This window comes from Nicotiana tomentosiformis, chromosome 2 (genome assembly GCF_000390325.3).
Source record: "Nicotiana tomentosiformis chromosome 2, ASM39032v3, whole genome shotgun sequence".
Taxonomy (NCBI): domain Eukaryota; kingdom Viridiplantae; phylum Streptophyta; class Magnoliopsida; order Solanales; family Solanaceae; genus Nicotiana; species Nicotiana tomentosiformis.
Window position 1 is genome coordinate 15,057,523 of NC_090813.1, and position 72,089 is coordinate 15,129,611.

Consider the following 72,089-nt stretch of genomic DNA (forward strand, 5'->3'; position numbering starts at 1 on the left):
ATTTCTTTATTACAATCATCATCTACGATAACTCTTTACGGTAAAAATTAAGTTTTTCTTAAAACTAATTTTTTTATATTATGTTTCACTTCATTATAACAATCAAAAAATCACTATATAAAAGTTTGTATGTATTTAAAAACAACTAGCATGCATAAATTTGTGAGGTAGCAAAAAGTGTAAATGAATTGATAAACTTACAGAATTAGAAATTTGGGAGAGATTATTCATGTTTTTACGGGTCAAATCATTCATGAGGAGCCTAGACGTACTACGTGCAACTTCTTTAACCTTTCTAAGAAGCTAAATCAAGAAACATTGGAAAAGAACAAAAAATACACGTAAAAGTGGGGTTCTGCGCAGCCCTTAATTACATTAGTTTTCTTAACCACTTGAAATTAGAAAAGAGGAATGAATTTTAGTTATTTTTTTCCAAGTTCCATATCCTATCACACGACATGCCAGTATAGATATTTATTTCCAGTTACTCTTCTCAGATCCCTTCCAAATTGATATCTTCTTAACTAAATAGTATCATGTTCTATAACTTATACTATACAACACAATATGAAGAAGGCTGAAAAAATAAGAATTGTTGACTAAAATTTTAAGTCAATGACTCTATCTTGATTGGAAATTTCCAAGAAATATCTTATTCAGTACATACATATATGATTAATTTTTGTAAGGTATTGCCAAAACGCAACCGTGTCTTTTCTAACAACATAAAAACACGGCATTTTCTAATAATCAATCCGCTTTTGCTTACCAATTCCACAATTCAAATCCTACACAAATATTATACACATTAAACCAAAGACTGAAACGACACATATGACCTATATATATTCAACTCCACGCACCAAAGGATAATATCAATCTCATCTCTATTATTGCATCCTATACATATACCAAAGAAACAAAGTAATATAATCTGTACTTTATTTTTCTTGAGCCATGCCGGAATCCAACTTGAACGGAGCATATTATGGCCCTTCCATTCCGCCACCAGCAAAATCCTATCACCGCCACGGCCGCGGCAGCAGCTGCAACCCATGTAGCTGTCTCTTTGGCTGCCTCTGCAATTGTTTTTTCAAAATTATCTTCACCCTTCTGATCATCCTCGGAGTCATTGCATTAGTACTCTGGCTCGTTCTTCGTCCTAACAAAGTCAAATTCTACGTGACCGATGCCACGTTGACACAGTTCGATTTGTCCAACACAAACAACACTATTTTCTATGATCTTGCTCTTAATATGACTATTAGAAACCCCAACAAGCGTATTGGAATTTACTATGATTCAATTGAAGCTAGAGCTATGTATCAAGGCGAGAGGTTTCATAGTACAAATTTGGAACCATTTTATCAGGGTCACAAGAATACTAGCAGCTTGCATCCAGTGTTCAAAGGTCAAAGCTTGGTTCTATTGGGAGACAGAGAGAAATCCAATTACAATAATGAGAAGAATTTAGGAGTTTATGAGATGGAAGTGAAGCTTTACATGCGTATTAGGCTAAAGGCTGGTTGGATCAAAACACACAAAATTAAGCCAAAGATTGAGTGTGATTTCAAGGTTCCTCTGGAGTCTAATGGCAGATCATCATCTGCTAATTTCGAGGAAACTAGATGCCATCTTGATTGGTAGTTTTCTTCTATCATCGCACCATTATTGATCGTCTTCACATTTCGATGGAGTTTGCTTCTGTTTTTTCATTATTTTTATATATTTAGATTTGTTCTATTTCCTATATTCTTTGGATATTAGCAGATATTCTTGATTATGGGATTTCTATCCCTTTTGTTTTTCCGGCGTTTAGTGTTCATTGATATACATGGTACCATCTTGTTATATTTGGATATGGTTGTATGTAAATAAATAATGAGTTCGTCTATATTTTTGCTGATTTTCTTTATTCTGGAAATTCTTTATTATCACGAGGATACTTGAGTTTGCTTATTAATTAGTTTGAAAGTTGATTAGAGCGTACGAGGACTGGTATGCTAAGAAGGTACTAAACCTAATTTTGTTATTGTTAAATAACACGTTGACATTGTCCTTTCACAAAGAGAATATATAGTAAAGTTCAGGTTGCACCGTGTAAAGTTATAAATGTCAAATTTGTTATAAGAAAAATCAAATTACCGGGATGTCTACTCTTCCTCCATGATTTTCTCAAATACTTAATGATATATTCAATGACATATTTTTCTTTCACTTTTCATGCCTATATAAAGGCCTTGTAATAGATAGGAAAATACACACAATTGAAGAAGAAATAAAAATCTCTCATCTCTTTCTCATATCTCTAAGCTTGTTTTTTTTCTTGTTCTATATTGTTACTTTGAGATATATTGTTACCACTCTGTATTCAAAACCGGTAAATCAATAAACGTTAGTTTAAGAAAAAATAAAGCAGAGGAAATTCCGAGCCCACAAGTTTCTTGTATTTCCTTAAGGAATTTAATCCCCTCACAATGCCCAAGGTTGCGGATTAATTCCTTCTAAGATAGAACGGAATAACTATTCTGTGATAGCGGCACTTCAAATCACATAATTTCGGCGAACTCAAATAGCGGAGCAAATCACACAAAATGCTTACGTTTTGCTTTTGAATAACCAATGCAGTATGCAGAAAATTGAGGGGAGAGATTTCAGATTTTTAAGTGGTGAAAAATGAGGCTAAGCCTCTCTATTTATAGACAATGAAAGGGTGAGATGAAGAGGTGCAATCCAAGAGGCGCCTCTTCCATTTCCCATTCACACCCCAATGAAAGGGTGAGATGAAGAGGTGCAATCCAGGAGGTGCCTCTTCCATTTCCCATTCACACCCAAGAAGTATCTCTTCCATTTCCCATTCACACCCCTTAATAAAAACGCAACAATCCCCCACATGAATGGGGAATGGACATATGTGGAAAAACATGCATGAAAATACTGTGTGATTCGCAATTAAGGATTAGTTACATCTGGATAAGTAGGTTTTCCTTTGAACTTTCCGTAGTGAGCTTATGTCGGATATACTCGGTAAATCGGTAGATTTGATATCTTTGAACCGTCGAACTTTGGTGTATACCTAGACAATCATAAGTCACACAATCAACCCTTAACCGTCTTTGGCTCTCATTGTTGTATTCGTTTCAGCCATGAATACCACCTAGTTCATAAGTGCGAAGAGAACTGGCCTTACTGAATTCTCCTTGAAGCGGCTTACACTTCACACTTACATAGGTGATTCCTAAGCGTGTTATCCCATAGATACACTATTTGATATACCCCGTATCAAATTTAGAAACCATTAAAAAGTCTTAACGCTTTATCCTTAGTACTGAACATTGTCTCATCACGAGAATGGACCAAAAAGAAATTTTATTTGACAATGTTGAACTGTCATTATTGACTTTGTTTGATCTCCTTGAACCTAGATCTTGGAATTTCCAGTCTTCTAGGTAGAGTTACCGCCACAGTGACTTGTCCTCGGCCATAGTCCCATTCCCTTTGATGACTTCTCAACCGCCTCTCTAGGTAGGCCTTTTGTAAGTGGATCCGATACATTATCTTTTGACTTTACATAGTCAATTGTGATAATTCCACTAGAGAGTAGTTGTCTAACGGTATTATGACTTCGTCGAATGTGACAAGATTTCCCGTTATACATAATGCTCCCAGCCCTTCCTATTTCTGCTTGATTGTCGCAATGTATGCATAAAGGTGCCACAGGTTTGGGCCATAATGAAATGTCTTCTAAGAAATTCCGGAGCCATTCAGCTTCTTCACCGACCTTGTCTAAAGCTATGAACTCAGACTCCATTATAGAGAAAGTGATGCATGTCTATTTGGACGACTTCCAAGACACTGCTCCTCCACCAATGGTAAACACGTATTCACTTGTGGATTTTGATTCCGTTGATCCGGTGATCCAATTTGCATCATTATATCCCTCAACAACTGCGAGATAATTATTGTAATGCAATGCATAGTCTTAGGTATATTTCAAATATCCCAAAACTAGTTTCATTGCTATCCAATGAGCTTGGTTGTGATTACTTGTGTATCGACTAAGCTTACTTATCGCACAATCTATATCAGGTCATGTGCAATTCATAATGTACATCAAATTTCCCAACACTCGAGCATATTCCAATTGAGACTTACTTTGACCTTTATTCTTTATAAGAGTATGGTTTAAATCAATTGGCATTTTTGCTTCTTTAAAGTCCAAATATTTGAACTTTTCAAGTACCATTTTAATATAATGAGATTGAGACAAAGCTAGACCTTGAAGAGTTTGAAAGATCTTAATTCCCAAAATAAAATCGGCAACTCCTAAGTCTTTCATATCAAACTTACTAGTAAGCATGCGCTTAGTAGTATTTATGTTAGCAATGTCGTTACTCATTATCAACATATCATCCACATATAAACAAATAATGACTATTTGATTTGGAGTATTCTTAATGTAAACACATTTGTCATACTCATTGATCTTGAAACCATTTGACAACATTGTTTGGTCAAATTTCGCATGCCATTGTTTTGGTGCTTGTTTTAGTCCGTAAAGTGACTTAACAAGTCGACACACCTTCTTTTCTTTTCCAAAAACTACAAACCCTTCAGGTTATTCCATATAGATTTCTTCCTCTAAATATCCATTTAAGAAGGTTGTCTTTACATCCATCTGATGGATTTGAAGGCCATACACGGCGGCTAATGCTATTAAGACCCGGATAGATGTAATCCTTGTTACCGGCGAGTATGTGTCAAAGTAATCAAGACCATCTCGTTGTCTAAACCTTTTAACAACTAATATTGCCTTATATTTGTCAATAGTACTTGATGCTTTCATTTTCTTTTTGAAAATCCATTTAGAACCCAAAGGTTTATTTCCCGGAGGAAGATCAACCAATTCCCAAGTATGATTACTTAATATGGATTCTATCTCACTATTGACTGCCTCTTTCCAATATTGTGCTTCCGAGGAAGACATTGCTTCTTTGAACTTTTGAGGCTCATTTTCTAACAAAAATGTCAGAAAGTTTAATCCAAAGGAAGTAGTTGTCCTTTGACGTTTACTACGCCTTGGATTTTTCTCATTAAACATACTTTCCTTTTCTTCTTCTCGAGGTCGCTTAGATGTTTCACTAGACGACTCACATTCATTTTTATATGGATAAATATTCTCAAAGAATTCAACATTATCGGATTCGATTACCGTATTAATATGAATGTCGGGATTTTTTAATTTATGAACCAGAAAACGATATGCTTTACTATTTCTTACATTTCCTATGAAAAGGCAATCAACCATTTTTGGTCCAATCTTCACCCTTTTGGGTTTAGGAATTTACACTTTAGCCAAACACCCCCACATTTTAAAATATTTTAAGTTGGGTTTCCTACCTTTCCATTTTTCATATGGAATAGATTGCGTTTTGTTATGGGGAACTCGGTTGAGTATTTGATTCGCTGTAAGAATAGCTTTCCCCCACAAGCTCTGGGGTAAACCCAAACTTATCAATAAGGCATTCATCATCTCCTTTAACATTCTATTCTTTCTTTCCACAATTTCACTAGATTGCGGTGAGTAAGGGGCAGTTGTTTAGTGAATAATGCCATATTCCAAACATATTTCTTCAAAAAGAGATTCATATTCACCACCCCTATCACTTCTTTTCATTTTGATCTTTTTATTTAGTTGCGTTTCAACTTCATTTTTGTATTGCTTGAATGCCTCAATTGCTTCATCTTTACTATTAAGTAATTAAATATAGCAATATCTAGTACTGTCGTCAATAAAAGTTATGAAATACTTTTTTTCACCGCGAGATGGTATTGACTTCATGTCGCAAATATCTGTGTGAATTAAGTCTAAAAGATTTGAATTCCTTTCAACTGAATTATAGGGATATTTAACATACTTTGATTCCACACATATTTGACATTTCGAGTTATTGCATTCAAACTTAGGCAATACTTCCAAATTAATCATTTTTTGCAAAGTTTTAAAGTTGACGTGGCCTAAACGTTCATGCCATAAATTATTTGACTCAAGCAAGTAAGAAGAAGCTGGAATTTTATTCATATCAATAGCAATTATATTGAGTTTGAAAAGGCCTTCCGTAAGGTAGCCTTTTCCTACATACATTTCATTCTTACTAACTACAACCTTGTCGGAAACAAAAACACACTTAAATCCATTCTTGACTAGAAGTGATGTCGAGACTAAATTCTTCTGCATTTCATGAACATGAAGGACATCATTTAGAGTCACAATCTTGCCAGAAGTCATCTTCAAAGCTATCTTGCCCGTTCTATCAATTTTTGCAGTAGCGGAATTTGCCATAAAATCTGTCTCGTTGGGTCCAGCGGGAGCGTAAGAAGTAAACAACTCCTTGTTAGCACAAACATGACGAGTTTCCCCCGAATCAATCCACCATTCTCTAGAATTTTCGACTAGGTTGCACTCCAAAAGCATGGCACATAAATCGTCTATTTCATCATTTTTCTCAATCATGTTTGCTTGACTTTTCTTCTTGTCCTTCTTTGGTGGATGACATTCAGTAACCTTGTGTCCAACCTTTCCACAGTTGTGACAATTACCTTTGAATTTCTTTTTTCTTGGGTAATTCTTTGGACCAGACGACTTCTTTCTCTTTTTGCTCGTTGAAGCTTCCTCAACAATATTTGCACCTATAATTGTTGAATTTCCACGAGACTTCTTCTCAGCATCCTTATTGTCCTCTTCAATCCATAGGCGAACAATAAGGTTTTCAAGCGTCATCTCCTTGCGCTTATGTTTCAAGTAATTCTTAAAGTTCTTCCACAGCGGAGGCAACTTTTCAATAAATGCCGCAACTTGAAACGCTTCATTTATGACCATACCTTCAATCATAAATTTATAATTAGTAAAATAATCAATATCTTGAATAAAAATATTGGCTCGGTTTATACCTTCAACAAGGAGGTCATGAACAATAACTTGCAATTATTGGACTTGCGTTATGACAGATTTACCGTCAACCATTTTGAAATCCAGAAATTTGGCGGCCACAAACTTCTTTAGTCCAGCATCTTCAGTCTTGTACTTCTTTTCAAGAGCATTCCACAATTCTCTTGATATTTTCATGATGCTATAAACATTGTAGAAGCCATCTTCCAAGAAACTTAAAATATAGTTTTTGCATAAGAAGTCAGAATGCTTCCATGCCTCAGTGACCACAAATCGCTCATTTTTAGGAGTTTTTTCTCCAAGAACTGGAACGTCTTCACTGATAAAGCACTGTAAACTGAGTGTGGTCAGGTAGAGGAATATTTTCTGCTGCTAACGCTTAAAGTCCACACCGGAAAACTCTTGGGGTTTTTCTGCCGGTGCAGGTTGTGCGACTTAAAGACGCAGTTGCCATTGCAGCAGTAGTCCCAACAGAACCATTCTGTTATTCCGCACTTGTTGTCATTTTTCTGTTAAAGAAATTGACAAACAGAATTAGTATCTCGGTGAAGTTTTTATATCTTCTAACCGAATACAAGCAACCAAGTTTTTATATCTCGGATTGAGTAGAAAGTCACAAAGACTTTAATCTCAAACTGGAGTAGAAAATCTGAAGATTTTAATCTATAAAACGGGAGTAGAAAATCAATAAGATTTTAGTCTCCCAAAATAGAATGTAAGATGAATACAGAAATAAATAATAAATTCCTCAAGCTTGTTACCACTATGTATTCAAAACCAGTAAATCAATAAACATTAGTTTAAGGAAAAACAAAGCAGAGAAAATTCCGAGCCCACAAGTTTCTTGTGTTTCCTTAAGGAATTTAATCCCCTCACAATGCCCAAGGTTGCGGATTAATTTCTCTCAAGATAGAACGGAATAACTATTCTGTGATAGCGGCACTTCAAATCACAGAATTTCGGCGAACTCAAATAGCGGAGCAAATCACACAAAATGCTTACGTTTTACTTTTGAATAACCAATGCAGTATGCAGAAAATGGAGGGGAGAGATTTCAGTTTTTTCAGTGGTAGAAAATGAGGCTAAGCCTCTCTATTTATAGACAATGAAAGGGTGAGATGAAGAGGTGCAATCCAAGAGGTGCCTCTTCCATTTCCCATTCACACCCCAATGAAAGGGTGAGATGAAGAGGTGCAATCCAAGATGTGCCTCTTCCATTTTCCATTCAGTGCCTCTTCCATTTCCCATTCACACCCAAGAAGTGCCTCTTCCATTTTTCATTCACACCCCTTAATTAAAATGCAACATATATTTCATAATACGTTATCAGCACGAAGTCTCTAACCTCAAGGTTGAAATCCACTTATGTATTACATGCACGTCTTTCTGGTACAACAACAAGTTCGAGCTTTAAACCATATAAGTTTATACCAATATTTGGAATAAGCAATGGTGCGGTTATTAGAAAATTAGTATTTATGTGGCTGCTAAGGATGTCACCTTGTTAAATTTTCATGAACTAAATAATATGTGGCATGCTGTATACTAAATAATCTACAAAATTAAAATTATACTTTATTATGTATGTTTATGGTTTTACCTTATAATACAATTTTAGTATGCCTACTATAATGATTATACATTAGTTTACTGTCAAATATAATATAATAATAATAATACTCGTAACTATTTTATTTAAATAAAATAAAATATTCGTACAAGAAGTATGTACTACACCAAATTTTTCATTGATGATAGTTCTTATCAAATTAACATGTTGAATCATTTCTATATGGAAAGCATATAGTAGTAGATAGTAGACAGAGATTTGTCCCCTAATTATTTTTTGATTCCCTGATTAACCTAAAGGTTCTGCTATATCTCTTTATTTTTCTAGAGAGCATAATACTTAGTTTCCACAAAAGTGCAGGTAACTAGTTGTAATAACCCAACCGGTCATTTTGACCTTTAGAACCCCGTTCTTTAAAATAAAACTTCCCGTATGTACTTTTAATGATTTATGACTAGTGGGGATTATTGGTTCGGGATTTAGAAATGTTTGGGTTGAAATCGGAACACTTGGTTCCTTAAGTTGGCTTTAAAAGGCCAAGTTTGACTTTGGTCAATATTTTGAGAAAACAACTCCGGAATAAAATTTTGACGATTCCAACAGCTCCGTATGGTGATTTTGGACTTAAGAGCATGTTCAGAATTTTATTTGGAAGTCCGTAGTTAAATTAGGCTTGAAATGACTAAAATAAGAATTTAAGTTTTAAAGTTTGACCGGGGAGTTGACTTTTCGATATCGGGATCAGAATTCAGTTCCGAAAATTTTCATAGCTCCATTATGTCATTTATGACTTATATGCAAATTTGAGGTCAATCGGACTTGATTTGATAAGTTTCAACATCCAATGTAGAAGTTGGAAATTTTAAGTTTCATTAAACTTGAATTGGAGCATAATTTGTGGTTTTAGCGTCGTTTTATGTGATTTGAGGTTTCAAATAAGTTCGTATGATGTTTTAGTACTTGTTGGTATGTTTGGTTGATGTCCCGAGGGCCTCGGGTGAGTTTCGGATAGTTAACGGATTAAAGGTTAGACTTAAAATAGTTGCTGCAATTTTTCCTTTCTGCTGGAAATTTTGGGCCACAATCGAGCCCAAGATCGAGGCCCAGTATCGAGACCCATGATCGAGGCCATGATTGAAGCCATGATCGAGGTCAAGGATCGAGGTCATGATCGAGGTCATGATCGAACCACGATCAAGGCCGAGGATCGAGGCCATGATCGAAGCCACGATCGAGGTCGAGGATCGAGGCCGAGGATCGAGGCAATGATCGAGGCCACGATCGAACCACAATCGAGGCCGAGGATCGAGGCCACGATCGAACCACGATCTATCAAATTTGGCCTTTTGATAGAGGCTTTAAAAGGCCAAGTTTGACTTCGGTCAACATTTTGAGAAAACGAACCTAGAATAGAATTTTGACGATTCCAACAGCTCCGTATGGTGATTTTGGACTTAGGAGCGTGTTCGGAATTTTATTTGGAAGTCCGTAGTTAAATTAGGCGTGAAATGGCTTAAATAAGAATTTATATTTGGAAGTTTGAGCGGGGAGTTGACTTTTTGATATCGGTGTCGGAATCCAGTTCTGAAAAATTTCATAGCTCCGTTATGTCATTTATGATGTGTGTGCAAAATTTGAGGTCAATAGGACTTGATTTGATAGGTTTCGACATCGAATGTAGAAGTTAGAAATTTTAAGTTTCATTAAGCTTGAATTGGAGCATAATTCGTGATTTTAGCATCATTTTATGTGATTTAAGTTTTCAAATAAGTTCGTATGATATTTTAGGACTTGTTGGTATATTTGGTTTAGGTCCCGAGGGCCTCGGGTGACTTTCGGATGGTTAACGGATCAAAAGTTGGACTTAAAACAGCTCCTGCAATTTTTCCTTTCTGCTGAAAATTCTGGGCCAAGATCGAGCCCAAGATCGAGGCCCAGGATCAAGACTCACGATCGAAGCCATGATCGAAGCCACGATCGAGGTCGAGGATCGAGGCCATGATCGAGGTCATGATCGAACCATGATCGAGGCCGAGGATCGAGGCCATGATCAAAGCCACGATCGAGATCGAGGATCGAGGCCATGATCAAGGATGAGGATGATCGAAGCCACGATCGAGGTCGAGGATCGAGGCCATGATCAAGGCTGAGGATCGAGGCCATGATCGAGGCGGCGATCGAACCACGATCGAGGCCGAGGATCGAGGTCATGATCGATGGTTGCCTAGGCAGAATTATAAAAGAGGGCATTCGTCCCATTCGCCATTTTTAACAAATTGGAGCTTGAGCAGAGGCGATTTTTGATAGTTTTTCAAGGAAAAGACATTAGGGTAAGTGATTCTAACTCGGATTTGGTCAATATACACGAATATATCATTGTTTTCACCATTTAATTAGTGTTTTGAGATTGAAATTTGGGAACTTTTTAGAAATCTCATAGAAACGAATGTTTGAGATTTCGGTATCGATTCAGAGTCGGATTTGAGTGAAACTAGTATGGTTGGACTCATAATTGAATGGGTTGTCGGATTTCGTAACTTTCGCCAGATTCCGAGACGTGGGCCCCACAGACGAATTTTTAATTAATTTCGGATTTTTATTGAAAAATGTAGTATTTTGTTATGGAATTTATTCCTATAATTTTTAGTAATTGTATCGAATTATTTTGGCTAGATTCAAGCCATTCAGAGTTGGATAATCAAGGAAAAGACCTTCTAGTTGATTGAATTGGAGCAAATTGAGGTAAGTCTCTTGTCTAATCTTGTGAGGAAAAAATTACCCCATAGGTAATTAAAGCAATAATTGTTGCTAATTGTGGGGGCTACGTACGCACGAGATGACGAGAGTCCGTGCATAGCTACTATAAATGCTAAAGTCCGGGTAGTTTAGGACTCAAAGCATAAATTAATTGTGTAAATTATATTCTTTGTTTAATTAATATTATTTGATCTATATATACATATTGTGAATTGTTAGATAAAAATATTAAAGGATGAAAATCCCATATGCTTAATTTTCTGTGTAAATTAATTAATTGTTAAAAAGAATTTGTTTATCCTCCCGAATTTATCTTATAATGAATATACTCTCTTTCCGAAGGTACATAAGAAAATATTCTTTTTTCTTGTAGAGCGGGCCGAACGCCTCGACAGGATAGATGTATCTATGGATCGTGACGCACGTCTCTCGGAAGTGTACATGACACTCTGGATCGGGCCGTACGACCTCGACAGAAAATCGTGCTTAATAATAATAATAATTACACGATACTTGGATAGTTTATTGCAACTTGTAAAGCTATTTGATAAATTTGAAATTTATGGGAATTGAAGGATTTAATTAATAGATTGAAAATTATTGCATTTGGAAGGATTTTTATTATTTCTGCTAATGGAATACAAATTATTATTAAATCTGTGAATTATGCTGATTTAAATAATTATATTTTATTCTATTTATTATTGTTGACCCTTAGTGAGTGTCAAAGTCGGCCATCTCGTCTCTACCACTTCGAGATTAGGCTTGATACTTACTGGGTACACGTTGTTTACGTACTCATGCTACACTTGCTGCACTTTTTGTGCAGGATCTGAGACAGATACTAGTGGAGGACCTATCATCGCACATCCTCGTTATCCAAGGGCGTAGTGGTGAGCTACCTTTTTGAGCCGTTCTGCAGCTACCGGTGCCTCTTCTTGTATTTTTTTTTCACTCTGTCTATTTTCATTTCAGATAGTATTTGGAGTTTTGTATATTCTACTAGATGCTCGTACACTTGTGACACTAGATCTTGGCACACACATTGGTAGAATTTGGAGTCTTATTATTTTTTTTGGATTTAAATTTATCGGTATATTTTTATTTTCTTTAATATTGCTAATAAAATAATAAAATTACTTGGAAAAGTATTCTGAAGATAATCGATATATGTTTAATTTATTAGTTGGCTTGCCTAGCTGTAGTGTTGGGCGCCATCATGACCTTTAGGTGAAATTGGGTCGTGACACTAGTAGTACTATATTATTCTATTTGATACATCATTTTTCTTTAATGTTTTGGTCATATCACTTTCATCTTGAAGTAAGCTTATTACAGCAAAGACCACATGTGAACTTTTAATATTATTTTGTATTTTCATATATCTGTTTGACACTAATTACTTAGCTGATTTGAGTAATCAAAAGTCTATTGTTGAGAATTATATCCAAATGACATTATGAAGAGTTTAACTCAAGAGATAAGCATTTCCTTCGTATTTGAAATTATTTTTGTCCTTAGCTATTAATGATATCAACTTCAAAGAGTTCAAGTCGCAATGCACCATGAGGGTAAGACATCAAGATCAAGTTCTGATGCTCCATGATGATAAGAGTTGGGTTTGAGTCCAATTCATTATGGCCTAACATACCTTTATATTGGCAAGATATTGGATATGAGTCCCACTATACCATATTGATGATATAATGATGACTAAAGGAAAATAATATATTTTTCATGAAAAGGCATGAATATTGCCCCACTTGATTTGCTCCATTCTTGAAGTGAATGTGGTAGCGGCGCATAATAAGTCTAAATGAAGACAAGTGGTTGAATAATGAACATGGGTGGTCCAAAGATCAAAATAATAATTATCATCAATATGATTATAAAAGGAGAACAATAAGGGTTCTAAAAATAGTCCTTCAAAATGTGAAGGCAATGTTTATCATCAAATTGATATGAAAAATAATAAATCACGACGTTGATTATGATCCATTCCTTCAAGAGAATGTGATTTGTGATAAGCATTGAGAATGCAGACTCATTCCTAAAGGTGAATGTGGAAATATGTGATAAAAGTAATGAATAAAGACATGCAATGCATGATTAGATGAATACCACACAACTCACTTCTAAGGAAGGTTTGAGTGAAATAAAGAGAATAAATATTATTGTGTGGTTATATGAATATGTCATTGGTCGCGTACATGTGATACGCCAAAAAATATTTTGGTGTGCCTTATAAAAGGCTATTGAATATCTTCATATTTCTATAATCATAACGGGTAAATATGAAAGATTTCCCGGTTTTCTTTCTATTTGTACTGCACAAATATAAGCATGATGATGAAATCATATGTCACAAGTAAACTAGAGGTTTACTGAAACAAATATTAGTTCACATGACCGGTTGACCATCTCGGTTCAATTATGATGCGAAAAATTAATTGAGAATTACATTGGCATATATTGAAGAAATATAAGATTCTTCAAGAATTCTCTTGTGATGCTTATTCTCATGATATACCAGTCAAGGTTGGGATTGAATCCCTTGATATCTGGAACGAATAAAAGGTGATAAATATATGGGCTCAGTCACCTTCCATGTGGACCGTTTACTATTATATAATTTTAATAGATGCATTTATTCTATGGTCACATGTGCATTTGTTATCAACTTGCAGTTTGACTTTTGCAAAATTGATTGCTCAAATTATTAGAGCACATTTCCAGAATATAAATTATGATGATTTATCTTGATAATACTGATTTAAATCCAAGTTGGTTTAGCAGAAATTATATGCCTCCAATTATATCTAAACCATTGGTTATGAGAACAAAACTACCAAAATAAAATTTGGTATGTGATGTATTAGTTAATATACAACAACACTTGTACGCATCTAGCCAAGTTATGATAAGTTCTCCCTATCACAATTGGTTCAGGGTTAGGAACCAAATAATTTCCATCTAGAAATATGAATGTGCTATATGATTTAATTATTCCACCACAATGCACAAAGATGGATCCCTAAATAAGGCTAGGGATATGTGTTGGTGATTCCAACAATAGGGGGAGAAAATGGACAGATGAAAAAGTAATGCATGTAATGAATTATTATGAGTACATCTAGATCCTCGTACGAGAAAATGTGAACTTGAAGTTCAAGTGATAATTCATTTGCAAAATATTACCAGGCGTATTTGCTGACCCAAAGCTAAATGTCATATTCAGCTTCTAATGCTCCAAATAAAATAAAGTTCATAATGAATAGAGTCTATGGTATGCATGAAGTATAATAGACTACTCGGTTCCAAAGATAAAACTCCTTGAAGAAAGAGAGGAGAAAATGTTCAAGATGGTCATTATAAGGAGGCAAGTGCTCTAGAAGAGCACCACGACATAACACTTCATAAGACCTCATAGAAGAGGCTCATGTACCTGAAAATAATAAGATAAAGAGATATCAATAAGTTATGTCTTTATTGGGCAATAGTAGAACTGATATAAAATGATCGTCGACGATATTGTTAATATAATATAGCGCTCAATATTATTAATATTGACGAGGATCTTGAGCTCAAATCTGTCATGAAATTTGGACAGATAAATGATTGGCCAAATGAAAAATACGCAATAAAAATTGATTTCACCTAAAAATATGAAGTTGGACGGATAATCCCAACACTTGAAAGTATAAAGCCAGTGGAGGTATAAATGTGTTCTTGTGCGAAAAAGGTCAAGTCGATAGACATAAAGACGACTTGTGTCACAAGAAGATTTGTAAATATCCTGGCATTGATTATATAGAGACATATTCTCCTGTGGTGGATGTCGCCATTTCAGGTTTTCATCTGGCAATACAAGAAAAACGTGATATGCGTATAATGGAAATCATTGAAGGATTTAAATTATTCTGAAGCATATTAAAGTTTCCAAGAAATTTATTAAATAAAGCTTCAAAAATCCTTATATGGATTGAAACAATCAGGTCGCATGTGGTATAATAGCCTGAGTGAGTACCTATTGAAAGAAGGGTACAAGAATGATTCAATTTGTCTTTGTGTCCTTATAAAATGATCTGGATCTAAATTTGTTATAATCTCCGTGTATGTTAATAATTTAAATATCATTGGAACTCCTAGGGAGTTTCCTAAAGCAGTAGACTATTTAAAGAAAGAATTTGAAATGAAAGATCCTCAAAAGACAAAATTTTGTCTTGGTCTACAAATTGAGTATATGAAAGATGGAATTTTTGTCCATCAATCAACATACACTAAAAAGATTTTAAAGCGATTCTATATGGATAAAGCACATCCATTGAGTACCCCGATGGTTGTGAGATCCCTCGATATAAATAAATATTCATTCCGGCCTCATGAAAATAATGAATAGCTTCTTGGTCCTGAAGTACCATATCTTAGTGCAATTGGTGCACTAATGATATTTCTAACATTACAAGGTCTGACATAACTTTTTTAGTTAATGTCTTAACAAGATATTGCTCTGCTCCTACAAAGAGATATTGGAATGGAATCAAACACATATTGCGATATCTAAAAGGGACTACCGATATGGGATTATTTTATGGTAATGATTGCAGTCCCGATCTTGTTGGTTATGCTGATGCAGGGTATTTATCTAACCCACACAAGGATCGATCTCAAATAGGCTATGTGTTTACATATGGAGGCACTGCCATATCTTGGCGATCGACTAAGCAATCAATTGTGGCTACTTCATATAATCATGCTGAGATGATTGCTATTCATGAAGCAAGTCGAAAAAGTATATGGTTGAGGTCTATAATACACCTTATTCGAGACAAATATGATTTGAAGTGTAACAAACTACCCACAATTTTGTATGAAGACAATGCAACATGGATAGCCCAATTGAAGAGAGGAATCATAAAAGGGGATAAGATAAAGCACATTTCACCAAAGTTATTTTTCACACATGATCTTCAGAAGAATGGTGATATCAATGTGCAACAGATCTGTTCAATTGATAATATGGCTGATTTGTTCACCAAATCTCTACCGACGTCAACCTTCAAGAAACTAGTGTACAAGATTGGAATGTGAAGGCCTAATGATGTGAATTGATGCTCTCATCAGGGGGAGTTAATACACGTTGTACTCTTTTTCCCTTACAAGGTTTTGTCCCACTGGGTTTTCCTTGTAAGGTTTTTAACGAGGTAATCAAAAGGTGTATTTCTAAACATGTGTACTATTTTTCCTTCACTAGAATTTTTTCCCATAGGGTTTTTTTCTAATAAAGTTTTAACGAGGTACATTATCTATAGACATCCAAGAGGGAGTGCTATAAGAAAAATCAAATTATGGTAGTTGTCTACTCTTCCTCCATGATTTTCTCAAATGCTTAATGACATATTCAATGACATATTTCTATGCTTAATGACATATTCAATGACATATGTTTCTTCACTTTCCAAGCCTATATAAAGGCCTTGTAATAGATAGGAAAATACACACAATTGAAGAAGAAATAAAAATCTCTCATCTTTTTCTCTCTATATCTCTTAGCTTGTTTTTTTTTCTTGTTCTATATTGTTACTTTGAGATATATTTCATAACAAAATTAAATTTTTTGATTTGAAAATTCAACTCTCTCTTGGTCCTATGGTTCAATTTGTTTCTAGCAGCTTGATCTTAATAGTTATCCTATATAAGTTCCACTTTGGAATTACGTAATACATTACCCGGAAAAGGGTCTAAACTACTCCTATTATTTGATAAATGGTTTACTTATAGCCTCCGTCCATCTATCAGTCCAAAAATACACATTGCGTCCATCTATTAGTCCAAAAGTACACACTACGTTAATTTTAGAACTCAAATCTGCACTCTTAAGCCATAAAAATTTCATTTTTACCCTCTTCGATTTTGCGTGTGCAGTCCAGGCATGTTTCCGGAAAGCTTTTATGTTGAAAATGGATGAAAATAAGAATTTATGCCTTAAAAGTTAATTTTAGTTGACTTTGATCAATATTTTTGGTAAACGGGCCCGGATCCATATTTTGACGGTCTCGATGGGTCCGTATCAAATTATGGGACCTGGGCGTATGCCCGAAATCCAATTCAGAGGTCCCTAGCTGAAAATTATTTATTTTTAAGAATTGATTGATGTTTGGCATTGTTAGTACCGGGTATGTATTTTGGTTTCCAAACCCAATATAGGTTCATTATGATATTTAAGACTTGTCTATAAAATTTGGTGAGAAACGGAGTTGATTTGACGTGATTCAGACGTTCAGTTGAGAAAATAGAAATTTTAAAGTGTTCTTGAGAATTTCATTTGATTTGGTGCTAACTTTGGAGTTCTAGGTGTTATTTTGGCGATATGATCGTGCGAGCAGGTCCGTATGATGTTTGTAGACTTGTGTGCATGTTTGATTTGGAGCCCCGAGGGCTCGGGGTGAGTTTCGGATAGGCCACATGATGTTTTGGACTTGGGAAAAATCTGGTTTTCTGCACATTCTAGTGTCTGACATATCCTTCTTCGCGTTCACGAAGGTCCTCTCGCGAACGCGAAGAGTAAACTGGTGAGGCCGAGACTTCTTCTTCGCAAATGCGAAGGCCTGGTCGCGAACGCGAAGTGATGGGGGATTTACCCTTCGCGAACGCGACCGGCTCATCGCGAACGCGAAGCACTTGGGGACCTGGGGGAGGGTGTGGGGGAGGGGATTGGTCCTTCCTTTATCGCGAACACGAGCAATGTCTCGCGAGCGCGAAGGCCATGAGGGAGTAACCATCGCGAACGTGAAGGCTTGGCAGCCAGTACTCTTCGCGTACGCGACAGTGTCCTCGTGAACGCGATGCACACTGTCGCCCAGTGCATAAAACAGAATCAAACACGGGTTTAAGCCATTTCTTCAACATTTTTCAAGAACCAAACAGGTAGAGGCGATTTTCAAGATTCATTTTCATCCGCAAAGTGTTGGTAAGTGATTCTAAACTATTTTATTCCAATTACCCATTACATTTCTTGAATTATCAAACCTAAAATCTAGAGTTTTCATGGTAGAATTAGGGGTTAGGGTAGAAACTAGAAATTTCGGAAATTTGTGTATTTAGTCCTCAATTTGAGGTCGGATTCCAAAACTAATTACATATTTGGGCTCGGGGGTGAATGGGTAAATGGATTTCGGTCCGAACCTTGGGTTTTGACCAAGCGGGCCTGGGGTCAATTTTTTAACTTTTTGGAGGAAAATTTGGGAAATTTAATTTATGCAATATAATTGATTTCTTTAGCAATATTTGATATTATTGAGTCATTTTGAATAGATAAGAGTGGTTTGGAGGTGAATTCCAAAGGAAAAGCTATGATTGAGAATTAAGTGGCCTTCGGAGCGAGGTAAGTGTTGTGTCTAACCCTGACTTGAGGGAATTAGGAACCTTAGATTACTTGCTAAGTGAAATTCATGCGAGCAACGTATATGTGAGGTGACGAGTACTTATGCGCTGCCAATTTACCTATTTTTCATATTTCTCTGTTTTTCTTATATTGTCTCTTTACTATGCCTAATTGCTACGTGTTATACTAGTATTGTTCAACTTATCGTTCTTATCATGTTTGCGGATTTTCTGGTGATAATTGAGTTTTTATTTCAAAGTTGAGATAAATATTATGGAACCAAATGTTGAAGCAAGATTTGTACTTGTTATTCTATCTCTCTGTTGTTATTTATTTGTACTTGTTATTCTATCTCTCTGTTGTTATTTATGCATTGCATTATGGTAAAGGAGAGTGTTAATGCACGAAGGGTGATGCCGTGCCATATTGTGAGTGTTAATGCATGAAGGGTGATGCTGTGCCATATTGTGTGCGTTAATGCACGAAGGGTGATGTCGTGCCATATTGTGACTGTTAATGCACGAAGGGTGATGCCGTGCCATATTGTGAGTGTAAAAACACGAAGGGTGATGCCGTGCCATGATATGAGAGTTAATGCACGAAGGGTGATGCCGTGTTGTTTCTATTAATTCTATGTTGAGATTGAGAGTAAAAGCACGAAGGGTGATGCTGTGCATATTTCCTTATTGTATTCACTATTCCTGTTTATTCATAGTATATTGACTGCTCCGGTGATCATTTTGTTGTAGTTCTTTATCTTGTATTCCTCGCAGTATGTTCCCCTACCGACATTGCCTGTTTAGTTCTCATTTTTATATTTGTATATACACTGTTAAATTGTACAGGTTGATTTTTAGGTGCCTTGCCTTAGCCTCGTCACTACTTCGTCGAGGTTAGGCTTGACACTTACCAGTACATGGGGTCGGTTGTACTGATACTGCACTCTGCACTTTCTATGTAGATTTTTATACCAACTCGGGTTGATCGAGATTTTGCTATTGGTCCGCTGTCCGGAGACTCAAGGTAGATCTGTCGGCGTTCACAGACCTTGAAGTCCCCGTCTATCTTTTCTGTTCTACTATTTCTTTCATTCAGACAGTTGTATTTCTTTCAGACTATTACTTGTAGTAAATTCTAGAATGCTCGTGAATTGTGACTCCAGATCCGGGTGGTAGTAATTAATACAGTTTTATGATATTCCCCAATTATTATATTTCATCTTAGTTAATTATTGTTAATTACTGAATGGAAATAAGGAATTGGTTTAATAATTTTCTAACGTTGGCGTGCCTAGCAAGTGAAATGTTAGGCGCCATCACGGTCCTGTCGGTGGGAAATTCCGGGTCGTGACAAGTTGGTATCAGAACACTAGGTTGCCTAGGTCTCACGATTCACGAGCAAGCTTAGTAGAGCCTGGAGGATCGGTACGGAGACGTCTGTGCTTATCTTCCAGAGGCTATGAAGTTTAGCAACAAGTTTCACTTCTATTCTTCTCTGTCATGCGATTTTGCTTTCTCAATGCTGATTAAACTCTTCTACTCTTATTCCCTCGCAGATGGTGAGAACACGTACCGCTTCCTCAGTTGAGCAGCAGTCAGAGCCTCCAGTGGCAGCTTCTACGCGGGGCAGAGGTCGAGGCCCTGCCAGAGGCAGGGGAAGGGGACAGCCTAGAGCCCGAGCAGTAGCCCCAGCAGTGGAGCCTCAGATAGAGCTTGACGAGGAGGTTCCAACCCAGACTGTTCCTACCGGACTAGTTCAGGTTCCGGAGGGCTTCATTTCTACCCACTACTTCAGGACGCTTTGGTCCGTTTGGTGGGCCTTAAGGAGAGTGTGGCCCAGACTGGCTCATTTTCCATGGCACCATCAGTCTCTCAGGCTGGAGGAGGGGCCCAGACTCCCACCACTCCCGCTCTGGACCAGATAGCTCCCCAGTGTCAGGCTACAGCATCTCAGCCAGTCAGATTAGTTCAGCCGGTTATTGCGGCACAAGTCGGAGATGGGCCAGCTATGTCTTCTGAGGCTTTATGGAGATTGGGCAGGTTTACCAAGCTCTTTCCTGTTCACTTCAGTGGTGCTCCTTCAGAGGACCCCCAGGAGTATCCTGACAGCTGTCATGAGGTCCTACGAAACATGGGTATAGTGGAGACCAATGGGGTCGATTTTGCTGCATTTTAGATGACTGGTTCCGCCAAGAAATGATGGAGAGATTACTTGTTGACCAGACCAGCTGGGTCGCTTGCTCTTACTTGAGACCAGTTCTCTCAGCTCTTCATAGAGATGTTTTTGCCTATCACATTGAGAGAGGAGTGTCGCCATCAGTTTGAGCGTCTCCAGTAGGGCGGTATGACTGTTACTCAGTATGAGACCCGTTTTGTGTATTTGGCCCGTCATGCTATTCTTCTGCTTCCCACCGAGAGAGATAGGGTGAGGGGGTTTATTGATGGACTTGCTCAGCCTATCAGATTGCAGATGGCTAAGGAGACTGGGAGTGAGATTTCTTTTCAGGCGGCTACTAATGTCGCCAGACGAGTCAAAATGGTTCTTACTCAGGGAGGTCAGGGGTCTGATAAGAGACCTCGTCATTTCGGTTAGTTCAGCGGTGCCTCATCTAGAGGCAGGAGTACTTTTGGTAGAGGCCATCCTCCCAGACCGTTTCATTCAGCGCTCCAGGCATCCCACGGTGCCTTAGGTGGTCGTGGCCCTCAGATGCATTATTCCGACCAGCTAGCCTACGGTGCACCACCAACTCCTATTAGTGAACCTCCACTCCAGAGTTATTAGGGTGGTTATTCAGGTCGGCATGGTCAGTTTCAGGGTCAGCAATTACAGCAGCCGAGATTATGTTATACTTGTGGTGATCCGAGGCACATTGCTAGATTTTTCCCCTCGGGCAACGGGCAGCTCATAATATCAGAGTTCTCGTGCCATGGTTCCGGCACCAGTTGCTGCACCACCTGCTCAGCTAGCCAGAGGCAGGGGTCAGGCAGCTAGAGGTAGAGGCCAGACTGTTAGAGGTGGAGGTCAAGCCATTAGAGGTGGAGACCATCCAGTTAGAGGCCATCCCAGGGACGTAGTTCAGGGTGGTGGGCCCCAACCCCGATGTTATGCTTTCCCAGCCAGGCCTGAGGCTGAGTCATCTGACGCTGTTATCACAGGTACTGTTTCAGTTTGCAGTATAGATGCTTCAGTACTATTTGATCCGGGGTCTACTTACTCCTATGTGTCATCCTATTTTGCTTCATATTTGGTTGTGCCCCGTGATTCCTTGAGTGCTCCTATGTATGCGTCCACACCAGTGGGGGATGCTATTGTTATAGATTGTGTTTATCGTTCGTGTGTGGTCACCATTGGGAGTCTTGAGACTCATGTAGATTTTTTACTTCTCGATATGGTTGATTTTGATGTCATACTGGGTATGGATTGGCTATCACCTTATCATGCTATATTAGATTGTCACCCCAAGATAGTGACCTTAGCCTTGCAGGGGTTGCCTCGATTAGAGTGGAACGGGACTCTTGGCCATTCGACCAGCAGTGTTATCTCTTATGTGAAGGCTCGACATATGGTCTAGAAGGGGTGTCTAGCTTATTTGGCTTATGTCCGCGATTCTAGTACAGAGGTTCCTTCCGTGGATTCAGTGCCAGTTGTTCGTGAGTTTCCAGAGGTATTTCCTGCAGACCTGTTGGGGATGCCACTTGATAGGGACATTGATTTATGCATTGATTTGGCTCCGGGCACTCAACCCATTTCCATTCCGCCATACCGCATGGCCCTGCCAGAGTTGAAAGAATTAAATGAGCAGTTGCAAGATTTTCTTGATAAGGGCTTCATTAGACCTAGTGTCTAGCTCTGGGGTGCACCTGTGTTGTTTGTGAAGAAGAAAGATGGATCGATGAGGATGTGTATAGATTATCGGTAGTTGAACAAAGTTACCATCAAGAACAAGTATCCATTGCCGAGAATTGATGATTTATTTGATCAGCTTCAGGGTGCCAAGGTGTTTTCAAAGATTGATTTGAGATCTGGCTACCATTAGTTGAGGATTAGGGCATCCGATGTTCCTAAGACAGCTTTCCGGACTTGGTATGGGCATTATGCGTTTCTAGTGATGTCATTTGGGCTGACAAATGCCCCAACAACATTCATGGATTTGATGAACCGGGTGTTCAAACCCTACTTGGATTCCTTTATGGTTGTGTTTATTGATGATATCTTGATCTACTCCCACAGTCGAGAGGAGCATGAGCAGCACCTTCTGATTGTTCTTCAGACTCTGAAAGAAAGCCAGTTATATGCTAAGTTCTCAAAATGTGAGTTTTGGTTGAGTTCAGTTGCTTTCTTGGGTCACGTTGTATCATCAGAGGGTATTTAGGTAGATCCTAAGAAGATTGAGGCAGTTCAGAACTGGCCTAGACCCACATCAGTTACAGAGATCCGTAGTTTCCTAGGTTTGGCGGGCTATTACCGTCGATTTTGGAGGAGTTTTCATCCATAGCAGACTCGTTGACCAGATTGACCCAAAAGGGTGCCCCGTTCAGGTGGTCAGACGAGTGTGAAGCGAGCTTTCAGAAGCTCAAGACAGCTTTGACTACGGCACCGGTATTGGTGTTACCCACAGGTTCAGGACCTTATACAGTATATTATGACACATCCCGTATTGGTTTGGGTGCGGTATTGATGCATGGAGGCAAAGTTATTGCATATGCTTCGCGGCAGCTGAAGGTTCATGAGAAGAATTACCTTGTTCATGATCTAAAGCTGGCAGCCATTCTTCACGCACTGAAGATTTGGAGGCACTATCTTTATAGCGTGCCATGTGAGGTATTCACTAATCATCGGAGCTTGCAGTATTTGTTCAAGCAGAAGGAACTCAATTTGAGGAAGAGGAGGTGGCTGGAGCTATTAAAAGACTATGATATCACCATATTGTATCATCCCAGGAAGGCCAATGTGGTGGCCGATGCCTTGAGTAGAAAGTCAGCCAGTATGGGTAGCCTTGCATATATTCCAGTTGGTGAGAGACCGCTTGCATTAGATGTTCAGGACTTGGCCAAACAGTTTGTGAGGTTGGATGTTTCTGAGCCCAGCCGTGTTCTAGCTTGTACAGTTGCTCGGTCTTCTTTGTTTGAGCGCATCAGAGATCGGCAGGATGACGATCCTCATTTACTTGTCCTTAGAGACACAGTGCGGCACGATGGTGACAAGCAGGTTACTGTTGGAGATGACAGAGTTTTGAGGATGTAGGGTCGTATTTGTGTGCCTAATGTGGATGGACTTCGTGAGTTGATTCTTGAGGAGGCCCACAGTTCCCGATATTCTATTCATCCGGGCGCCTCCAAGATGTATCAAGACTTGAGGCAGCATTATTGGTGGAGGCGAATGAAGAAAGACATAGTTGCCTATGTAGCTCGGTGCCTAAATTGCCAGTAGGTAAAGTGTGAGCATCAGAGACCTGGTGGTTTACTTCAGAGGTTAGAGATTCCTGAGTGGAAGTGGGAGCGTATCACTATGGATTTTGTTGTTGGACTCCCACGGACTTAGAGGAAGTTCGATGCAGTTTGGGTCATTGTGGACATGCTGATTAAGTCAGCGCATTTCATTCCAGTGATAGTTACCTATTCCTCGGAGCGATTGGCAGAGATTTACATCCGGGAGATCGTCCGTCTTCACGGTGTGCCCGTGTCTACTATATCTGACCGAGGTACACAATTCACCTCGCACTTCTGGAGGGCAGTACAACGTGAGTTGGGTACGCGGGTTGAGTTGAGCACAACATTCCATCCTCAGACGGACGGGCAGTCCGAGCGCACTATCCAGATCATGGAGGATATGCTCCGCGCATGTGTTATAGACTTTGGAGTATCGTGGGATTAGTTCTTGCCCCTTGCAGAGTTCGCCTACAACAACAGCTACCAGCTGAGCATTCAGATGGCTCCCTATTAGGCATTATATGGTAGGCGGTATCGGTCGCCAGTTGGGTGGTTCGAGCCGGGAGAGGCTCAGTTGTTGGGGTCGCCAGTTGGGTGGTTCGAGCCGGGAGAGGCTCAGTTGTTGGGCACAGACTTAGTACAGGATGCCTTGGATAAGGTCAAGATTATTCAGGATCGACTTCGCACAGCTCAGTCCAGGCAGAAGAGTTATGTCGACCTCAGAGTTCGTGATGTTGCATTCATGGTCGGAGAGAGAGTGTTACTTCTGGTATCACCCATGAAGGGTGTAATGAGGTTCGGAAAGAAGGGCAAGTTGAGCCCTAGGTATATCGGACCTTTTGAGATTCTGGAGAGAGTGGGAGAGGTGGCTTACAGGCTTGCGTTTCCACCTAGTTTAGCAGTTATTTATCCGGTATTCCACTTGTCCATTCTTCGAAAGTATCACGGCGATCCGTCCCATGTATTAGATTTCAGCTATGTCCAGTTGGACAAGGATTTGACTTAAGAGGAGGAGCCGGTGGCTATTTTAGCCCGGCAAGTTCGTCAGTTGAGATCAAAGAGTTACCCTTCAGTTCGAGTATAGTGGAGAGGTCATCCTTTTGAGGCAGCTACTTGGGAGTCCGAGTCCGATATGCAGAATAGTTCAAGTCCGAGTCCGAGTTAGAGGACGAACGGTTATTTTAGAGGTGGAGAATGTAATGACCCAAAAGGTCATCTTATGTTTTACAACTCAAATCTGCGCTCTTAAGCCTTAAAAATCTCATTTTTATGCTCCTCGATTTGCATGAGCAATCCGGGCATGTTTCCGGAAAGCTTTTATGCTGAAAAATGATGAAAATAAAAATTTATGCCTTAAAAGTTTATTTTAGTTGACTTCGGTCAACACTTTTGGTAAACGGGCCCGGATCCGTATTTTGCTAGTCCCGGTGGGTCTGTATCGAATTGTGGAACCTGGGCGTATGTCCGGAATCAAATTCGGAGGTCCCTAACTTGATTTATGAATTTTTGAAAAACATTAAAAGTCTAAAAATTATTTGTTTTTAAGAATTGATTGATGTTTGGCATTGTTAGTACTAGGTCTGTATTTTGGTTCCGGAACCCGGTATATGTTCATTATGATATTTAATACTTTTCTTTGTAATTTGGTGAGAAACGGAGTTGATTTGATGTGATTCGGACGTCTAGTTGAGAAAATAGAAATTTTAAAGTGTTCTTGAGAATTTCATTTGATTTGGTGCTAAATTCGGAGTTCTAGGTGTTATTTTGGCAATTTGATCGCACAAGCAGGTCCGTATGATGTTTTTAGACTTGTGTTCATGTTTGGTTTGGAGCCCCGAGGGCTCGGGTGAGTTTCGGATAGGCCACAGGATATTTTGGACTAGGGAAAAATCTAGTTTTCTGCAGATTCTGGTGGCTGGCATATCCTTCTTCGCGTTAGCGAATGTCCTCTCGCGAACGCGAAGAGTAAACTGGTGAGGCTGAGACTACTTCTTCGCAAACGCGAAGGCCTGGTCGTGAATGCAAAGTGATGGGAGATTTACCCTTCGCGAACGCGACCGGCTCATCGTGAACGCAAAGCACTTGGGGACCTGGGTGGGGGGGGGATTGGTCGTTCCTTCATCGCGAACACGAGCAATGTCTCGCGAGCACAAAGGCTATGGGGGAGTAACCATCGCGAACGCGAGAAGCATCTCGCGAATGCGAAGGCTTGGCAGCTAGTACCCTTCGCGAACGCGACAGTGTCCTCGCGAACGTAATGCACACTGTCGCTCAGTGCATAAAACAGAATCAAACGCAGGTTTAAGCCATTTCTTCAACATTTTTCAAAAACCAAACGGGTATAGGAGATTTTCAAGAGTCATTTTCTTCCCCAAAATGTTGGTAAGTTATTCTAAACCATTTTCTTCCAATTACCCATTACATTTCTTGAATTATCAACCTAAAATCTAGAATTTTCATGGTAGAATTAGGAGTTAGGGTAGAAACTATGAATTTTGGAAATTGGGGGATTTAGACTGCAATTTGAGGTCGGATTCCAAAACTAATTACATATTCGGGCTCGGGGGTGAATGGGTAAATGGATTTTGGTACGAACCTCGAATTTTGACCAAGTGTGCCCGGGGTCGATTTTTCGACTTTTTGGAGAAAAATTTGGGAAATTTAATTTATGCAATATAATTGATTTCTTTAGAAATATTTGATATTATTGAGTCATTTTTGAATAGATACAAGTGGTTTGGAGATGAATTCCAAAGGAAAGGCTGTGATTGAGAATTAAGTGACTTTTGGAGCGAGGTAAGTGTTGTGTCTAACCCTGACTTGAGGGAATTAGGAACCTTAGATTACTTGCTAAGTGAAATTCATGCGAGCGGTGTATATGTGAGGTGACGAGTACTTATGCGCCGCCAATTTACCTGTTTTCCATGTTTCTCTATTTTTCTTATATTGTCTCTTTCCTATGCCTAATTGCTACGTGTTATACTAGTATTGTTCAACTTATCGTTCTTATCATGTTTACTGATTTTCTGGTGATAATTGAGTTTTTATTTCAAAGTTGAGATTAATATTATGGAACCAAATGTTGAAGTAAGGTTTGTGCTTTTTATTCTCTCTCCCTGTTGTTATTTATGCATTGCATTATGGTAAAGGAGAGTGTTAATGCATGAAGGGTGATGCTGTGCCATATTGTGAGTGTTAATGCACGAAGGGTGATGTTGTCCCATATTGTGAGTGTTAATACGAAGGGTGATGTCGTGCCATATTGTGAGTGTTAATGCATGAAGGGTGATGCCATGCCATATTGTAAGTGTAAAAGCATGAAGGGTGATGTCGTACCATGATATGAGAGTTAATGCACGAATGGTGATGCCGTGCCATTTCTATTAATTTTATGGTGAGATTGAGAGTAAAAGCATGAAGGGTGATGCCGGGCATTTTTCCTTACTATATTCACTATTCCTGTTGATTCATGGTATATTGACTGTTCTGGTGATCATTCTGTTGTAGTTTTTTATCTTGTATTCCCCTCAGTATGTTCCCCTCCCGACGTTTCCTGTTTAGTTCTTCATTTCTGTATTTGTATATACACTGTTAAATTGTACAGGTTGATTTGTAGGTGCCTTGCCTTAGCCTCGTCACTACTTCGTTGAGGTTAGGCTCAACACTTACCAGTATATGGGGTCGGTTGTACTGATACTGCACTCTGCACTTTCTATGTAGATTTTTATACCAACTCGGGTTGATCGAGATTTTGCTATTGGTCCGCTGTCCGGAGACTCAAGGTAGATCTGTCGGCGTTCACAGACCTTGAAGTCCCCGTCTATCTTTTCTGTTCTACTATTCTTTCATTCAGACAGTTGTATTTCTTTCAGACTATTACTTGTAGTAAATTCTAGAATGCTCATGAATTGTGACTCCAGATCCGAGTGGTAGTAATTAATACAGTTTTATGATATTTCCCAATTATTATATTTCATCTTAGTTAATTATTGTTAATTACTGAATGGAAATAAGGAATTGGTTTAATGATTTTCTAACATTGGCTTGCCTAGCAAGTGAAAGGTTAGGCGCCATCACGGTCCCGTCGGTGAAAAATTTCGGGTCGTGACAAAAATAATCCTACGTTTAACGACAGACGTGACACTACGTTAATCAAATTAATGTGTTGGCATCTTTTGACTGGGCCACGTGACACTCTTGTCCAAAAACAAATATGAGTAAAACTAAAAAAGCTAGGTTTCAACATTTTCGTTATCTGATGGGTTAAAATTCGGGTTCAGGTGAATTGAATAAAACCCAAATCTAAAAATCAGAGAATTCAATTCTTTATTTTGTTTATTTTACTTTTATGTTGATATATATAAACAAACATTTGCATGAAGAATTGGTCAAAATAGGGATGTGGGATTTAATCGTCAAGGAACTAAATAAACACTTTGGTCATCGTTTACAGTAGATTTGGGCTATTGTTAAAGGAAAATTCGAGGAATCCTCCGATCGATGGATTAACCATTTGGACTTGTAGAGAGAGAGAAAAAAAAATTAAATAAAGAGAAAAACACAATGTTTCAGAACTGGCGGAAGATATTTGCAGCAAAAAAAATACACATCACTTTTTTGGGTGGAAATATGGAGGAATGAGGGAATGGAGCATTTTGAGAAATATGGAGGAACCTTGTGTGTATTAACACAATGAACACCATTGCTTCTCTTGATACCACAAAAGGAATTAGAACTAGATTGATTCATTAGTTGCTGCTCTGATTTGGTCTCTTGCTTTGAAATTTCATTTTCTGATAAGGAAAGAAAACCTAGGGTTGGATGGGAAAGAAAATATAGGGTCGGATTAGGCAAGTGGGTTGAAATAAGACCCATTTTTTAGTTTCAGTCTGAGGTTGTCACGTGGCCCAGTAACAAATCGACACGTCATTAAATTGAAGGCACACATGTTTTTGCCACTAGACGTGGGGGAAATTTTATTTATAGAATTAACGTCATGTGCTTTTTTGGACGGATAGATGGACGGAGGGTACCTATAAGCCATTTAACAAATGATAGAGGTAGTTTAGGCCATTTTCCTTACATTACCCTACACTTTTATGTATTGCAGGAATGGTTACAAATATTCGAAATTTTTATTGATCAAGAGATAACTTCAAATAATCTCCCTAATACAATTAACACACATAGACTTGTTCAAAAGTTCTATACTTGTACTCTTATTTGAAAAAGAAAAGGGCAGCCCGATGCACTAAGCTCCCGCTATGTGCAGAAATTTAAAGAGATTGTAGCTAGTGGGAACGGAACCAATGACCTCATAATATTTTAGAACCCCCTTGACCACTAAGACATACCTTTGGGTTGTAATTTTTCTCTATTAAGTTCTCAAATAGCCTATTATTTTAATTTAATCTCGCTGATGTGCGTCCAAATCAATTATGGTAGAGTTAATATATTGGTGAAAAAAAGGTATGACGCATGGATCATCAGCAAGGTGACAAGTGGCAGATTCAGTTAAGTAAATTAAAAGAATTGAAGAGGCATGAGCGGAATACCCCGGTGTTTTCCTAGAAAAGGTACCAGCCCTGACAGCTGAAAAAGAAGAAATAGGTACGAAATGGATGAAGACAATAAAGAGGGAAGGTTCATGAATCTGTTATAAATAAGGAAGTGGAATCGACATTGATAGTAGTTACAAAAACTTCTCAGTCATTAATGCTACCGTTACAATTATATATGGTAACGTGCAATCAAGGAAAATAATGCCATTAACAAACCAGAATAAAGTAGAAAAACCGTTATACTTATGTACCCTTACATAAGGATCTGATCCTCATTTGTAAAGGCATCTCAATTTTTATCAATATATGCAATTAATCTTTTACTTTAATCAGAAGGTTCAACAAGAAAGTGAAGTAATTTTGGTTATCAGTAACCCAATTTCCTCTTGATGTTGAATTTGACCGAGAAATCTATTTTTGGGTTAAACAAATTGGTTCTGTTACTGAGAATCGGATAATCTGTTTACTTTCTAAACTTTATTTTCGCAACAAAACATGTCTACTACTAACGAGAACAACCAACTGAATCAACAAGGTGGAACTCCACCACATCACACACCTACAACTACTCCTCAGCACTCATGAGAAGTTCACCTGAAAGGTTTGCTTCGCGCACTGATGGGTAACATGGAGGTGAACAAACTGTTGAGCAGGATGCTTTGAAGCAGTTGATTGCAGAACAAGTGAACAAAGCGTTGTAGGCTTTTGCTAGAGGATTACCCAACGCAGCACAAACTCCACCACTAATTAATACAACCACCTTGAAGAATCCTCGTTCAGGACTCAATAACCCTGGAAGTGGAGAAATACCCAATGAATCTCGCGATGGAGGGTCAGGTACACCAAATAAATCTAATTTATAAAGTTTAGTACTAACTTTGCAGAAAAAGTTGAAGGAACAAAATGAGCAAATAGAATAAATACCTAGCGTGCCTCCTATGATCGAAGGTGTGGATATTGACAAGTATTCACAACAACCCTGGAAGCGAAGAGCAACACCTTTGCCAATTTTCAAAAAGTTTAAAATGCCTGATATTCCTAAATATGACGGGATATCCGACCCACGGGATCATGTTACTGCGTTTACTACAAGCGTGAACGACAATGATTTAACCAAGCAGGAGATTGAATCGATTTTGGTTAAGAAATTTGGAAAAACACTCTCAAAAGGGGCGTTAACATGGTACTCACTCTTACCTGAAAACTCAATTGATTCTTTTGCTGAGCTTGTAGATTCATTTATAAAGACGCATATAGGGGCTCAGAAAGAGTACAGAATTGCTCAGAGAATTCGTTGATAGATTCCAACATGAGAGAATGATGCTGCCGCAAATACCTAATAACTCAACGGTTATGGAATTTGCAAGCAACTCGAACGCGAAAAGTTCAGAAGCCACGAGGAGGCTGGAAGAAAGTTTGCGGGAGTTTCCTGCAATGATTTGGAATGATGTGTACAATCGATATAGCACGAAGCTATGAATAGAAGATAATATAGTTACACAGCCAAGGGTAGATGAAAGTCCAGGTTCAAGACTCTTAGAATCAGAGATACGGTCTGGTAAAAATAGGTACGAGTCTTACATGGGACATGCAGGGTGAGATTCTCGACCTAAACAAGAGAATGCACGTTTTGATTCAAGATCAAGGCAAAAAGAAACGAGTTCTTCTTCCAGATTAAAAAGGAGCGAGACGCCCGAAGCAATGATTCTAGCACTCAAGCAAGAATAGGAGATTATAGCTTTAACGTCAGCACTTCTGAATTGGTGGTTGTTCTAAGAGGAATATGAGATAAGGTGCGATGGTCAAAAGAGATGAGATCAGATCTAAATAAAAGGAACCCAGATTTCTTGTGCGAGTTTCACAATGACCATGGCCATAGAACAACAGACTGCGGGCTTTTGCAAGGGAAAGTCAAATATCTACTGAAGCAAGGTTATCTTACTGATATGTTCAGTGAGAAAGGGAGACAATCATACATGAAAAACATGCAATAACCCCCAAAGCCTCTATAACCAAAGAGAACGGTACATGTCATAACCGGAGGAGATGAAGTTAATGGGGTAACGTACATGACTGCAAAAACGACATCAAAGGTCACTGTCACTCACGGGAGACGAGTTTTCCAAGTCTTGGAAGGTGACAGTATAATGTTTGATGACGAAGATGCAGATGGCTTGATGATCCCTCACAACGATGCACTGATAATATCGTTACTTGTACATGATACTAATGTAAAATAAGTTTTGATTGACCCATGTAGCTCAGTAAATATCATTTTGCTGAGAGTGGTAAATGAAATGCAAACCAATGATAAGGTCATACCAAAGGCACGGTCTTTATCTGGATTTGATAATTTAAGCATCGTTATGAAAGGAGAAGTTGTACTATCTACATTTATAGAATGAGTCATCAAAGATACAAAGTTCCAGATAATAGACGCGGACAAGGCCTAAAATATAATCTTGGGAAGGCCATGGATTCATGATATGGATGTTGTCCCATCCACGTTGCATCAAGTTATCAAATTCCCTTCATAGTGAGGGATCTGACAAATCCGAAGAGATCAACAGGCTTCACAGAGCATTAATTCAGTGGTGATTGCAAATACAACAGCCAACGATGCAGACACGGAATAACAATTAAAGAATTCAGTTGGGGACGCTTCTATCCATACCTCAACTGAAAATACACAAGGTCAGACTGATGTGGATTCAAGACCTGATGTGATTCAAGAGCTAGAGGAAAATGAAAACATCAAAACAACCACGGAGGAGCTCGAAGCTGTGATATTATTTGTCACCTGGCCAGATAAAAAAGTTTACATCAGAGGGAATTTGAGACCAGAAATGAAAGGTAAGTTTATTGAATTTTTACATGCTAACGCAGATTGCTTTGCTTGGTCACATTCAGATATGACAGATATACCACCAGAGGTGATGACTCATTAACTAAATGAGGATCTGTTACCCACCTGTCAAGTAAAAGAAAAAGACGCAAGGGGTATTCAAACATCAAGTAATCCAAGATGAGGTACAAAAACTTCTAAAAAAATAGTTCAATACGAGAGGTAAAGTACCTCGACTGGTTAGCTAATATTTTTGTGGTTCCAAAAAAGAATGAAAAATGGCGAGTTTGTGTAGATTATACTGATTTAATAAGGCTTGTACTAAAGATTCATTTTCTTTACCACAAATAGATCAATTAATTGATTCTACCGCAGATCATGAGCTTTTAAGTTGTTTAGATGCTTATTGTGGTTATAATCAGATAAAAATGGACCCTTTAGATGAGGAAAAAACTCATTTATCACAGACATGGGGACTTATTGCTATAAAGTCATGCCATTTGTTTTGAAAAGTGCTGGAGCCACATATCAAAGATTGGTGACCAAAATATTTCAAGAACACTTGGGAAAAACTATGGAGGTCTACATAGACGATATGTTAGTCAAGTTAACACATGCATGGGATCATTTTTAACATTTGGCTGAGTCCTTTGAAATTCTCCGCAAGTATAACATGAAGTTAAATCCGGAAAAGTGCGCTTTTGGCGTAGCTTTAGGTAAATATTTAGGTTTTCTTGTTTTTAATAGAGGTATTAAAGTAAATCCTGCACAGATCAATGGTGTTGAAGAAATATCAGATGTACTCATGAACAAGAAAGAAGTACAGAGATTAACATGTAGAATAGCGGCTCTGGGAAGGTCTATATCCAAGTCATCGGAAAAATGCTGTAAGTTCTTTTTAGTATTATAAAAGCAAAATCAGTTTGAATGGACTAACGAGTGTCAACAAGCTTTGAAGGATTTTAAGGCATATCTGTCAGATCCACCTCTGTTAGCAAAACCAAAAGACTGAGAGAGATTGCTCATCTACCTTACTGTATCAGAAGTAGCGGTCACCGCGGTATTGGTACGTGAAGATAAAGGTAAACAATCTACGATTTATTATGTTAGTAAGTCTTTACTGGATGCTGAGACACGGTATCCTCACCTAGAAAAACTTGCTTTAGCTTTAATTATGGTATCAGGGAAGTTACAACCTTATTTTCAGTATCATCCTATTTCAGTTATAATTGCTTTTCCATTAAGGAATTTATTGCATAAACAAGAATTATTAGGAATGTTAGCTAAATGGACTATAGAACTCAGTGAATATGATATTATATATCAGCCTAGAACCACTATAAAATGTCAGGTGTTAGCAGATTTTGTAGCAGATTATAGATCAAGCTTAGTTCCTGAAGAAAAGAAACCACTACGAATATTTACCGGAGCTAATTCGGGGGCTTGGACATTGTTTACCGACGGTTCCTCGAATGTTAAAGGAGCAGGTTTGGGGATTTTTTTAATTCCACCCTCGAGAGAAATAATAAGACAGGCGATAAAATATTACCCAATTGCTAACAATGAGGCACAGTATGAAGTTGTGATTGCAGGCTTGGAACTCACACGGGAGCTTGGTATTGAACTAACCGTGATCAAAAGTGACTCGCAGCTAGTAGTCAATCAAATGCAGGGGAATTACGTAGCAAGATAGACACGAATGCATCAGTACCTCGAAAAGGCACGAGAATTATTTAGGCAGTTCCAGACATGAAAAGTTGTACAAATACCTAGGGAAGAAAATTCAGAAGCAGACGCATTGAAAAATCTTGCATCTGTCGCCGATTCAACAAATGCATAAAATGTTATTGTGGTACATTTATTTCATTCGGCCATCGACCAAACCAAGAGTGAGGTAAATTTCAATAATTTAATTTGGGATTGGAGAAACGAATTTGTGAACTTTTTGCAGTATGGTATTTTGCCTGAGGATAAAAAGAAATCCCGATTGTTACGGTTGAAGGATGCTCAGTATTGCTTAATTCATGAGAACTTATATCGCAAAATGTTTGGACCATCACAAACAGATTATGGAATGAGAGAAGTACACGAGGGGTATTGTGGAAATCATGTCGGGAGAAGATCGTTGGTGAAGACATTAATAAGAGCAGGATACTACTGGCCAAAAATGGAAGAGGAAGTAGAAAACTTTGTAGCAAGGTGCGATAAATGCCAACGATATAGTAATAATAAGCATCGACCGGCGAAATTGCTGCATTCAGTTATATCACCATGGCCCTTCATGAAATGAGGGATGGATATCGTAGGACCTTTGCCTCAAGCTAAAGGAAAGGTACAGTTTTTGTTAATTCGAACGGATTATTTCTCAAACTTGGTAGAAGCAGGTGCTTTTAAACAGGTACGAGAAAAAGAAGTTATGGATTACATTTGGACAAATATCATATGTCGATTTGGAGTCCCAAAGGAGAGTGTTTGTGACAATGGGCCGCAATTCATAGGTGCGAAAGTCACTAACGTTTTCCAAAGCTGGCAGATTAAACAGATCGCTTGTGCACCTTACCACCCAGTGGGTAACGGGAAAGCTGAGTCGACAAATAAGGTTATAATCAACAACTTAAAAAAGCGATTAGAAAAGTCAAAAGGCAAATGGCCAGAAGTACTACTAAGTGTGTTATGGGCTTACAGAACGACGGCAAAGACTAGCACAGGAGAAACCCCAATTTGACTTGTGTATGGAATGAAAGCTCTAATTCAAGTAGATAGCACGAGATACACACATACTAGTGAGGCAACAAATGAAGAAGGGCTACAAGTAAATTTGGATTTGATGGAAGAACGGAGAGAAGCAGCATTAATTCGGATGGCTGCTCAAAAGCAGATAATTGAACGATATTATATCAGGAAGGCAAACCTGAGGTACTTCAAAATTGGGGACTTCGTCCTCAAAAAGGTGTTCCGATCAACAAAAGGAGCAAAGAAGGAAAGTTCAGTCCAAATTGGGAAGGCTCCTATAGGGTTAGAGGAATTACTGGAAAAGGAGCAAATGAATTGGAAATAATGGACGACAAGGTGTTACCAGCACACTGGAATGCAGTCTATTTGAAGAAATATTACTTCTAAAAGAGGTTAATACCCACGGTCAGGTATTATGCAAGTTCAATTTTATTGCATATTTAAATTTTACTAACCGTTTTAGATGATAGAAAAACAAGTTGGCCTGTTCCAAATGATAATATTAGACCCGAAAGACATGCGGAATACTTAATTATTCCCGGTCTAGGTTACAACATTTTTTATGGAAAAATGGTTATGTAGTCATCATCTAAAAGATTACATCCGAGTCTGGTATGTATTTCCTTTTTCAAGAAAAGAACCAAAAGTAAGGAGTTGATCCAGTGTTCGAGATCTCATGCTTCAATGCTCTAAAACTGGGGGGGGGGGGGGGGGGAGGATACACAAGGAAAAAAGATGTATACAACAAGAGCATAATTCAACTAGAATTAAAACCTTGAAGAAACCCTTGAAGAAAATGTTAAAATTTCAAAGACGTTCAAGCTCGCGGAAAGGATGGGTAGTAAAAAGTACAAAATACTCCCACGAGCATCTAGGTTAAGGCCACAAATTTAATCACGGGAAAATATACCCATATTTTTAAACCCGCTACAATGAAAGCAGTTATGAAAATATTGTACAAACTTATTTATTTGAAAGTTCAAAAATAATAAAATTTCTTCAAATTATTTCATGTTTCATATCTTTCCACCAATATGAAGATGAGACGTCATCTTCATCAGTGTTGTTAATATAAAAGGGCCCTCTTTTATAAAACATCTGTGCATATTGAAGACGTGGTCTACTAAAGCATTTTTAATGTAAGTATAAGCTCAAAAATTCAAAGAGCAGAAAGTGTAATATGCAGCAAAGAGATATTTATATTCTCACCCCAAAAATGGGGGGGGGGGGGGGGAAATCTTTCAAAAACTATACAAAAACAAAAACAATTGTTACACCCCATATTTTTGTACGTAAGAGTACGTCGTAAGTGAATTGATGTAAGCTTGAAAATGAAATCCTCTTCAAAAGTATATAAAGTAATTTAATGATGTTACATCCCATTTTCGCAAGCCTGTAAGAGTTATCATTCGGGTCCAAATGTTTCTAAGGGAACATGTTGTTACATCCCGTACTTCAGACGTCACTATCATTATAAGATTATCTAATGTAAGCTCAAAAAGGACGAAATCATTCTACAAGGATAAGAAAGGTTTACCGAAATCTAAAGTAAGTTAAGATGAATATGAGACTGGTTAATCATGATTTAAATGAGTTTTAAGTCATGATATGACTATATATGATGTTTGGATATGAAATATAAAGTTTGGAAAAAATCGGATTTAAGTTGCGGAAAAATCAAGCTAAGATTTGCCTTGTAACGAGTCGTTTTGAGAAATTAATTCGTAAGTTTTATGATGTCATTTTGGTACATATATCATACCAAAATGAAGGTATTTGAACCTAGTTTCCAACAGTCCAAACCATTTATTCATACGATATTGAGGTAGAGAAATATAAATTTTTAAAATAGGGTCGCCAAGTCATGTCGCCGCACTTCAGAGGTTTCTAGGCCAGGTTGCGAGGCAGTTTTCTACCAATATATTGGGATTTATAGGGATATCTTTATATTTAATTAAATCCCCATGTATCTAGTTTCTAAAGCTGTAAACCGTTTGTCGATACGACGCTAGAGTAGAGAGATATCCGTATTTTTACGAGACTGCGCAAGCAGCTTGATTGGGACCCACTTGAGATGGCCACCGACCCCACGTCTTTTAAAAGACGTTTCAGCCTCATTTCGGGTCATTTCTCACCCAAATTTCGTCCAAAAGCTCTCCAAAACCCTCCCTAACATATCCCAAGAACAAACTCAAGGGGAATCAACTCAAATTATCATCAAAAGTGTTAGAGACTACAAAAGAGTCTTTATAGTGTTGTGGTGTGATTGAGGGTTGTTGTGAGCTACACCAGCTGGGGATTTCAAGTTGTATATACTTCCTAAGGTATGTAAATCATATTTTTGGTTGTGCTTAAGGTTAATCATGTGTTGTTTGAGGTATTTGAGTTAAAATCTTCAATATAGTAATTGACATGGCATAATGAATCGTTATCGTTTTTTTTTGTGGGCTGTGTTGAGGCTATATATATGGTTTGTTGTGGCTGGAAATCGTTATAAATAGTTTGATTATGTTGTGGCTACTGTTGTTTAGCTTATCTATGTGCTAATTCAGTGGATTGAAGAAGATAATATGAAAAACAAGAGGTTGACGATAAAGGTTAAGGTGTTAGGCGTGTGGACTATTTTTGAAGATTATTCTTTTGATGTTTTGGGATGAAAATGATATGATAAGGATAAGTATGATGTTATATAAGTTGTAGGCGGATTCATGGAAAATGAATTGGATTAAATTATATTTTGTTAACTGTAAATCTAGCTTGCCGCTCAAAATGGTTGTTGAAGTAATCAGAGAGCTTATTGTGAATAAGATTGTTGTTGTTTGGGCTGTTTGGTGACTTTTCGTAACTTATGGGATGTAGTAAAAACAAGGGAGGTGCTGTCTGTTTTCTTGTAGAATATCGGTTTTTAAATATGAGAGTTACAATACTTATATGATGACGACGAAGTCGGGTTACTCATTGTAGACGTAAGAAGATCATATTAAGCTTGGTTGACGATTGGAGAGAAGATTGCAAAGGTATGTTAAGGCTATCCCTTCTTTCCTTTTGGCATGATCCATATGATGTAACGAAATGAGCAAGCATGCAACTTTCAGAAATGATTCTATTCTTAGAAGTACTAGGGGTACCTATGTTCTTGGTTCCCCATGTGTCCTATTATTCTATCATCTGTTCATGGGTCTCAGAAAATACGTAAGTTGATAAAGTTTATTTCATGATTTAACCAAAGGCATGTTGATCTTATGACATTCCGAGAGATCTTACTAACTTACTTCATTATGCATTGCATTCATTTATACATGTACATTGACTCATGACCAGATGGTGTTATATACGCATATATTATATGTATATGGATATGGAAAAAGGTTATGGCGTTATATACGCACCACCACCTGATCAGCTGGTATACGTTGATGATTTTGCCCACAGTGGCTGAGATGATATGATAGGATGCCCTTAGAGTCTTGATGATGTTATGAACGCATATACTAATGCATGGTATGACATTTATATGCACATGCATGGCATTATAAATTTTTCATGATTCACAGAGCTATTCAGAGTTACAGGTTGAGTTCTTTACTTCATGTTTCTTTCATGTCTTTTATATACTATTGTCATGCCTTACATACTCAGTACTTTATTTGTACTAACGGTATTTTTGCCTAGGGACGCTGAGTTTCATGCCCGCAGGTCCTGATAGACAGTTTGAGAGTCCTCCTAGTAGGCTATCAGCTCAGCGGAAGGTGTTGGTGCACTCCACTTGTTCCGGAGTTGCCTATTTGGTCAGTATGATTTAGACATATATTAATTGGTATGGTGGGACCCTGTCCCAACCTTTATGATGTTTATGTACTCTTAAAGGCTTGTAGACAGATGTCATGTATATGGATACTTGTATGGACTTGTCAGCCTATGTTTTGATATACAAATAATCATGTCGGCCTTATAGGCCCGTATGTCGCATGCATAAGCTTCTATATCATGTTGGGTCATCCCATGTCGAGTATTCTCTTATGTTTAATTCTAGTTATCTCATGATGAAATTTCCTGTTCATTTACCCATGATAGTATGAAAAGAAGGATACGTTAAGTTGGTACTCGGTTGAGTTAGGCACCGGGTGCCCGTCGCATCCCTACAGTTTGGGTCGTGACAAAAACAAAGACGAGAGTTAAAACAAAATCAAACTACTTCCACAAAAGCCAAGGGTACAAAAATTAGGGAGCATCATCCACGGGAGAAGAGGGATTAACTTGAGAAGACGAGGGTTGAGCATCAGCTTCACTAGGAGTAAGTCTATCACCATCACTTTTGGAACTTTCATCCTCGGGTGTTGAGAAGCTTTGAAGTTGTTGAGTCTGTTCAATCGTCTCTTCAGCTTTTGTAATTTCAGCGTTAAGATCAAAACCCTCCTGGCTAGCTTCAATTAGAGTCTCAAAGCGAGTGTTCAAGAAAGTCCAACTAACATCAAGTGTTAACTTGTCTTCAAGGGACTCATAATCCTTCTCCCACTCCTCAATTTCAGCTTTCAACTCTTCTTTTTCTTCTTTTAAGGCTTAAAAAGATGCCTTTAAAGGAGTAAGACAACACTCAAGGAACTAAATCTTTTCCACTAAGGCACAGAAGTCTTCTTGATCCTGGTGAGCATATGTACCAGATCACTCGTATATACCTCTTTTTTTGGTTAAGGAGCTCTTTCAAGCTTCTTATTTCTTCAATTGCCTTGGAGTGTTGTTTAGCGAATGAGGATTCCAATCTGTCCTTCTCTTTTTCAACTTGATTGGAGGAGGCTTTCAAAACCGTTAGTTCAGCGGTGATTATCCTCAGCTATTGTTCTAAAGCTCCTTTCTCCTCAGCAAGAACGTCTTTCTCTAGTTGAAGGACTTCGAATTGCTCTTTCCAATTATCATCCTCGGTGCGCAACTCATTCACCTATTTATCTGTCCAAGAAATCCTTCTCATAAGCTCCGTACATGTCAAATTGTTCTATAAAAAGACAAAAGAAGGGGAGTTAGGAACGTGAAAGGAAGGAGAGGAAAGTAAAAGAGTAAAGATATACCTTGAGGAAAGAATGGATGATGTCATTCATCAGCGTCAAAGAACTGTGAAACTCGAGCTTTTTCCTTTCTACGGGACCAAGCAATGGTTTTAACCATACCGCAACTTGTCCAGACTTCTTCAAACAATTCCCACCATCGGGGACTTCAATTAGAACTTTCTTCATACCTCGTCTACCGCTAGAAAGCTCAGTTTCTTCACGAGAAGCAGCAGCGAGGGAAACTACTGGGTGATTGTAGGCGGAGAAACAGGGGGATTAACAGCGGGAGCAACTAATGTCATCGGAAGAGAGGAAAGTGGCGGCTCTTTTGAGACAGGACCAAATTCTTCTTCACCCTAAAAACCTTGGTCAAAGAACCTGTCAATGGGTCTTGAGGGGGGTTTATCAAAATTACCAGCATCTTTATCATAGATGTACAAATCGGTATTCTCTGGCTTATTCACGAGACTAAAAAGGATTGAAGTTGGGGGGGGGGGGGATCTTGAAAAACTTGGGCTTCATCATTTGAAACCACGTGCCTTCTGATTCGTGGTTTCCTCACTAAGGAACCTTCTTCGGTATCCTCTTCATCTTCAGAACCATGGGCTTCGACATTTTTCCTCTTGGAGGAAGGCATGCTTAAAATATATTCTTGTGCTGAGCTTACAGAAAGCTTCGCAGAAGGAACAGAAGCGGGAATGATGCCACGAATGACAAACCCTGAAAAAAGGGAAAAGAGTATATGTATTAAAAGAAACGAACAAACAAAAGAGAAGAAAAACTATGGAGGTAAAAATTTACCGGGGTTTTCACTTTCTATCCAAATTTCTGTGAAAGAAAATTTCCAGGATCTTTTATCCATTGGAGCAGCGGTCAACATTTTTTCTACCCAATTACGGCAGTCAGGAATTTCTTTAAAGACTTCCATGGTTGCTAAAAAATGAAGATACACTCATGTGAAGAAAATCAAAACAACAAGAAAAGTAAGAAAATAAGAGGAAAAATACTTGCGTGCAAAGTTTCGCTTTTCAGGGAAAGACATGTTTCATCACCCATTAACACACGAGTGGAGGTGACAACAAATCGAGCATACCAACCACGGTCACGGTCATCCTCGGGGCTAGCTAAAATCCTTTTACTTCTAGCCACAAGGAAAAGACACCTTCACGAAAGAGTTTTGGGGAATATAAGTGGAGCAAATGATAGTAGGTAAAAGAAGCAGATTCAGTTAAGTAAATTAAAAGAATTGAAAAGGCACGAACGGAATACCCCCGATGTTTTGCCAGAAAAGGTACCGACCCTGACTGCTGAAAAAATAGAAATAGGTACGAAAGGGATGAAGATCATAAAGAGGGAAGGTTCATGAATCTGTCATAAATAAGGAAGGGGAATTGACATTGATATTAGTTACGAAGAATCTTCAGTCATTAATGACACCGTTACAGTTATATATGGTAACGTGCAATCAAGTCAATTAATGACATTAATAACCCAGAATAAAGTAGGAAAACCGTTATAATTATGTACCCTTATATAAGGATCTGAATCTCATTTGTCAAGGCATCTAAATTCTTATCAATATATGCAATTATTCTTTTACTTTAATCAAAAGGTTCAAACCGCAATTGGGAGAGATTAGCGATATACTTTGAGTTTTCTTTCCTTGTCTTTCTATTTCCATCATTCTTTTTTCAGATTATCAAGAAAGTGAAGTAATTTTGGTTATCAGTAACCTAATTTCTTCTTGATATTGACTTTAACCGAGAAATTTATTTTTGGGTTAAACAGATACCTCTTAATGTCAACTTCAATATTTGTTAGTGATATAATTTACTGGTTTTCAAAGCCAAAGAAACCATAAGGCATTTTAGTTAGTATAATAATTAAGGTCAATGACGTTAAGCTAATGGCATTTTTCTCTTCAGTGCCCAAACGATGGAGACCGGTGAATGTGCCAATTGCCTTTTGACAAAAAGTCTGTCCTGAATAATGATCACCTACTACCAGATTTCTTAAAACAAAACGAAGGAGCCAGAAATTACAAAATAAAAATTAAAAACTAAACTATACTATTTCGTCACGTTACTTCATTTTAATTAGAATTGAATTTAAAATCTAAAGTTAATGGGTTCAAAATCAGAATGAGTAAAATTCTTTCTCATCAGTATATTTGAGGCGAAAATTATAGTTAAAATTCGTTTTGATCCAGGAATTCAAAGACTAACATGTCCTAGAAACTATGAACTAGAGGCTATACACAACAGTGGAAAAATATTTACTAAAGTATAAGGCAATGACTATAATATTGATGGGAGATTGCTTTGCACAAACTATTTCAACACAATCTGATTTCTACGAAGATACCGCTATAAAAACTACCGCGTCTTTCAAACTCAAAGCAACAACAAAACACGGCCTTTCCTACTATTCAATCCGCTTTCGCTTACCAATTCTACAATTCCCTTCATACACAAATAGCATACACACATACACACATTAAACCAAAGACAGAAGAAACACCTATATATATTCATCTCCTCTTACCACCAAAGGATATATCATTCTCATCTCTACTATTGTAACCTATAGTACACCAAAGGAACAAATAAACAGTATAAGTTGGTATTTATTTTTTCATTCTTGTTTTGGTTAAGCTATGGCAGAATCCCACTTGAACGGAGCATATTATGGCCCTTCAATTCCGCCATCGTCGAAAACCTATCACCACCATGGCCGCGGCAGCAGCTGCAACCCATGTAGCTGTCTCTTTGGCTGCCTCTGCAATTGCATTTTCCAAATATTCTTCACCATTCTTGTCATCATTGGAGTCGCTGCATTAGTTCTATGGCTCGTTCTTCGTCCTAACAAAGTCAAATTCTACGTGACCGATGCAACGTTGACACAGTTCGATTTGTCCACCACAAACAACACTATAAACTATGATCTTGCTCTTAATATGACTATTAGAAACCCCAACAAACGTATTGGAATTTACTACGATTCAATTGAAGCTAGAGCTATGTATCAAGGCGAGAGGTTTCATAGTACAAATTTGGAACCATTTTATCAGGGTCACAAGAATACTAGCAGCTTGCATCCAGTGTTCAAAGGTCAAAGCTTGGTTCTATTGGGAGACAGAGAGAAAACCAACTACAATAATGAGAAGAATGCAGGGGTTTATGAGATGGAAGTGAAGCTTTACATGCGTATAAGACTAAAGTTTGGTTGGATTAAAACACGCAAAATTAAGCCAAAGATTGAGTGTGATTTCAAGGTTCCTCTGGAGTCTAATGGCAGATCATCATCTGCTAATTTCGAGGAAACTAGATGCCATCTTGATTGGTAGTTTTCTTCTATCATCGCACCATTGTTGATCATCTTCACATTTCGATGGAGTTTATTTTTGTTTTTTATTATTTATTGTATTTCCTGTATTCTTTGGAATTTCGATATTAGCGGATATTCTTGATTATTGGATTTCTATCACTTTTGATTTTCCGTCATTGACTTAGTGTTCATTAATGTAAATAAATAATTACTTTTATTTTTGCTGATTTTCTTAGCTCTGGAAATTCTTTACTTTAATTTTTTAATTACTTTGGATGTTGATTAGAGTTGTCGATTTAAATGTAAACTCTTAATGGGACTAGGATTCAACCAATTAAACTCTCTCCCTCTCCTTCCTTTTCTATCTTCTTCCTCAGTAATACAACTATTATACAAAATATATACCAAATTATTGCAAGTCCTGAGAACGTTTCTAGCTTGGTCTTAATTGTTTCTCATTAATGTAGGTTCTGCTTTGGTTTTGATCCATTATCCTACACTTGTACCCCTAATTCGTAAAGAGAAAATGTTTAGCAATTATTTTTAGGTTCTCAAATAGCCAACAAATTTCTCTGATGTGAGTTCGAATTATTTCATGGCAAAGTTATCTCTTAAGGTCAATTTCAATATCTATTAGTGATATAAACTAAGTGAATTTCCAAGAAAAAGAAACCACAAGGTATTTTAGTATAAGATCAATGATGTTTAGCTAATGGCATTGTTTTATCTTCAATACCCAAATGATGGAGACCGGTGAATGTGACTAGCCAATAGCCATTTGCCAAAAAGTCTGTCCTGACTGTTACCACTTGCTGCCAAATTTTTTAAATTACAAAAAAAGAAGGAATATTGCATCAACTTTTTAAAAGTTTCAGAGGCAATTAGACTTTTTAGTTTACAATTCAGCAATCCTAAACAACTCGAAAGGAGGCAGAAATTACAGAGGAAAAATTACTGCACAATATTCGTGACATTACTTCATTTTGGCCAGCAGAGGCAAAAACGAAAAATTGCTCATCTTTCTAAACGTATTTTTACAATAATTTGTTTAAAAATTCAATTCAGGAAATATTATTATAAACCAAATCGATGGGAAAAGTCTTTACTCGAGGTATTAAGAGAGATATGTCCAGCGTCCCATAAATGCTATAGCTAATTTTATGGATATGTTGTTAGATGTTTATCAGTTATCACAAGTTTACATGCTCGAAAACAATCTTTTGGACTAGGCATGTGTAATATGTTTCCACTTCACAGAGATTACGAAAAAGAATCATTTTTGTCTCGGTTTCAAATCTTAACTGAGGTAAAAAAAACATTGATGATTTCTTCTTATATGTCTAAGTCTGGATGGATATAAATATCCGATACATATGTTGATAGGAGATAACAGATAACTCGTTTAATTAATAAAGGTTTGTATATAGTTGGTTAGAATACTATAATTATAAAAATAAAAAAATTACTAAGACAATGTTAATGTGATTTGGCATATTAGGGAAGTGGTAGGCTGGTGGGCACATTATGTTCGACTAGTGGGGTAAAAATAGACAGCACAACTGCCCACGGGACGCACAAACATTACATGAAATGAAGTTCTGACCAAAATTCCAATGTAAACACATACACAACATATGTGCACATACATTGGTGATGGAATTAGAATTCACTTTATTGGTACATATTAAAGTGATGGAGCAACTAGTTATTCAAAGAATGCTTACTGTTACATTAACCACATCAATAATGTTCTCGAAGGAAAAACAAATGCTGAAGATTCAGAAGTTAAAACTCAGAACAACAATTTCACGAGTTCAAGTGCCAAAACTTCTTAGATTTAACTTCCAAGGAATCGTGAATTTTTCTATGGAATTGCGAGTCTCTTTGATTTTTGTTTGTGGTGCACTATTTCCGGGCAACCATCCTTGAAAGATTGCGTATTAGTAGTTTTGTGAACGTCTAAAGTGAACTGGACAAGCAATCAGCTGAAGCTATGGGATGTAAAAATTCATTGGTAGAGAAGTGTTTTAACTTAGGTACTATAAATCACATGTTACTGCCAGGGTAGGGAGGGTGATAACTGCCCAATTTATTAGACGAGACTAATGATTTTATTTCAAGTAATATTGCTTAACATGTCAAGGTAGGTAATTGTAACTACCTACTAGTTTAGTATAAATCGCTCTTCTCATGCCTCTTTAAAATTATATCTTGTTAACTGAGAAAAAAAAATGTAATTTAAATGTAGAGAATAAGAAATAGAGACTAAACAACAGAAAAAAATTTGACTAAAAATTAAGTCAATGACTATAATCTTGATTGGAAATTGTTAACACAACCTTCCCTGATTTCGACGAAGGTACCACTATAAAAACTACCGCGTCTTTCAAACTCTAACCCCTTCAAAACACGGCATTTTCAACTATTTTATCCGCTTTTGCTTACCAATTACACTATTCCCATCTACCACAAAAGACCAAAACAGACGTGTCTATATATATATATTCATCTTCATCCACTAAAGGGACATCCTCATATCCATTTTTTTTGCTGCATATATACTCAATAGAAACACAGAAATTTTAAGTTACTGCATTTCTTGTTTTCCTTTAGGTGCTATGCCAGAACCCCATCTGAACGGAGCCTGTTATGGCCCTTCAATTTCCCCACCAACAAAAACCTACCACCGTAGTCGCGGCGGCAGCAGCTGCAACCCATGTAGCTGCCTCTGCAGCTGCATTTGCAATTGCATCTGCCAAATTATCTTCACCCTTCTCATCATCGTCGGAGTTATTGCATTAGTTCTTTGGCTCGTTCTTCGTCCTAACAAAGTTAAATTCTACGTGACCGATACCACGTTGACTCAGTTCGATTTGTCCACCACAAACAACACTATAAACTATGATCTTGCTCTTAATATGACTATTAGAAACCCCAACAAGCGTATTGGAATTTACTACGATTCAATTGAAGCTAGAGCTTTGTATCAAGGCGAAAGATTTGCTAGTCAAAATTTGGAACCATTTTATCAGGGTCACAAGAATACTAGCAACTTGCGTTCTGTGTTCAAAGGACAGAGCTTGGTTTTATTGGGAGACAAAGAGAAATCCAACTATAATAATGAGAAGAATTTAGGGGTATATGAGATGGAAGTGAAGCTTTACATCCGTATTAGGCTAAAGTTTGGTTGGATCAAAACGCGCAAAATTAAGCCAAAGATTGAGTGTGATTTTAAGGTTCCTCTGCAGTCTAATGGCAGATCATCATCTGCTAATTTTGAGGAAACCAGATGCCATCTTGATTGGTAGTTCAATTCTCTTTTTTTTTTGTTCGTAGATTTATTTGTTTTCATATATTCTTTACATTATTACATTTCTAGCCCTTCTGTTTTTCCGATCTTTAGAGTTTAGCATTCACGGACATAGATATGTTATTTGGTTATTGTTGTGAAATAAATAAATAATATGTTTCTTTTTTAAAACATGCTGGTAGTCCATTATTATCACTGAGTATTGCTTGCATTCGTTGTTATTTGGACGCTTATTAGAGTTCTGTAGGTGGGTCAAGAAGATACCAAATCCAAATTTATTATTGTTAACATAATAATGTTGTCCTTCTCATTTCAAATAGAGTTCAAAAATTAAGGTCAAAAGAAAAATAACATTTTATTTAAAATAAAAATGCAAAATAAAAATAACATTTCATGAAAGAGCGCCTCTAATATAAATTTTTGCTTAAAGAGTACCTTAACTGCATTATATATTTTTTGTTTGACTAGATTAATTTACTTGTATTGTTCTTTGTTTATTTTTCCATCTTAATTGTTGGGTTATATGACAATTATTTTCAAAGAAAAACCTTCAACATTCAACCTATGATATTCGATTCAAAACGACTATCAACCAAGCCATTTAATTATTTTTCAAAACCCAATAGAAGATATTGCTCAAATTATATTCCAATATATAAATTAATATTATTCTATTAAAAATAAAGAAATTATATGCTAATTAAAATCAATTCAAATTACATATAAAAAATAATTATTTATAAAGTAAGGTATAATGATAAAAACAAAATGAGGAATGAAAGTTAAAAAAAATGAAGAAAAGAGACTTCGCAAGTAATAATAGGAGGGAAAGAATCGGAAAAGAAGAAAAAGATGTGAGGTCATAGGGCTCAATTAAAAATAATTTTTTTTTAATAAAAAAAAAAAAAAGAAAAATCAAAGGAACAATTCCAACAGAAAATCAAACTTGCGGCCAAGGAAAGCCTTCAAACGGAAGCCTTCAAAGCTCACGATGAGCTACTTAACTCAACAATTAGAGTATTTCTCTTAGAAGGCCCGAGAAGTGAAACACAAAAAACAATAATTGAACTCTTTGCTCGTTTTATGCTCCTTAAAATAAACCTGAAAGGAAAACTTCTTTTTTGTTTTCTAGTGGTCAATTTCAACCTTTTAAATTGGAGCTTGCAAAAGAATTTGAGATACACAAAAATACAAAATGTGATTGATGTTTTGAATTCTAAAATATCACCAACCATACAGTCAATATCGGCTTTCTTTTTCTTTCAAGCCTCGGGAGACGGGGACAGATGAATGCGACTAATCAATAGCCATTTGCCAAAAAGTTTGTCTAGAATGATGATTCATTGGCTACTATGCTTTTGTTAATGAAATAAACTTTTGAGCGTAACACAAACTCAAAAGTATGCATATAGTGAGGATTGCCCAAGTTATATTAAAGAGATCACGCATCCCTTAAACCACTGAAGTGACACTTCTTCACAGCTTTTTCCTAAATCCATTTGATCTAGTTCACTAACGGTGGTATTATCACACGTATAAATACAAAACACGCGCACTAATCATATGCAGTATTATCACAAGTAGGGGTGTTCATGGTTCGGTTTGAATCAATTTTTTTCTAAAAAGAAACTGCACCAAGTAAGTCGGTTCTTCAAATATTGAAATCGAACCAAACCAATTAAGTCAGTTTTTTATCGATTCAGTTTTTGTTGTTTTTTGTCGGTTTTTTGATTTTTCGGTTATTTATTTGTTTTGTTCTTAAATATGAGACATACACTACCCAAAATATATTTCGGCGACTATATTTTGAATGTAACGCTATCAAACCAATTGCTCTTTGAGAAATCTATCATTTACCAAGATATATTGATGATAATTGTGTCACGACCCAAATCGTGGGGCCACGACGGGCAACCGGTGCCTAACTCAACCGAGTACCAACGTAACGTATCCTTCTTATCATACTATCATGGGTAAATGAACCGGAAAGGCTGTCATGAAATAACTAGAATTAAACATAAGAGAATACTCGATATGGGATGACCCAACATGATATAGAAATTTATGCATGCAATATACGGGCCTATAAGGCCGACATGATCATTTGTATACTCAAAACATAGGCCGACAAGGTCATACAAGTATCAATATATATGACATCTGTCTACAAGCCTCTACGAGTACATAAATGTCATAAAGTTCGAGATATGGCCCCGCCATACCAATCAATACATGTCAAAATTATATTGACCAGATAGGCAACTCCGGAGCAAGTGGAGTGCACCAACACCTTCCGCTGAGCTGATAGCCTACTAGGAGAACTCTCAACCTGTCTATCGGAACCTGCGGGCATGAAACACAGCGTCCCCAGGCAAAAGGGACATCAATACAAATAAAGTACCGAGTATGTAAGGCATGATAGTATTATATAAAAGACATAAAAGAAACATGTAGTAAAGAACTCAACCTGTAATTTCGAATAGCTTTGTGAATCATGAAAAATTTATAATGGCATGCATGTGTGTATAAATGTCATACCATACATAGGTATATGCGTGCATAACATCATCAAGCCTCTGAGGGCATCTCATCATATTATCTCAGCCACTGTGGGCGAAATCATCAACGTATACTAGCTGATCACGTGGTGGTGCGTATATACCGGTATAACATTTTACCATATCCCATATAGATATAATATACGCGTATATAACGTCATCTGGTCATGGGTCAATATACATATATAAATGAATGCAATGCATGATGAAGTAAGTCAGTAAGATTTCTCGGAATGTCACAAGATCAATATGCCTTTGGATAAACTTTAGCAACTTACGTATTTTTCTGATAACCATGAACAAATGATATAATAATAGGACACATGGGGAATCAACAACATAGGTAACCCTAGTACTTCTAGGAATATAATCATTCACGAAAGTGGTGTGCTTGCTCATTTCGTCGTATCATATGAATTATGCCAAAAGTAAAGAAGGGATAGTCTTAACATACCTGTATGATCTCTTCCTTATTACTCGCCCAAGCTCAACACAATTTCTTGCATCTACAACAAGTGAAATGATATTGTCGTTAACATATAATGTCGTACCATCGCATTTGGCTAGTCGTATGGCTTAAAGAAAATCGGGCAGCAACTCCCCTATTTTTAACACATCCCAAAGACCACTAAGGGTCATCAACAGCCCAACAACAACAACTATAACTAACAATAGCAACAATAACAATATAATCCAATATGAGTTTCTCCAATTATCTTAACAATCATATTGAGCGGCAAGCTCGTTTTTACTCATAATAAGATATAAATTGAATCCAACTCTTATTCCATAAATTAGTTTACAACCTTCAGAACATCATACTTATATGTACTATATTATTTCTAGTTCAAAATATCCACAAAATGCCTTCCAAAACAGCCCCATACGTCTAGCACCTTAATTTTCACTACTAGAAAAACGTAAAATTCTGACGGAAACAAATTGTCGGAAATTTTCGACGGTATCCGTCGGAATTTTCAAAAAATATCAGTTATATTTTTAAAAAATATTTCGAACAAATAAGTCACAATTTTTGGCGCAAAAACCAGTCTCACTCGTTTGACTTCAATTCCGATCGATTCGGTTGGTAGTTTTTCAAAAAAAAAATTAAAATAACAATTCCGACTGAATCGGTCGGAATTTTTTTTAAAACCCTATCCGACCCCGTAAAACAGAAATATTTCTTTTCTTTCTCTTTCTTCTCTCGTCCTCCTCCTCTCTCTCTCGCCCTTCTTCACCATACTCCTCATCAGCGGCGGAGGCAGGATCTCCGTGAAGGGGGTTCAAGAAAACAATCGTAGCTAGTGGGAATTGAGCCTATGACCTTTTAAAGTTTTTGAACCCCCTTGACCACTAAGCTACATTTTTGAGTTGTGTCAAGGGGGTTCAAAACTTAATATATAGAGGTAAAAAATAGAATTTGCCTTGTATATACAGTGTAATATTTCGGCGAAGGGGGTTCGGGTGAACCCCCTTCCGCCCCCCTAAATCCGCCCCTGCTCCTCATTATAGGTAATGTATTTTCGCTCTCTCTCTCTCTCTCTCTCTCTCTCTCTCTCTCTCTATATATATATATATATATATATATATATTGCAGTCTCCCTTCTCCCTTCTCCCTTCTCCCTCTCCTCCCTTCTCCCCATAATTGTTTAACTCTTTTTCCCGATTTCAGTAGTGGTTCCGCATTGGCAGTGACACATTTCTTCTCCGACATTCTTTTCATTGAGGTAAGTACCTTGTTGATTATATATATATATATATATATATATATATATATATATATATATATATATATATATATCTTATTTTTATTTTTAAATTTATAGTAATTTTAGTTGTTGTAGGCTTATTAGATTTTCTATATTTGAACATCCTAGCTAGTTGAATTAGGTATGGTTGAAAGTTTAGGCATTTTAGTTTTTGAATGATACTTAATATAAAGCAAAAAGAGAGAAGAATATATGTTGTTCTTATAGGGAACTTGTTTTGCGAAATTCTTTAGTCCCATTATTATGTAAATTAGATTGTCCAATTTGTCCAAAAAACTAATGTCATAAATAGTCACTCAATTTTGGGTTAAACAGGAATATGTTAAAAAATCCTAAATCTAATTTTAGTGATTGATTAACTTATTTTCGAAATAAAAAAGGTGACATGTTGGCATAAAGTAATTGAGAAAACAACGATAGGAAAGAAGGAAAACAAAATTTCACTTTTACTTCCAACGGTAATTAAGTCAAAGGGATGGAGGACTATATATGAGTATATTGGAATAGAAGAAAGAATATTGTTAAGAATTTGAAGAATTCAAAGACTGCAATTCAAAATCGTAGGTTATTAATCTAGAAATAAATGAAAAGTTCTACATGCTTTATTGGATTGATATATTAACTTTATAGTTTATTGATTTTAATTATATTAACTAGTTATAGTTTAAAGCTTTGGTGTAAAGCTTGTTGTACTAGGTTCATTATTGCTTGTTAGTTTTATTATTAGAATGATATTAAATTTAATTTTTTAATTTTAACATTAAGATTAATTTGTAAATTTGAGAAATTATTAGTTAATTTGGATAATATGAACATTTAAGAAGCTATTCAAATTTAATTATTATAGTTAAAGACTTATGTTATTTAGAATAGGGATTAATGTGAGATTTTGAGTGTTAGAAAATATTAATTTAAAAAATAAAATAGATAAATTAAAGTGCTACGTATATATCTATGAAGCCATTTTATCATGAGCAGTAGAATTCTTGGAGACAGATACCGTACAACATCAGAGAGCAAATGTGGAATCAATTTAGGGTAAACATTTATTATATTTATTTAATAATTATCGTCTTCATCTAATGTTACTTTTTTTTATATTGCAGACAAGTGTACATGACATCCTCAGCATCAAAATGATATAAATGATATTTTCGAGAAGAAGGCTGCTAAGTCGATTAAAGATACTATGTTCGCTGCTCGAAATGCTGGTAAAATGCCAGGGTGGTTAAGAGAAGATGTTTGGAATAAACTTCTTGCGAAATGAAATACCGAGAATGGAAGAAGAAGAGTGAACAAGCAAAGGCAAACCATGCCTCCAGTAAAGGTGGCTCGTTGCACACAGGAGGTTTGATTAGTTTTGCGGCTCATAAACTAAGATTGATAATTACTTATAAATTTTTTCTTAGTTTTACATTAAGAATTTTACGATTGTAATGTCTAACTCATACTTTTTGTTATGAAGGAAAAGGAAAGTGGGCGAGATATGAGTCAAGATGAGGCCTTCGAGGAGACGCCTAAGAAAAAGTAGAAGAACGGTACAAGAGAACACTGGGTGGAGACGCGTGCGTCGGACACTGTAACGACCTGACCGGTCGTTTTGAGCATTTACGCTCCTTTCAACTATTTGAAGTCTTGAATAATTTCCTCCGATGTATTATGACTTATGTGAATTGTCGGTTTTCGTTTTAAGGTATTTCGGAGTTAACTTGGAAGAATGAATTTTATTTTGGAAGCTTAAGTTGAAATAGTTGACCGGATGTTGACTTATGTGTAAACAATCCTAGGATAGAGTTTTGATGATTCCAATAGCTCTGTAAGGTGATTTTGGAATTAGGAGCGTGTCCGAAAAATTATTTGGATGTCGGTAGAGGAATTAGGCTTGAAATTGCGAAAGTTAAATTTTTGGGAAGTTTGACATGGGAGTTGACTTTATGATATCGGAGTCGGAATTCAGTTCTGAAAGTTTTCATAGATTAGTTATGTCATTTATGACTTGCGTGCAAAATTTAAGGTCAATCGGAATTAGTTTGATACGTTTCGGCACAAAATATAGAAGTTGGAAGATTTAAAAACTCATAATTCGATTCAATGCGCGATTCGTAATTTCGGCGTTGTTTGGCATGGTTTGAAGCCTCAAATAGGTTCGTATTGTGTTTTAGGTCATGTTGGTATATTTGGTTAGGGTCCCGAGGGCCTCGGGTAGATTTCGGAAGGTTAACGGAATGGGTTTTGGACAAAAGGAGCTGCTGGAATTTTTCTGCTGCAGAAGTTGTTTTTGGACAGCAACTGGTGCAATTACAGAGGTGACTTTGGAAGCTTATATCTCGAAATCTATAAGTAATCTGAAAAGTTTCAAAACATGAAAGTTGTAGCTCTTTGATTCTAGTTTCCAGAAAGTTAAACCATTCATCATTTAAATATTTGTACAGAAAGTTATGGTCAACTGAATAAAGGCTGGTAAAGCAGTTTCACCAGAAATATCTGTTTCGCCTGAAATTGAAACAGAAATTTCTGATGCATGGAGTCACCTTTGGAAGCTTATATCTCGAAATCTATAAGGACTCTTAAAATTATCAAAACATGAAAGATGTAGCCCTTTGATTCTAGTTTCCAGAAAGTTAAACCATTCATCATTAGGACAATTGTACAGAAATTTATGGTCGACTGAATGAAGGTTGATAGCAGTTTATATTTGCTTGAAAATCTGGCAAAGTCGCATTTCACACATGCGAATTGCCTCGGCAGAATGCTTAAAAACGGGAGTTAGCCATTTTTACTCATTTTTGAGTTTTGAGTCTCGAATTTGGGCGATTCCAAAGGGATTTTTCATGACTTCAACTTGGGTAAGCGTCCTATATCTAAAAGTGATTATATTTCATAAATTCATGGTTATATTTATCATTTATTTCGGTTTTAAATGGAAGAAATCAAGATATTTGCAAAACTTTTCAAGAACGAAAATTTTAGATGTGGAGGTCGAGTTTTTATCGGAATTTGATAAAATTGGTATGGGTGGATTAGTAATTGAATGGGTTATCGGATTTTGTGAGTTTCATTAGATTCCGAGATGTGGGGCCCACATGCGATTTTTGAGTTAAATTTTGGATATTTATGGAAAATTTATATTTTCTTATGGAATTAATTCCAATAAATTTTATTGACTGAATTGAATTATATGTGGCTAGATTCGAAGCGTTTGGAGGCCAATTCACGAGGCAAATGCTTAGCGGAATAAGAATTTCATGGTTTGAGGTAAGTAATAGTTTTAAATTTGGTCCTGAGGGTATGAAACCCAAGATTATTGTATTATGTGAGTATTTTGGAGGTGACGCACATGCTAGGTGACGAGCGTGTGGGAATGCACCGTGGGAATTGGGACTTGGTCTATTCCATGAAACTAGAAAGTTGAATAAGCTTGTCGTTAGCTTTGTGCCCTTTCTGTGCTATAAAAATTTGACAGTTAAGCATGATTAGGCTATGTGATAGTGTTGTAAAGACCACTGAGGTCTTGTACATGTTGAATTATCTGCTAAATTATTATTTTGTACTCGGTCATAATTTACTTATTTATTTAATCTCAGTCTCTATTGTTCATTTTTGATACATCATATTATTATTATTTGGGCTGAGTATCATGACTATTGAGAGCCCGAGAGACTGGAGAGATTTATGACTGAGTGAGGCTGAGGGCCTTATTGTGAGATATTATACTATAGCACGTGAGTTGTCCGTGCAGTATGTGAGTTGTCTGTGCAGCACGTGAGTTGTCCGTGCGGATCCTTATATTATACTATAGCACGTGAGTTGTCCGTGCAGCATGTGAGTTGTCCGTGCGGATCTAGATATTTACAGGTGAGTTGTCTGTGCAACACGTGAGTTATCCGTGCAGATTATAGCACTTGGACTGTAGGAGCCCCTCTGGAGTCTGTACACCCCCAGTGAGCGTGGATACCCATTGAGTATGAGTGATGAGGACTGAGAGCCGAGTGATTGAGCTGTTGTGACAAGTTGAGTAATTGTTGCCCTGAGAGGCTGTACTTGCTTTTCATTTGTTGTTGCACTTAGTTGCTATCTCTCATTATTGTGAAATTCTCTGAAAGATTTTATATCCGGATTACATGAAATTGAACTGTATAAAACTGATATGACTTAAACTACTGGAATTGATAGCATGTCTACTCTCTGCGGGAATTACTGAAAATGAACTGTAACAAGTGTAGCTCATCACTATCTTCAGTTCCTTATTTATTATTGTTACTTGCTGAGTTGGATGTACTCATACTACACCCTGCACTTCGTGTGCAGATCCAGATATTCCCGGACATAGCGGGTGTTGATTCTTTCGCACAGTTGATTTTTCGAAGATTCTGAGATAGTTGTTGTGTTTCGCAGACCTTGCCTCTCCTTTCCTATCTTCTTATTTACTGTATTTGGTCTTAGACTGTTATGGACCGTATTTTCCAAACTTGTATTCATATTAGATGCTCATGTACTCAGTGACACCAGGTTTTGGGAGTGTTTGTATCAGTATTTACGAGATTTGTGGATTGTGTTTAAATATTATATTTTCAAACTTAAATGATATTGTGGTTTATTGAGATTGTCGGCTTGCCTAGTAATTAGATAGGCGCCATCACGACAAGTTAGAATTTTGGTTCGTGACAAGTTGGTATCAGAGCCTAGGTTACATAGGTCTCACGAGTTATGAGCAAATATAGTAGAGTCTTGCGGATCGGTACGGAGACGTCTATACCTATCTTCGAGAGTCTACAGGGTTGTTAGGAGCACTTCCCTTCTTGCTTACCTCATCGTGCGATTTGATTCTATTGAGGCTGGTACCTTTATTTCCTTCCTACTCAATCTTATACTACGCGAAGAGCTTGTTATCAATTGGGCATCGAGGAGTGGTAGTGGTATTACAAACGTGGTGTAAGATATTTTTCCCTGCATGTTCGGGCAGGCTATTATATTCGCCTTGCAGAAGAATGTTCTTTTATTCCAACTCAGTATCTATATTTTCTATGATTTTGAGACTGTGCACGGGTTGCTACGATGGTTATGCGTTGTTATTGCACAATATTAGTGTAATGGTAAGGTGCTCGTTATGTGTTGAGTCGGTGAATGGCTCTAAGAGAGGATTTCTTAGTGCATGATTAAGGGGTTCAGTAATTAATTCCAGCAGAAGAAAGGCAATCGGACTATAGATGTCCAAGTTTGGTTGTTAAAGTAACAAGACTTGGTATTTGCGAGCATGGTCAAATTTGCATTGTGATGAGGTGTTGCGTCCTTTTTTGAACGCATTATGGTCCACTGGTGTTACGGTCTTCTTAAATTTCACCTTTGGGGTAGGGTGTTATAAAATGGTGCATGAAGGGCGGTTGCCATAGATAGTTGTATGCAGCGGTTCAGAATCGAATGGGTATTTCTAATGTTGATGGCTCGAGAAAGATGATCTTCAAAGAGGCTTAGAGTCGGTAACAATTTATTGGTTCTGGTGCTACAGAGATGCATTTTGATTTGATGCAACACTTTGGCAGAAAAATATGAGGGAAGACATGACGGGAAATGTTTCGCGATGGTTGAAGTACTAGCAGGTCAAGTAGGAGAAGTAGAGGTTGAGAAGTTGCTTAAAGGAGAAGGTTTAACCGAAGTAAGAGTGGTAGATTAGCATATGGATTATGTGGTAGGGTAGTCGCGCGCCTTGAGAAAGTGTAGAATGGTTTGGAATCGCGATAGAGTGTGATTTGACCTACGGACTTTATTTGGAGTGATTGTTACTGTATGAAAAAAGATTGAATATGGCAGAAAGGAGTTTGTTTGAAATGAAGAGGGATGTTAAGATCTGATTATCGTTTTAGGTGCAATATGACTTGAGTTCAGAAGGTATTGTTGAACTTTCAGTTGATGTCAATAGGGAAAGTGCAGACTTATATAAATGGTGGGCGAGCATTAGCTCAGGAGAATTTACTGATTACGTGGTCGTTGCACCCAGTGTAACGTCATTGGAAGATATCGGTAAGGAATTCCGCAGGTGGGTTATCTCTTGTGAGTAGTTATCGATGGTGTGATGTTGATGAAGCTTCTGCGAAGAATATTACTTGTTACCCAGTAAGAGGTCGAGTGTGTGACTGTGGCTGATGATTCAGAATGTTCATGAAAAGCTTAACAAAAGACTTTGAGAAGTCTGGTGGGTTAACGGTGCGAGGTTATGGTAATTAAGAAGGAGAAATCCTTGCGGGTTCTAAGTTTATATAATTGCAGCTTAAAGCTAAGTGGGGGAGCCTGCTATTGATAATTTGATTTCATGGTTATGTGTTAAATTTTAGTTTTAGTCGGAAACATACTTGTGGATCAGTTATAGCTTGCAGAGATGGAGATCGAGGATGACCCGTGTAAGGAAATTCTTGAATACGGGTTATATGGCACTTTATAGAAATACGAAAATCATGGAATGATTAAATTGTTATTTTGAAAAACGTAGTGTGCACGAAGTATGAATTTAATTGGTGGTGTTAAGGCATGGTTACTTCTTTGGGGTTGTTGTGTTAATGGGGCTTGTGCCTTTCGGCCCATTTGGGCGGTGCAAATTAGATTTGAGCAAAGTGGGTGACTTCCGAGAAAATTCTAATGGGTTTGAGATTTATATGTAGTAATTGAGAATATTTCTGGACTTGTGTATGTATAAAATCTGAGATTTGCATTTGAAGGTGTCGGGACTTGCGGTGATTTTGTATGACTATAGATTTTACATTTCAGCATAAGAAAGGAATGAGGAATAATTTTAAATTCACATAAGGTATTTTTAGAGTGAGTGTTACGGTTGTTGTATTTATGGGGTAATTATGATGTTGTGAGACTTTACAGAAATTTTGGTGGCAATATTTCTTGGGTTTGGTGACCTGTATGGCTTGGTCGAGTTAGAGGGATTCAGTTCTGATAGCTTGATTATGTGCAAATGGATTTCAAACTGTTCTTAATAGTTTCTACCATGGGTTGAACCGGATATATTCTACTAGTGTAGGGAATGTGTTATGTATTATGAATTCCTCGTGGAAGGAAGCAAGATGAAGGTTACTGAATGATCGGGTATGTAATTTGCTGGTTACCCAAAGTTGATAATGAGATTCTCGTGCTTGTCACATGATGGCATGATAGATGTGGTGTGTGGCACAGGATTAAGATTTACATGTACAAGGTAGCAGTTCATTCTTGAAAGGAAGATCACGAATTTTGGACAGAATGGTCAATTTCAGATAATTAGATGAATGTTATAACTTCGCGGTAATCCCTGAGAAGGGTGCGCATTTCAAAAGGCGCATTGTATTTTGACTTACGGATGCTCATTGGTATTGCAGTACTCACCTGGTTGATAGACTGTTGATATTCAAATTATTGCTATATGGAACAGAAGAATTATTAAAGTATTCCTTATGGGAAGATCGTGAATGGAAGATGTGATAGTCATTCTAGTGCTGGAGTTGGGATCAATTACGGTGATTCATGTGTTTGATGAATTTGGAGACTAGGAGTTCTCATAAGTATATTGTTTCGGGTTGCGGCCTATTTGAGGTGAATATTTTATTTTAACTCAGTGGAGGCACTAGTTGCGTTAATTATTTGTGATAGCTACGCGCTATAAGTGTGCATATATGTGAGGTTTGAGCCAATGTGCGGGCATCGGGGCAAGTATTCATGCTCGAAAGAATGCTTATGCTATGATATGCTTAGAGTTGATGGTTAAGCGTAAAGTTATAACGTTTCATTTGTTCTTACCTTTGTTGAGAACTATTTGGGATACATTTGAGGTTACAAAGAGGCTAATTCCCTTGAATAAATGGGGTAGTTAATATTTCTGCGTTAACTTGCTGATTTGAAGTGTGATAGCAGACTTTGCACATGCTTACGCTATGGCGTGTTATTTATACCAGTCAAAGAGCATGAGAATCTTATTTCATTATCATATACATGTGTACTTGTTTAATTGCTCATGTATGATATGCTGGGACTGGAAGCCTGTGACCATGTCAGGCGATTATATTATTAGCACGTGAGTTGTCCGTGCCGTGTGTGGGAATTCTATTTCTATGATAATTTATCTGATTTATTAATTTCCTTCCTCTACAATTGTGCATATGCGCCTACGGTTATCCTCTTCACGAAATTTGAGGAGTTGGTTGTAACATTGCGATTGTGGTGGTGCTTGTTGAACTTGTAATATGGTTCTCTTCCTTGAGACATCTCCCATATTTGGGTACACGGATTGTGTAGTTGTGGCTTGAGTTATATTGATGTGACTTGTCTATGGGATAGTTATGTTTAATAATATAAGGTCATTGGACCTAGAACGGGTACTATTAGGTTTGATTACAGTATATTCGGGAGGATAATATTGAAAGTCGGCTTAAAAAGTGATTATGGTTATAGTTGGGGCAAGAGAGATCCATGACTTGTTGCTTTGATAAGGGGTCTGAGATTTTTGCATGTTTCTTTTATTATCAACAGTGTGCAAAGGTTTTGGAATGAGAATTGTCTTGATATGAGGTTTAATACTTGTACTTGGTTGGTTTGGAGTAATTACTGTGATCGGGAATGGTGCTGCAAGCATCTGAGTTGTGTAGTATGCAATGTGATTATATTTGGGGTTATGGTTATGGCTTGATGCAGCTTGTTCAGACTTATACGGTGTGTAAAATTTAGATCTTGGAAAGAATTCTGAGTGTTAGAAATTTTCAGTTGTGTTATGTTGTCAGGCCTATATAGAATAGGGCGACGTGGGATCACCTCCAAGTATGTGGGGGAGATTGTAATGACCCGACCGGTAAACTCTTGGAAGTGATCCCACAGTAATTTAAAGGCTTAGAAACAACTCTTGGCATGTTCGAGGACGAACATATGTTTAAGTGGGGGAGATTGTAATGACCCGACCGGTAAACTCTTGGAGGTGATCCCACAGTAATTTAAAGGCTTAGAAACAACTCTTGGCACGTTCGAGGACGAACATATGTTTAAGTGGGGGAGATTGTAATGACCCGACCGGTCGTTTTTAGCATTTACGCTTCTTTCAATTATTTGAAGTCTTAAATAACTTCCTACGAGGTATTATAACTTGTGTGAATTGTCGGTTTTGGTTTTAAGGTATATCGGAGTTAGTTTGGAAGAATGAATTTCATGTTGGAAGCTTAAGTTGAAATAGTTGACAGGATATTGACTTATGTATAAACGACACCGGAATAGAGTTTTGATCATTTCAATAGCTTCGTATGGTGATTTTAGACTTTGGAGCATGTCAGAAAAATTATTTGGAGGTCGGTAGAGAAATTAGGCTTGAAATGGCGAAAATTAAATTTTTGGGAAGTTTGACCGGGGAGTTGACTTTTTGATATCGGAGTCGGAATTTAGATCTGAATATTTTCATAGATCCGTTATGTCATTTATGACTTGTGTGCAAAATTTGAGGTCAATCGGAATTGATTTGATACGTTTCGGCGCAAAATATAGAAGTTGGAAGGTTTGAAAACTCATAATCTGAATCGATGCACAATTCGTAATTTCGGCATTGTTTGGCATGGTTTGAAGCCTCAACTAAGTTCGTATTATGTTTTGGGATATGTTGGTATATTTGGTTAAGGTTCCGAAGGCCTCGGGTGGATTTCGGAAGGTTAACGGAATGGATTTCGGACAAAAGGAGCTGCTGGAATTGTTCTGCTGCAGAAGCTGTTTTTGGACAGCAACTGGTGCAATCGCAGAGCTGATTTTGGAAGCTTATATCTTGAAATATATAAGGAATCTGAAAAGTTTCAAAATACTAAAGTTGTAGTCCTTTGATTCTAGTTTTCAGAAAGTTAAACCATTACTTATTTGGACATTTGTACAGAAAGTTATGGTCGAGTGAATGAAGGATGGTAAAGCAGTTTCGTCAGAAATTTTTGTTTCGCCAGAAACTGAAACAGAAATTTCTGATGCATGGAGCCGACTTTGGAAGCTTATATCTCGAAATCTATAAGGAATCTCAAAATTATCAAAACATAAAAGTTGTAGCTCTTTGATTTTAATTTCTAGAAAGTTAAATCATTTATCATTTGGACAATTGTACAGAAAGTTATGGTCAACTGAATGAAGGTTAGTAGCAGTTTATATTTTCCCGAAAATCAGGCAAAGTCGCATTTCACACATGCGACTTGCCTGGGCAGAATGCTTAAAAATGGGAGTTAGCCATTTTTACTCATTTTTGAGTTTTGAGTCTCGGATTTGGGTGATTCCAAAGGTATTTTTCACGACTTCAACTTGGGTAAGTGTCCTATATCCAAAAGTGATTATACTTCATAAATTCATGGTTATATTCATCATTTATTTCGGATTTAAATGGAAGAAATCAAGATTTTTGTAAAACTTTTTAGGAACAAAATTTTTAGATTTGGAGGTTGAGTTGTTATCAGATTTTGATAAAATTAGTATGGGTACACTTGTAATTGAATGGGTTGTCGGATTTTGTGAGTTTCGTCAGATTCCGAGAAGCATTCTCTTGTGGTCTTTAACACCTTTGATGATGATTTGAGTTGATTCCCCTTGAGTTTGGTTCTTGGGATCTTGAGATATGTTAGGGAGGGTTTTGGAGAGCTTTTGGACGAAATTTGGGTGAGAAATGAACCGAAATGAGGCAAAAACATCTTTTATAAGATGTAGGGTCGGTGGCCATCTCAAGTGGGTCCCAACCAAGCTGCTTGCGTAGTCTAGCAAAAATACGGATATCTCTCTACTCCGATATCGTATCGACGAACGGTTTGTAGCGTTAGCAACCAGATACATGGGAATTTAATTCAATAAAAAAGATATCCTTATAACACTAAATATATTGGGAGAAAACCTCCTCGCAACATGGCCTATAAACCTGCTAGTTTCTCCGAAGTGCGGCGACGTGACTTGGCGACCCTACTTTAAAAATCCATATTTCTCTACCCCGATATTGTATGAATAAATGGTTTGGAACATTGGAAACTAGGTTCAAATAAATTCATTTTTGTATGATATATGTCCCAAAAATGACATCATAAACCTTACAAATTTAATTTCTCAAAACGGTTCGTTACAAGGCAAATCTTAGCTCGATTTTTCTGCAACTTAAATTCGATTTTTTCCAAACTTTATATTTCATATCCAAATATCATATATAGTCATATCATGACTTTAAACTCATTTATATCATGATTAACAGTTCTCATATTCATCTTTACTTATTTAAGACTTCGGTAAACCTTTCTTATTCTTGTAGAAGGATTTCGTCCTTTTTGAGCTTACATTAGATAATCCTATAATGGCAGTGATGTCTGAAGTACAAGGTGTAACAACATGTCTCCTTATAAACATTTGTCTCTGAATGATAACTCTTAAAGGCTTGCGAAAATGGGACGTAACATCATAAATCACTTTATATACTTTCAAAAAGGATCTCATTTTCAAGCTTACATCAATTGACTTATGACGTACTTTCATGTACAAAAATATGGGGTGTAACATCATTCCCCCTTTGGAACATTCGTCCTCGAATGTTGACTGATGCGCTTATCATTCTTATAACCTATGGCTCTTATGAATACTTTAATATTATCCTTTGCCATCTAGGCAAGTGTTCTATGAATAAATCCAAAGGAGAGGTCATTCCCCCGTTTAGGCCTCTTTCTCACGCCACGACTCGTGGTCAGAATGCTTCCAATCTCGTAACTATTGCTACCTTCTATCATGCAGTCTGTATGACTTTGTCCTTGTATGTGCGCCTATGCGACTCTTTTCTCATTTTCCTCCAGCTTTTAGCAAATCTTTAGGCCTCACTTTGTGAACATATACAGGACTACGACAAGTTGTCCCTCTAGGCATCTATAGGTATACTGAAGTTCATCTCTTGGTACTTTGTTGAATGTACCACTATTGCTATATTTTAATTCTTAGCCTTGGTTATCTGTCCTTATGGATTTAGTGCATCTAGGTAGGTCATACCATACTATAACACTTACTTCGGTTTATTATTACCGAAGTTTGCTACCCAACTCCAGGTTACTCTCTTACTTCGTATCCCATATGTATAAATCTAACTCCATTAATGCTTCCTTATTACTGTTCATCTAAAGAATGGCATCATAACCTCCTCTTATACTTTGGAATTTTTATCCATCTATTGGTGATTCATCTTAATGTTGATCTATATCTACCACTGATAACTTGAGACCTCTTACGTAATACATTGTCACTAGGACTCACGTCTCATCAGGGAACATGTGAAGTGATTTTCCTGATCCACCTAGGGGTGATACTATACTTCAATAACCGTATTTCATAGCATCCCAGCGTGATTCATCTTATATGGGTATTCTAATCCCATGCAATTCATGAAATCCCTTTTCTTAAAATTATTAATCATTCAAAATCCTAAACGTCATCCTCTTATCTATCACCATTATACCCTTATTATACTACCATGGCAGCATTTCATCTCTTCTAGTTGCTCATATTCTTAGACTAAACTGAATTCCTTTAGACTATACCGAGCTTTCTATGACTTATGAAAAACATCAGCTCTTTTGTTTTGATAGGCTTAATCTCGAGGCCTTACCTGTTCTCGTCACCTTCTCACTCACATTTTCATAACCTTACTCTTGTCTACCTAAAACCTTGTCACTCTATCATACTTTAGCTTGCGACCTACACATATCTGTTTATACTACTCGCAATCTTCCTTTAAATTGCTAGCACCGTAGATTTTCTTTCGTGCCTTCTCAGTTGTCTTTAAATGTAAGCAATTACTTTTCATGGTCGTTCTGCCACTTGTTGCATGAATACTTGGCTTATCTTTTTGCCTACAAATACTAGAATTTCCTGTTACTCATATGATCTCAAATATCACCTTTGATATTTACTTCCCGTTCATTAGCCACGATGGTGCCACTTTCTTATGGAGTGTATATAATATTATAGTGAGAGTATTGTTACAAGTTCCTTTTTCTTTATGTCACTATGCTTAGGTTGAAGCCTTCTTTCTTATTTCTCCAGCTAGTTTTTTGGGGTAGTACATAGTGGAGACTCTCTGACTCCTGTAAAGCTACGAGCTTATTACATCGCATACCCGAAGGAATCATTGATGTTCTTACTCACCTATAATTATCCTTAGTTACAGTACCTTTAACTACCCCAACTTTTATCTGAAATCTTTTCAACAATTGTGATCTCGTATCTGCGAGACTGGATTCCCTATGTTGAGGTTCACTATGTTTATCTTGCACGATCTATTGATTTATCTGTATTCTCTTGTCTAGCCATAACTAAACTCTTCCTCAAACCACTATAGACTACTCGTTGGTCCATTCTCATATCTATATTCTGCGTAATCTCTCTTGGGTTATGTCCTTTGTTTTAACTTACCTCTCGTACTGGCTCCTAATGTATCGAGTGTTCATTCCCACATTTTTATTAGTATCATCTGGTGCGGAACCCTTATTGCCTCTTCCGGGCGTCATGCTTGCATAATGTTCTGGAGTAGTATCATATATGTAGGATCTGAATAAATGCAATCTCATTCCTTTCACCTTTTTACCGTATTCTTTCTTTACTATTCCATAGTTACCTCTTCATCTTTGGCGTCTTTTCACATCTTTACTGACATCTTACCCACCTTGGGGTAACCCTTCTGTACCAAGGATAACTAAAGTTCTTACGCATGAGGGCGATACCTAGTGTAACTGGCACACTTAGTCCCTTAAGCTTAACTTTGCTCACAATGCTCGCTTTAGGGAAGCGTCGTCCTGAATGGCCTTTAAAGGTTATTCTTCTGTTGTCCATTCTATTATCGTCGAAACGTGATCTGTAAAATTCTCATGATGCTGGCTATTGTCAAATCATTCGGTCCCTAATTCATATTCATTTTATCTTGTTCACCATCTCATACTAATTTCTATTACTCCGGGGTCTAACATTTCCTTCTGGTAATCACGTTGGAGTCGCCAACTTATTTCTTGAAAAAAGATATGACTTTATGGCTTATACTCTTCTATTATTTCAGGACATGTCTCATCTAGTCTTTTCCTTCACTTGACTATATACTATGTCATTGTGTCATATTTTGATTTACCGTTATCACCCATATATCACATCTTACTCATGATGCTTCATTTACTCTCTTTTTATTCTCCGGGTAATATTTTTGTCCATCACTTTATTATGAAAACTTCAATAAAATGTTCTTTCACTTTTAGCTCCCCTTGCTTCATCTCACTGTCTCTTCGGGATGCCTACAATTCTCCTTTTTGTTTTTACTAGGGACTGGAGTCATACTAAGGTAAATATTTATCTCTTCTAGGATTCCACTGCCTATCTTCTAAAATTTCTGAACATTCCGATATTCATATCTGGCTATACAATTCTAGAGTGCACCATCTGGATGTCTCGCAAAGAGAACTATTACCATATTTTGCATTATTCTTCAGAAATGTTAGCTAATGATAACAATCCATCCACCATGTTTGGGTTACTCTAACCCCAGTTGGATCCTTATATCCTATCCTTCTCTTAAACTATATATGTTGGCTCCCATAGGGCATAATTAAGATGGGTGTGGTCAATTGTATATACCTCTATTACTGTTGAAGGTAACTCACAATGCTTATATTTCTCTGCCTGAATTGTAAATACTGATAATCTTCATTAACTAGGTACCTCATGCCCTTCTTAATCTTGCTTCTTTTACTTGCCGAAACTTGTATCTGCCTTCTGATTCTCTTATTTCTTTTTACCATATGGGTGGATAGATATTCTTGCCTTAGGGCTCCTTATCAAGAAGATTACACATCTTAGTACACACATGATCTGCTGAAGACCTCATATTTACTCATCATAAGCATGATGCAAAATCGAGTTCCTCTGACTCAACTCTTCCACAGCCACATTCAATCTCTTACCAACTGCCTTTCTGGATGTAGGTATCGTTGTATTACAAATAAAATAAAATTTAGGAGTTTTAATTCTTACAACTAAGCTCTACCACACGATCTAGAGTAAGAAGAAAGAGTGACAATCCTAAATGCCTTATATCCTTCTGCCTATAAGTGTGGTGCACAACATACCTATAGACAAGACTCTACTAGGCACAACTTATAGACTCCCTATGACAGAACTGCTCTGATACCACTTTTGTCACGACCCAAACCGTAAGGCCGCGACGGGCACCCGGTGTCTAACTCAACCGAGTACCAACATAACATATTATTCTTATCATACTATCATGGGTAAATATACCGGAAAGTCCGTCATGCGATAACTAGAATTAAACATAAGAAAATACTCGACATGGGATGACCCAACATAATATAGAAGCTTATGCATGCGATATAACAGCCTATAAGGTTGACATGATCATTTGTATACTCAAAATATAGGCCGACAAGGCCATACAAGTATCTATATACATGACATCTGTCTACAAGTACATAAATGTCATAAAGTTTGAGATATGGACCCGTCATACTAATCAATACATGTCCAAATCATACTGACCAGATAGGCAACTCCAGAGCAAGTGGAATGCACCAACACCTTCCGCTGAGCTTATAGCCTACTAGGAGGAGTCTTAACCTGTCTATCGGAACCTACGAGCATGAAACGTAGTGTCCCCAGGCAAAAGGGACGTCAGTACAAATAAAGTACCAAGTATGTAAGGCATGACAGTAGTATATAAAAGACATGAAAAAAACATGGAGTAAAGAACTCAACCTATAATTCTGAATAGCTCTGTGAATCATGAAAATTTTATAATGTCATGCATATGCGTATAAATGTCATACCATGCATAGGTATATGTGTACATAACATCATTAAGCCTCTGAGGGCACCCCATCATATCATCTCAGCCACTGTGGAAGGAAATCATCAACGTATACCAGTTGATCAGGTGGTGGTGCGTATATAACGCTATAACATTTTACCATATCCCATATACATATAATAAATGTGTATATAATGCCATCTGGTCATTGGTCAATGTACATGCATAAATGAATGCAATGCATAATGAAGTAAGTCAGTAAGATTTCTCGGAATGTCACAAGATCAATATGCCTTCGGATAAACTTTAGCAACTTACGTATTTTTCGGATACCCATAAACAGATGATAGAATAATAAGACACATGGGGAATCAAGAACATAGGCAATCCTAGTACTTCTAAGAATAGAATCATTCGCGAAAGTGGCATGCTTGCTCGTTTCGTTGTATCATATGGATTGTGACAAAAGGAAAGAAGGGATAGTCTTAACATACCTATATGATCTCTTTCTTATTACTCACCCAAGATCAACACAACTTCTTGCATCTACAATAAGTGGAATGAGATTGTCGTTAACATATTATGTCGTACCATCGTATTTGGCTAGTCGTATGGCTTAAGAAAAATCGGGCAGCAAATCCCCTATTTTTAATACATCCCAAAGACTACTAAGGGTCATCAACAGCCCAACAACAAAAACAATAACCAACAATAGCAACAATAACAATATAATCTAATATGAGTTTCTCTGATTATCTTAACAATCATATTGAGCGGCAAGCTCGTTTTTACTCATAACAAGATATAAATTGAATCCAACTCTTATTCCATAAATTAGTTTACAATCTTCAAAACATCATACATATATGTACTATATTATTTCTAGTTTAAAACATCCACAAAATGCCTTCCAAAACAGCCCAAAACATCTAGCACCTTAATTTTTATCGTCAATCACTTGTTTTTCATTTTTTCTTCTTCAATCAACTTAATTAACACCTAGAAAAGCTTAACAACATCAGTCACAACAGTATCAACTTATTTCTCATAATTTTCAGCAACCACAAACCATATATTTAGCCGCAAAACTATCCAACCAAAAAGACAACCATATCCCATGTTCTTTCAAGTGCTATCTTATGATTTTTCACTAAAATAATACAACCAACACAAGATTAACCTTAGGCACAATCAAGAAGATGTTATACATGCCTTGGACAACAGCTACAACTCGAAACCCTATCTCAACTTTGCTCACGATAGCCCTCAATCACACCACAACATCATAGAAGCATTCTCTTGTAGTCTTTAACACCTTTGATGATGATTTGAGTTGATTCCCTTGAGTTTGGTTCTTGGGATCTTGGGATATGTTGGGGGGGTTTTGGAGAGCTTTTGGACGCAATTTGGGTAAGAAATGACCCGAAATGAGGCTGAAACATCTTTTAAAAGACGTAGGGTCGGTGGCCATCTCAAGTGGGTCCCAACCGAGTTGCTTGCGGAGTCTCGCAAAAATGCGTTTATCTCTCTTCTCTACTCCGATGTCGTATCGACGAACGGTTTACAGCGTTAGAAACTAGATACATGGAGATTTAATTCAATATAAATATCTCCCTGTAACACTCAATATATTGGGAGAAAACCGCCTCGCAACCTGGCCTATAAACCTGCCAGTTTCTCCGAAGTGCGGCGACGTAACTTTGCGACCCTACTTTAAAAATCTAAAGTTCTCTACCCCGATATCATATGAATAAATGGTTTAGATAGTTGGAAACTACGTTCAAATACCTTCATTTTGTTATGCTATATGTCATTTTGGGACATATAGCATAAAGTTTAGGAATTTAATTTCTTAAAACGGCTCGTTACAAGGCAAATCTTAGCTCGATGTTTCCGCAAATTAAATCCGATTTTTCCCAAACTTTATATTTCATATTCAAATATCATATATAGTCATATCATGACTTTAAAATCATTTAAACCATGATTAACAAGTCTCATATTCATCTTAACTTATTTAAGACTTCGATAAACCTTTCTTATCCTTGTAGAAGAATTTTATCCTTTTTGAGCTTACATTAGATAATCCTATAATGAAAGTGACGTCTGAAGTACGGGGTGTAACAACATGTCCCCTTAGAAATATTTGTCCCCGAATGATAACTCTTAAAGGCTTGCGAAAATGAGGTGTAACATCATAAATCACCTTATATACTTTCAAAGAGGATCTCATATTAAAGCTTACACCAATTGACTTACGACGTACTTTTATGTACAAAAACATAGGGTGCAACAAATTGAATCAAATAGTGATAAATAATTTAAGTACTCAATTAAAAATTGATTATTTTTAACATGAAATAAATTCTTGTACTTAGCAAAATAAAACTACCAATCAAACTAGAATGTAAATGCAAAGAATTAGATTATTATAATAGCAAAGAACTAAACTAAAAATACAAACGACTAATATGTATCATAAAATTTTAGAAACTTTATATAAATATATACATATATAATACAGGTGTAATAATAAATCAAAATAGTTACTTTTATAGTCGATTTTGTTCGGATTTTTCCGGTTATTTTTTTATTAAACGAAAACCAAACCAAATTTGATCGGTTTTTAAAATTCAGAACCAAAATCAAATCAAACCTAAAAAGAATCGATTTTTTTAGTCGGTTTGGTTCGATTTCTTGAATTTTTATGAACAATCCTAATCACAAGTATAAAACACGAGCACTTGTTTTGGTAATGCAAGTCAAATTTTGTACACACGTCGACAAGACTTCGAAGAGAACATATAATTATCATAAGACTAAGGACCACGTTTGTAGTTACAAGCTTAAACAATTTTTATAGAAATACAACGAGAGACTCAAACACAAGATTTGACACATCTAATTTTGAGAGTGAATTTCGATATTGATCTCTATAACAAATACTATGCATCCAATCTAGGATGTTAAAATAAAAAAAAAAAATCTAGGATGTTTAACACAATTTGTCATGCTGCAAAAAGCTGAGTCAAGTGTAACATGTTAAGATTTGGCATATTTGGGAAGTGGTGGCACCCCCTACAATACATATGCAATTTACTTGTAAAAATAGACAGCATTTAGGTGCCCACGTGAGTCGTCTTAAAGAGCCAGACGTTCTATACAGTGATATTGTGATTGTTCACAAGTCACGTATACAAGACATGTATACTACGGTGGTTGGTGAACGGCTATTTGAGTTAATTTTTTAAATTCTTCAAATTCAATTTAGTTGGACGGAAATTAGGATAATGAATCAACTAATTGTTCCAAGAATATGTGTAGCATGAAATATTCTAATGTTAAACAAAACACCAACCATCTAACCCACCCTTTAACTCCCAACCCCCTGGGCTTGCCCAAAATGCTACCTTTACGATGTCGTTTTCAGGTTCCTGTTCTAAAGTTTGATACGGTACTCGTTTCTGGTGGGGAAGAAATCAGATTATATACAATGGGCTTAGTCTTTACTCTTAACTTGGACCTTCGAAAGTTGGAACCCTGCAAGCCCAATTAAACTTACGTTTGCAAATGGGTGATTTGCACATATAGGATCATCTGGCCGGTGCTACCATTTAAATTTTAATCTATGTTAAGAAAAGTTTTGAGAAAATAGCCTCCACGTCAGAATTTTTGAGCACTCGCCAACATTTTATACTTGATATTGGATAAGTCTTATGATGATTCAGCAGAATTTCTAAGCAAAATCTTGGTGATCACCAGGGTTTCGTATTTAATATTTGGCAAGACTTGCCTTAACAACAAAGTTCAAGATTTCTCAATTTGACGCATCGCCAGGATTTTCTTAGTATTTGTGGCTGAATTCCTGGCAATTCATCAGGATTTGTCGCTAAATCGCTCGTAGCTAACCGTTTTTTTAAAATATTTTGTCGCTAAATCAGATTAACAACGGATTTTTCTGTTTAGCTACATAATATGTCTGTCGCTAACTCCTGTATATTAGTAGTGATTTCTGATGATCACCATAACATGTTGTGTAGAAATTCACTAATCTATTTTTGTTTCAAACTTGATCTAAATAAACTCTAAAATGACTACAAATTTAATATATAATTTTCTAATATCAATTCCAATAATTTTAAATAGTTAGATTAAACTTAAGCCTTCAAAAAATCAAAAGACCCACTTTTGTCTACTTCGACAAGTTCTTTTTTTATCAACAAAATTCAACAATAATACTTTTTTTTTCCATCCAATCAATCCAAAACATTAAGGATTGACAATATAAGCTCAATAGAACATTACCAACTAAATTCTGACAAAAATAAGCATGAAATCCTAATTTTCTACATTGCACATTTTATTTTATTTTTTATTTTATTTGTGTACTAATTATTTATTGGAATAAGAAGAAGGAAGGGAGGGGTTGGGGGGGGGGGGGGGGGGGGGGAAGAAGAAGAAGTATAAAGTTATGACGGAAGGCTAAAAAGCTAAAATTTTGTTAACATGGTCAAACCTTTGCTAATGAGGGTTGAATTCGGCTGAGCCCATATACTGTATAGGCTGTTTTGGGCTTAATTTAGAGCCCATTAGCGCTTCAAATCACCGAATTGATTGAATAACGTTGGGATTTAGGAGATATTATTATGAGTATGGGGGAATTTGGCAAGTAAATAAAAATGTGAAAGTTATTTAATGAAAGATAGACCCTTGGGAAATCAAGAAATACTTATAAATAATTATTTAAATAATGATAATATTTTTATCATTTATATTGTTATAGGTTGTTATAGTATGCAAATTCATGGTAATTAATGGTACGAAAGAATTTTACCTACCAGCAGTTTAGCTCCAAAATCCCATTTTCATCTTTCAGGTTGATCTAGATTATCGTTTAATATTTAGCAGAATTAAGTTTTTTTTTTCCTTTGGTTGTAGTAAACATAATCCATGCATGTGTTTGGCAAGTTTCTTTAAACACTGAATTTTTCAGTATAAATTATTTAAATTTAAACCATAATCTTCTAGTTAGAGTTAATTGTTTTAT

At 37.0% G+C, this 72,089-nt stretch overlaps 2 protein-coding genes and 2 pseudogenes across 2 annotated transcripts; all 4 read left to right on the forward strand.

Annotated features, from left to right (window-relative positions):
- Nucleotides 1–766: 766 nt before the first annotated feature.
- Nucleotides 767–1,894, forward strand: LOC104106650 (NDR1/HIN1-like protein 10; annotated as a pseudogene).
- A 32,894-nt stretch (nucleotides 1,895–34,788) lies between these two features.
- Nucleotides 34,789–35,220, forward strand: LOC138904368 (uncharacterized). The gene has a single exon (XM_070192870.1). It carries the CDS (start codon nucleotides 34,789–34,791, stop codon nucleotides 35,218–35,220), a length of 432 nt encoding a protein of 143 aa, XP_070048971.1.
- Nucleotides 35,221–42,646: 7,426 nt separating this feature from the next.
- Nucleotides 42,647–43,824, forward strand: LOC104086406 (NDR1/HIN1-like protein 3). The gene has a single exon (XM_033653453.2). It carries the CDS (start codon nucleotides 42,927–42,929, stop codon nucleotides 43,614–43,616), a length of 690 nt encoding a protein of 229 aa, XP_033509344.1. The 5' UTR covers nucleotides 42,647–42,926; the 3' UTR covers nucleotides 43,617–43,824.
- A 2,197-nt stretch (nucleotides 43,825–46,021) lies between these two features.
- LOC104086407 (NDR1/HIN1-like protein 3) lies at nucleotides 46,022–47,078 on the forward strand (annotated as a pseudogene).
- Nucleotides 47,079–72,089: the final 25,011 nt, after the last annotated feature.

Excerpts from the sequence above, each read along its gene's own strand:
- LOC138904368 (XM_070192870.1), top strand. The coding sequence starts at position 34,789 with ATGGATATCGTAGGACCTTTGCCTCAAGCTAAAGGAAAGGTACAGTTT.
- LOC104086406 (XM_033653453.2), top strand. The coding sequence starts at position 42,927 with ATGGCAGAATCCCACTTGAACGGAGCATATTATGGCCCTTCAATTCCG.